Source organism: Papaver somniferum, chromosome 8, assembly GCF_003573695.1.
Source record: "Papaver somniferum cultivar HN1 chromosome 8, ASM357369v1, whole genome shotgun sequence".
Lineage (NCBI taxonomy): Eukaryota > Viridiplantae > Streptophyta > Magnoliopsida > Ranunculales > Papaveraceae > Papaver > Papaver somniferum.
In genome coordinates, this window is record NC_039365.1 from 11,939,899 (window position 1) to 12,011,987 (window position 72,089).

Consider the following 72,089-nt stretch of genomic DNA (forward strand, 5'->3'; position numbering starts at 1 on the left):
ATCTTACACGCTGTAGAATTGATTCAACACTCTTCAAACACATGAGTACACGTCTAAATTTGATGTGATCGTGTGATATTCATATCTTGAACGTGCTTCATGATTTCTTGATTGAGATGATTCCAGCCAATTATGATCGATCCTAACACCCAAAATGTCTTCCTCTATCCATATCACAAATACCCATTGAAAATCAGAGGTTTAATCGAACTCTAACCCCTCCAAAAATCGATCGACCCAACTGCCAGTGAGAAGAAATATTTTCCCGCCTTTTTCCAAAATTTGAATTATGAGAAGAAAAGTGTCCTCCCCTAATCCTGTACGGGTGTCCCTTTATCAATTGGGGTGGAAATAGTAATTTTGGGGTGGAAATAGTAATTTTCTGGGTCCTCCGGTACATTTCTGGGACGCTTCCGGTGCATTTCTGAGGTGCCTCCGGTACATTATCCTGGGGTGTAAAACACTACTTTTCGAGCTCATTTCGCCGCAAAGGCATATTCCTCTAAAAACATCTACAAAAACACAAAATAACACAATAAGTACTTAATCGAGTCTAACAATACAGAATATTGATAACAAAATTAGACACAAAAATGTGTCTATCAATACCTCTGGTAAGCCCTCCCGAGACTATAACTCGGCCACTAGGGCCACCTAGGGGTCTAAAAGCTTATTGCATACGCTAAATGCAATCGACGATGCCTGCGACAGTGAGTTAGGATTTTATTTTCTATTTGATTTGCTCGAGGACTAGCAAATAATAAGTTTGGGGGTATTTGATAGGCACATTTTTGTGTCTTATATATTCTCAATTGTATATATTATTAGTGCTCGATTTTATATTTATTACGATTTTATATTTATTATGGCTTTTTATGTCCCTGTAGGTATTTTTGGAAAAATAAGCTTTTGCGGCGAAATTGGCTAAAAAAGTGGTATTTGCGCTCGTGGGTGAAAATTACTATACGGACTCTCACTTTGGATAAGGGGTAACCTAATTACTAAGGGGTGACCCATTTCCAGGCATCTGCTAAAGGGAGACCAGCACAGGATAGGGGGAGGTCACTTTCTTCTCAAATTTCGAATGAAATTTTGGCGGGAAAAATATCCAGCAAAGAACCAAACTTTGGGTTGGATTTCGAAGGTGTTTTAGAGAGATTCAATCACTGAAATTTGTTGGGCTGGACGTGATTGAGCTAACATGCTTGGTATGTGCGCTGGAATCGATCAAATTGGGCTGGATAATCCAGAAAAAGGAAACAGAGTTTGAGTTTTGCACGGAAACTTTGTGGAATTATTTTAGGAATTCCAGGGAGACTAAAGGCGTGATATTGTTTCCTAAGGTGATATTCTATCTAAGGAAGAGTTTCGGATGATTTGGAAGTCTTAGAAACGCTTAAGGAAATCGGCAGATAAGATTATTGCTGTGGCTTGCACGAAAAGAAAAAGAGAAAATTAATCGCTATTTTTAGGTTTCTGAGCAGTATAAAAGGTGTGTTCGAGTCCCAGGGAAGAGGACGAAGTCATTGGAGCAGTCACAGAGAAGTTTGTAACACTACAGAGCTGAGAAGATCAAGTTGCAGGAAAACCCGTGTTTTTGATGCTGTTGTTGAAGAACAAGCGTTGCAAATAAGAACAGCGTCTCAAATTCGTAACGCTGCTACAGTGACTTCTTTGTAACAGTCAGTCCTTTGTTTTGCAACACCAATACATCGTTTGAAACAATCAGTGTTATAGTTTTTCATCTTTTAATCAACTTTTGAACCATAAACAAATATTTTGAGCAAGTGATTAATATGAGGAGCTAAACCCCATTGCTGAGGCGATAGAGGAAGCTATTTTTCCAACAAGAAGTGGTATATCCTATTTTATTTATTTATTTGCAATTATTTTATGATTATTTGCCTTGGTTGAAAATTGTTTGAATGATTTTTGTTAAGCAATTGTTATTTCTTTTGATAGAGCATACTTGGACCTAGGTTTTTGATGTTCTATGCTTCGGATTTACACTTGTTATTTTGAGAATCTACTTGTTGCAATATTTAGAATCAACTTGAACGAGAAAAGTGCATAAATATAATTATTGGGATTAAAGCACTTTGAACTTGGAAAATAGTGGAATCTTAGCCTCAGTGTTCTTTTGATATCGATATCATCTTTGGTTGAGTTTGTGACAATTTTTAGTTTGTTTTCTATTTTATTTTTAGAATTTAAGTCTATATTTTATCCTTCGCAAGTCTGAGAATCGAACCACTTTTACCACTATCTATAAACCACATTAGGGGTCTATGATCCATTCTAAGAGCAGTGTACTTCAGTCTTAATTCCTCCAGATTAAGATTCTCAAATCCTTTGGTAGGATAATTGTTTAAAGAAGAATTAAGGTGTTCTAAATAATTTCCTCATCGGGAAAATTAGATGCCTCATCAGAAAGGTTATAAATGTCTGCGAATATAAAAAAGTAAGAAGGGCGAATTATCACATAAAGCAAGGAGAATGAGAAAGTTAAAGATTACGTACCAATAAGTTCATCATTCCTTTCTCGGACTTTGCGAATCAATTCAGAGTTGGAAGAATTTTCAGCTTTAAGTTTGGTATTTTCTTCCCCCAGCTTGAGAAGTTTCCTTTGGTAATCTGACGAAACCGCATAGGATAAGCGAGATACCTGCGAAAATATAAGGAAAGCATTATGTAATGAAATGAAAAATTATAAATAATATTAAATAAAATGCGAAGATGTGAATATTACCAAAGAGCCAATTGCATATTGGAAACTTGGGTTTATTACAAAAGCATCTCCGCGAAGAGATGGATCATCCAAAATGGAGCATCGCAGACTTTTGAGACCATTCCAAAAGTGCGTTGTAGATCATCATTATTAATAACCGACATTGTATCAGAGAAAAGGGTGGATAAATCTTTCAGTGAAGAGGAGATTGATAGATCTTCATAAACAAGAATATCATCATCACTGGATTCAGGACTTGAAGAAGGGTAGAATTCTTTACGCTTCTTGGAAAGGTCCGAAGAAGACGTTTTAGATGAAGATTTAGACGCGGGTTTCTTGGGTTGGTTCTTAACTTTATACCCATAGTCTTAACACCAGAAGTTTCAACCTGCGCGAAAAATCAAGATAAGAAACAGAGGCAACAATATTGTTAAAATTAGAGAAAGAATGTTTCTTACTTCATTATTCTACGAAGATCACACATCGTGTGATGTCTTGGCTCTCTTAGATATATTCTTTGTCTTAACAACCTGGAAATGGAGGAGTAGGAAAATAAGAAACAAAGAAGATAAAGTTATGCGAGAGTACTTCTGTGAAGGTCTCATACCACTTTTTTATTCTCATTTGCGGACAGAAAAAACTTCCAAGGTTGGTAAGAAGAAAATTTCTCAGGAAGGGGAAGAACAGAATCGTCATCATCTTTGTCAGACACATAAGAGCCCTCTAAAATAACAGGACAATTAAGCCATCATGAATTATTAGACCTGCGAGCAGTAGATTTGTCTTTCCAATCAACATCTCGCATAATCTTCTTGTCTTCAGAAATACCATCTTTCCTTCTTAAGCGAATGGCCCATTTAGTCGATTCGTTTTTAATGATTGCAACATAGTAGTGTTTCAAGAAGTTATCAAGAGTATACTCAGCAGGGTGAGGCATTTATGACGGAACAATTCGTTTCGAACCTCATAGGAATAAGAAGTCCTTAATCCTACTGAGCGACGATCATATTCCAAAGTTATTCTAATAGAATCACCACTCAGTTGAAATATTCCCCGTGCGAATCGATCATCATCCAGAATTGCGTAGAATAAGGGGATTTCTGGATTATACAATGGGATAGGAAGATTGTTCAGAAGTTGTCCTAATGAAACGATGATTTTTTAATCATTCCATTATTCGGAATTAATCAACTCAAGGTTGATCTTGGATGAATAATCAGATTCAGGAGGAAGAGAAAGTGAATAGCCTCTTGCGCTGAGAACCTCTTAATCTGATGAATTATGTTTCCATCTTTTTACCAGCTGGAGGAGCCATTATAAGAATGGGAATGACAGGTATATAAGTAAAAAAAGAAGAAAAAAAATTGATCAAGATCAAATCAGTGAAATCAAGATTAAGCTACAAGGAAAAGAGGGAAAACAGAATGTTAAAGGAAATAGGGAAAAGGTAATGGGCTGTAAAAAAGATAGTGATGCGAAAAGAGAAAATTGCAGTAACAGATGAAAAGTAAGAAGAAGTAAAAAGGAGAAAGAAGAAGACGAAAGAAGATATATAGGAAAAATTTACTCTCGTTTTCCGAGATTTATCTCATTTAATGCGAAGAATGAACAGATAGAAAGAAGCGATTATAAGGATGTGTCAGATAACGAGTGGTCAAGAAGACACGCGTAAATTAGGAAAGCTCAAATTCCGGAAGTGTGTCGGCAAAACAGAATATGAGAAGATGAACATGTGCGATATTATAGGATGGAGATTTCTCATATCGCTCACTCTATAAAGAGAACGACATGAGAAGAGGCAAAATATAAGAGTGAAATATCGCACGTTCGTTATTTATGCGAAGTAAAGGTCATCTAATATAAGCGAGGACCATCGCTCATGGATAAATTGAGATGACATACTTAATGATGTCAGCACAGTCACGGGTAAAGTATGAAGATCTATGCATAGCATAAAGTATGCGAAGGTGAGGGAATATATATGAGCGATAGTAACACATAGTGATTCCGAAAATAGGGGATATGTTAGCTATCATCCACTATGTAAATACCTATATAAAGGAGAGAGTAACCATGTAATGAAAAAAAGATCTTTAGAGTGTGTTAGATAAGAAATTAGGAGAGATAAAGTTTATTTGGAGAGCAAGTTAAGTCTTTGTATTATCTTGTATCCAACTTGAGATCTTAACGAATAAACGAATGATTGTCATCATGATTTCTTAGAGTATTGTTTAGATTCTTGTATGGATATGGTTTCAGGATCTCCTGCAACTACAAATCGAAGAAGAAAAAGTTAATGGGATAATTATTATAGATCAATTCAAGCAATTCTATTTCGTCTCTTCTACATCTCAAAGTGAGAAAGGAATTACTTATCATCATGCTCCCTCTTCCTCTTCCGGTAAACAGCAAATAAACAACAGCAGTATTATTGACAAGCACAGTAGGATAATGCAGGAAGTGGAAGATACTCAAAACGGGATTACCTAATTCAGTTTATGTCATGGTCTACGACAACGATGTTATAAGAGATGCAATAATCGGTGGAGCTGGTACGCCTTACCGCGATAGTTTATTCTTCTTTGACATAATATTACCACTTAATTATCCAAGAGTCCCTCCTGCAGTTCGGGGTTGAAAATTTTAGAATAGATACCTGTTGGGCAACTTATGAGTGCCAGAAATTGCTAGTTTCTAAATGGAACCCAAATACATCAACTATACTGGATATCTTTGTTGCGCCAAAGCCTGCAGATGCGTTTAGGTTTGCACTACTACGAGGTAGCTCAATATCGCCAAGAACACAATCACACACACAAGAAGAACAAGTATTTAACGAGGTTGAATCCTCGGGAAGGAATAACAATTTTATATATCACCGTATAGATTGGAATATACAAATCTCAAGCAGAGAAGAAGAGAACTCTTTCTAGTTCTGGTGTGTTTTCTCTAGTTCTCTCTATGGATATTTATACACATCAATAGGAGTGGACACATTCCTTAACAAGGATTACTTTCCTACAAGTATATGGTTTCCTAACTTAGCTCTAAGAGACAAACCTCTTAAGCTTCTATACTTAGGACACAAGTATTTGGTTTCCTTAACCAACTAGATTTCCGAATCTAGTCCTTGACCGACCTACAACCAATTCTCCACCTCGGATCATGCATTCATGCATGAGACGATCAATAGATAAAGTCACCTCCATCTTCCAACATCGATTGAACCATCACTGGCTGACTACGTATCCTCAATAGGAATCAAACCCGACTGTAGTTCTTTCAAATGGCCTTGCTAGAATACCTCCACCAGGTTCCTAAGAACCTCTACCCAAAAAAGGCCTTTCACCAAACCGGAAGGATGTGGATCAATTTTGAACAATATCGAAATTTGATCCCAGATACTACTTTGGTCAATATATCAGCTGGATTGTCTTTGGTATCGATCTTCACAAGTGCAATGTCTTCTTCTTCAAGAATTTCTCTCACAAAGTGAAACTGTACGTATATATGTTTGGTTCTAGAATGATGCACTTGATTCTTAGCCAAATAAATCTCACTTAAACTATCACAATGCACAGGCAGTTAGTCTTGTACAACTCCTAAGTCATCTAGTAAACCTTGTAACCATATAGCCTCCTTAAATGCCTCAGTCACTGCCATATACTCCGGCTCCGTAGTTGAAAGAGCCACAGTAGACTTCAAGATTGATCTCCAACTTACTGGTGCCCCTGCTATAGTAAATACATACCCTGTAGTTGCACCTCTCTTGTCCAAATCACCAGCATAGTCAGAATCCACGTACCCAACACACAACTGATTGTTACTTCTATCCTTCACAAACTCCAAACCAACATCAAATGTACCATAAAGATACCTCAAAATCCATTTCACAGCATGCCAATGTCCCTTACCATGAAAATGCATATAACGGCTGACCATACTAACTGCATGTGAAATTTCCGGCCTTGTACATACCATCGTATACATCAAGCTACCAACAGCATCAGCATATGGGTCTTGGGCCATATACTTTCGCTCTTTTTCAGTAGTGGGAGACATACGAGCATTCAACTTAAAATGAGCAGCAAGGGGAGTACTTACATATTTGGTTCCTTCGTAGACACCAAACTTCTGTAACACTTTCTTCAAATATGCCTTCTGAGACAAACAAACCTTACCCTTCTCTCTGTCACGTTAAATCTCCATACCAAGAATCTTCTTAGCCTCTCCCAGATCTTTCATCTCAAACTCAGATGACAACTTGCATTTCAAATTATCGATCTCTTTCTTGTTATTCGATGCAATCAACATATCATCGACATACAAGAGCAAATATATGAAAGATCCATCACGTAGCTTCTTGAAGTATACACAATGGTCATAGTGACTTATTGTGTATGTATGGCCAATCATAAACTGATCAAATCGCTTGTACCACTGTCTTGGAGACTGCTTCAGCCCATACAACGATTTTTTCAGCTTGCATACACAATCTTCTTTTCCAGCAACTTTGAACCCACTCGGCTGAGTCATATAGATCTCCTCTTCTAGATCCCCATGTAAGAACGCCGTCTTAACATCTAGCTGAACTAGGTCTAAATCATATTGTTCTACCAAGGCCAACAAAATACGGATTGATGAGTGTTTTATTACTGGAGAGAACACCTCATTGTAGTCAATCCCTTCTCTTTGGGCATAACCTTTTGAAAATAACCTTTCCTTGTAGCGTACTTGATTCACCGAAGATCCTTCGTTCTTAGCATATACCCACTTGAAACCTATGGCCTTCTTACCGTTCGGAAGCTTCATAAGAATCCATGTGCCATTCTTGTAAAGAGACTCCATCTCATCCTGCATTTCACCTTCCCATTATTTACACTCTGCACTACGTACAACTTCTAAATAGGAAGTAGGAGTACCATCTTCAACAACTGGTAATGCATAAGTAATGTAATCATTCATCCAACCAGGCTTCCTGGTTGATCTTCTCGATTTGTTGGTTGCTATTGTCTCTGTGACCGTAGATTCTGTATCTTCTACCGACTCTTGTTCCTCTTCCTCAACAGTGTCACTATCATTTGGAACTTTGGTATCTACTTCTCTTGCAGACCCACTGTCTTCAGATGTATTCTGAACAGATACATACTTAACTGGAAGTGGTGGAGTTTCATCAATCTCCACCTGCTACAAAGGCTCATTAGTATTGGTGCTTCTGTTCTCCACCTGCCGAGAAATCCAATACTTTACCATAGACATATCATCAAATGTGACATCTCTACTCATGACTATATTCTTCTCAACTGGATTCCAAATCTTGAACCCTTTTACTCCACTCTTCATACCTACAAAGATTCCTTTCACAACACGACTATCAAGCTTTTTTTCACTAACATGATACCACGCAGGACAACCAAAGATATGAATTGAGTCATAATAATAAGTCGGTTTACCAAACCACTTCTCCATAGGAGTTTTACCTTCTAATGCAGCTGATGGCAACCTATTAATGAGGAAGCACGCATACGTAACTGCCTCAGCCCAAAACGTTTTACCTAATCCAGCATTAGATAACATATATCATACCTTCTCCAGCAAAGTACGATTCATGCATTCAGCTACCCCATTCTATTGCGGTGTCTTCTTAACTGTGAAGTGCCTCTTTATCCCCTCATCCTGACATACTTGCAAGAACGGATCACTCTTGTACTCTCTACCATTGTCCGAACGTAGTACTTTGATTTTTCTGCTAGTTTAAGTCTCAGTTGCCTTTTTCCACCTCACAAAGACTTCTAGGACTTCATCCTTATGCCTCATGGTGTACACCCATACGCGCCTAGGATAGTCATCAATGAACGACATAAACCAATGTTTCCCTCCCAATGATGCATTCTTGGAAGGACCCCAAACATCTGAGTGAACATAGTCAAGAACTCCACTAGTATTGTGGATAGATGTACCAAAGCTTGTTCTTGTTTTCTTGCCCTTAACACAATGTTCACAAAATGCCAACTTGCAGGCAATAACACCTTTCAACAAGTCTTGTTGAATAAACCTATGTAACGACTTCTCACCTGGATGTGCAAGTCTCATGTGCCATAGCTTCGTCTTCTCGGTAGCTGCTCTCTCGATGTGTTCAGAAATAGACACGTCCCCTGTTGTTGTACTCCCAATCAAGTAATACAAGTTATGATGACGTGTTCCCTTCATGATTACCATAGATCCATATATTACCTTTAGAACACCATTTTCAGCGACTATCTTATATCCCTTAGCTTCTTAAGTTCCGAGTGAAATCAGATTCTTCTTTATGGAAGGTACAAATCTCACCTCCTTCAGCTCTCTAACCATACCATCATGCATCTTGATACGAACACTAACAATCCCAATCACCCTGCAGGTTTGATTATTTCCCATACGTACTTCTCCATCAAGCTCTTCAAAACTTGAGAACCAGTCCCGATATGGACATATATGATATGTTGCTCCAGTATCTAATACCCATGTACCATCTGTCATAGCACAAGCTGATGGTGTCATAATTAGCGAGAAATCAGAAGCATCATTTGATTGACTAGTTTTAACCGTTACAAAATCAAATGTGGTGATTATTTCAAATATGAGAGGAAGATGGGCAGGGAATATCATGATTCTATGGTCAGTATGTATACAAAGCTTTTGAAGGCGTTTATAAAGAATGGTTCTTCATTGGATGGTTTCGTTGGAGACATTAACTTGGATGACGATGACTCTGGCCATGTTGTCACCTCCGAGTGTCATATATCGGCTGTGATCACGCTTTGGATTTTTGGACTCCTTTTTATATGCATGCTTTGTGTTGGGATTTGGGGTATAATCCAAACGCAATTCTTAAAATGGTGGGAGATGAGTATCTCTAGGGAAGTTTAGTGGAGCCAGAACAAGAATGGACAATCCTGCCGTGTTGGGGCAAAGAGGTTTGATCTCCCTGCAGATGCAAGCTTGGATGCAAATGCAATCTCAGCTGTGCTTCATAATGGGACGTTGATGGTTACCGTCAACAAGGTAAATGGATTAATGATGACAGAAAGGACTATCAAGGTTAGAAAGGTGGTGGTTTGACTGGATTACTGATTAGCCAGATGAATGGATATTAGTAGCAAGTAAGTTTAGCTTGAAATTTCTATTGTCGAGGGATTAGCAGCACAGTTTGTTGTTCGTATGTCTTTTTTTATTTAGTGTAGTTTTCTTTCGGTGTTATTGTTTTCTCAATATCGCAAAACAGTCTTATTCAATTAGTATCTTATTAGTGTGTAAATTGATCAACATTTTATATTAATTTAAATCTTCGTTGTGACCATAGAGAGAAAAATCAAACAGATCAATTAGCTAGATTAGACTATGTAGAGAAAAAACAAACATGAGGTCCCAATCTCTAATCAATCCTAACAAAATAACAAGTTTTATCGCCCTATGAGAGATTTTCAAATTTTTAGTCGAGAATGAAACAATCTTTTTCAGTTCTGCTTCTTTAGCTAATGTACAGAAATTTCCTACTTTCTAAACATAAATGAAAACACAAACAGAACGTTAAAACAACCTGTAAGGAAGGATATCTGAGGGGGAAAATTCAAGAAAAACACAAGATGGGCAGGGTTAAGGGAAACAAGACCCAAAACAAAACCGCCAACATAAAGCATATTTTATATACAGTACAGTGATCACTTCCTTTAAGCACTTTTTCAAACCAAAATTGATATATAAAAATTAGTGTTCAAATTCAAACCCAAGTCGGCGGTTTATACATCATGGCCATTAGAACTTAGTAGTCTTTCTTCCTCCTTTGGGGTGTCATTCAAGGGGAATTGTACACCCTGTTTGTGACTTATTTTGTTTGATTCATTCTCTACTCTGAAAAAGATCCATTGAAATCGTCTTAACATCTCCAAGGTTGTAAATGTTAGCACAGTAATATAATTATGCCGAAGATGGGCAGAAAGCTTGTAGGTCCACGTGCAACGAAGAATCAGGTTGCTTCCTACAGCCCAGTAATATACCTGCAACAAGTAGCAGCACTTTCATTATGAGGACATGAATGAATTTCAGCGAACAAGTGAAGATAGAAACGCATCCTGTTGAATGCTTACCCATTGTTGTCCATGCAACAAGTTAGACAGTATACTTGGGTTTCTGAACTTGAAAATCCGAGACGGGACACTACAAAAAACATGAGAAAGATTAGCAAGTATATGACCAAAAGCACGTGACAGAATTTCACATATGGTTCAAAAGTCACAGGCGTTCTATGTGATCAAGGTAGGCTGCTCATGCCCCTGACACTGACATCAGAACCAAAAAAAAAAAAGAGAAGTGACAAAATTTCAAGGTGGAAAGGTGTTTAACATACCTCAAATCCCAATCTCGAGTGATATCCCAGTAAAAAGAATATAAGGAGTTTATAACACTTGAGAGAAGCCAAAGGGGGTGATAAATCGCCGTCCACTGATCAGGTGAGACATGGTATTTCAGGGCTGAAAGAAAAATCACAGGGATCGCCGTCGAATATTTTAAAGCTGAAACCACGTATGCAAATAGTGTTATTAAAATATCATATGAAACACCAAACATTAAAAAAATACCAGCATAAAAAAATGAACGATGAATCTCCCTTGCCTTTCAATACTAGAGCTATGAGTGAATCTGGATGGTCACTCGTATAAGCCAAGATCATATAGTAAACTGATGGGGGGAGCATACTAGGATTACTGATACAAGTGAATTTGAATGATCTTAAGTGGTCAAGCCAGCTTAATACAAACATCTGTATGTATCAAAATTACATTAAGGGTAGTCTTCTGAACCACCATGCATGCATAATATGCCACAGCTTTCTTGCAAGTGTGAACAACCAGCACATTGTTACTAAGGCAAGTAAGTAATCAGACCTAACCGCCAGTTATTAAGAAAAAAGCAGAAACTATGTAAAGAATATCTCACCAGAAATATGAATTCTAACAGTAAAAAGGGTTCTAGCTAGGTAAATGAGAAAAGTAGCAAGAGAGTTTTACCATTTAAAAGGGATGTCTTTTCCCTGGTATCCTTGTACTGCCGCAGGCACTGAAAGAAACGGCAAAGATAAGGTAAAACCAACGCCAAAGGGATTGCGATGGAATGACTACCACAGACAGAATCAGCTTCAAACCATGCAATTGTAGCAACCTGTCGATGCACCATCCTGCAAACAGAACGCTCCAAATCCGAGAAAACCTGCCACGAGAAATAATAACATACACATTACAGTTCTTGGCATAATTGAACATCTCTATGACAAAAAGGGATCAAGCAGATTTCGTCAATCATGATTGGATTAACTATACAACGCACACCTTTGCCATGGAGGTCAATATATCGGCTAAAAAGAAGTCTGGAAATGTGATTGCCTGCAATTAACAAGGAACCACTAAATAGAATTAGCAAGTAGCACATTTCTCCAAAAGATCAAAAGGATAACGAGGTAAAGTGAATGGATATATTTGCTAGTCCAAAATAAAAAAAGAGAGGAAAGAAAAGAGCAAATTAATTCATAACCCAATTTTAACTCTTTCTGGAAAATTCCAAGGTTGTTTAATTTTTACACAGATAATTAGAAAATATCAAAAAAATTCCAAGGCTGTTTGATTTTTACACATACAATTAGAAAATATCAAAACTTGCCTGTAAGGGAAGCACTATACGCCAAAGTGTCCTTAATAAGTAGTAACGAGATGACAAATAAAATATATCAAAGGGAAACACGAGAACCATTGCAACCGCGGCATAAAGGAGCACCTACAAAAGTAAGTAAAACTTAGACATACAAAACCTGATACCTTACTTGAGATTTAAAGAACGCCAAAAGCAATTATAAGGTGTGTATTAGTGAACAGGGTTTATAATCATCATCATCTAAGAGTTGTTTACAAGTGGTTCTAGTTCTATATGTAAAAGAATTAGAATGGGAATTATAGGAAAGGAGTTCTGTGAAACCACCAGACGGTTCTACCATCCTAATCGTTATGTTTAGAATATACCCACGTGAACTGAATCATTTAAGCTGATAACTAAGAGAGAGTGTAGATATTACACTGGTTGGGATGCAGCCAATGATACTTCGCCATGAGAATAAAGATAAAGGTATGTTGTCATGCTGGTCGGCACAATGATTGTCATCCACGTTGCACACTGAAAATACCAATAATAATAATTACAATTGAAGATAAATAAATAAATAAACACAAGTGTCAACATTCAGACATTAATTTCATATCCAATAGCACCTACAGCCTACCTTCCATAATTCTCTATGAGTAAGATGGTTTTGGTCAAGATCAAATATTCTTGAGTAAATAACATTGGACTGAGCAAAGACCCACAAATTGACTCCCCAAAGCCAAACCATCAAAGTCTGCAACATCAAACCAGAAAATAGATGTGTGAAGCCGGATAAATAGAAAGAAAACTTGTGAAGGAACCCCGATCTTATGAACATTTGATCAAACTTAATATGCTTATAGAATGAAAGAGAACTCACGACTCACCACGAGGAGAAGAGGATTAAAATACAAGAAAGCCTCGTACAAAAACAAATCCCGCAAGTCTGCGCTCATTCTCATGACGGAGTCCCAACTAAACTGCCAAGTTAAACAATTTTTGTCGATTAGATAATAATCGAATAAGTGGATGCATTTCAATAGCAGTCAATAATTTCTCTATCATGCTAGATAGGGGTGTCAGACATGACAATGACTTATAAGAAGTACACTAACCTTGCAACAGATAATACCCCAAAGAAGAAACAGCAACACCTGTAAAATATTTTAAGTCAAATTTTGTCACTCTGAGAGAGAGATAACCATAAACTGAAAACACCATTTAACATTTTTACCCAACCCTTTCTACACTGCTTTAATAGTTTTACCACAGTGAATAGGTAATAAGTAATTTTCACCAAAGTTCTGCATTTCCATGTGCCTACAAGGATGTCTAAAATGAGCCATCTGATCAGAAGTTGACTTCAAATCAACTTCCGTTATGTTATAAAACCTAGACATAGTGGGAAACGTCGTAAGGAGAATAAGCACTGGAATAGACCCCTTCTGGGATCCACATAGCTGTGTGAGAAGGGTTTATGCATCATGATCCTATCTACATGGCAATTGGACAACATGAGATCCTAACACTCAAGACAGCACCCTCAACGAAAAATCTTATCACCCTAATAAAACATCAAAGCCATCAAATATATGGTTGAATTCAAAAATCAACAAATTTTGAGGGAGCATAACTTTAAAACAAAATGTGCTGTCATTCAGGAGCATAATTTTGAGGGAGCATAACTTCAAAATGTGCTGTCATTCAGGAGCATAACTTTAAAACAAAATGTGCTGTCATTCAGGAGCATAACTTTAAAACAAAATGTACTCCATAACTTTAATGGAGTAGACATCTCCTTTAAGACCCAATAATCATTGGTAATTTTATATCTCATGATCCCAAAATTAGACCTAGATAAAATAGTTAAACCAGACCTTGAATCTCCAAAGGAAAATGGGGGATGGCATAATTGCAGGAGCATGGATTTGCATATTTCCAGTCTTCATATCGTTTGATTCCACTTGAGCCAAAAGAGCCTCATCAACAGGGCCCTCACTCGAACCTAAAACAGAAATTCTTACTCAGATATCCAAATGCCACATAAGTAAAATTTAATCGATTTAGGATGTCCCTTACCAATTTCGGAGAAAACAGGTCTACTGCCCGAACGTCGTAGATGAGGACTATTAATGGAGATCGGCAAAGGACCTCCAAACATAGGTGAAGATATCAAGTAAATATAGCATATATATGGCTCCTATGCTCCCGAGCCAATAATATCAACCTGCGAGCAAAAGATAAGCTCAAGCCTTGAAAGAAAGGACCTAAAGAGACATTTGTTAATAACATAGATACAGAACGGTTACCATTTCATATATATACGATGATCTAATGCTTTATAAGGAAGGGTAGGATTCCAATTCTATATTATGCAGTTACAAGGTCATGATCTAAAGTTAGGCACCACACAATCAAATTAAGAATCTAGGTCCTTATAACCCTAAACCAAACGTTGAGCAGCAAAGCAAATATTAGTCTCCAGGGGTAAGTAACAAAGCATGCATGAACTCTACCACTTATACAATCTTCACTTTGCCATATTGTACCACTAATTCCAAACCAATTTATACCAAATAACAGATTCTAAGGGGGGATGATGGCAAGAAGCAACAATTACCCTGACGACCACGTGATTTGCAAATACAACTAGTGAAATTCAGTGGTTCTAATTGAAGCTATCCTTTACAAACAAAGAAGAATAAAAAGAATACATCATGTGTTTCTCGTCTAGTCATCTTTGCTCTCATATATTTCTCATCTTTGCTCTCACAAGCACAACCTCACATGTTTACACTCACCTACAGCTCCTAAGTTCTAGTGAGCTATCAGGATAACCTTCAATCTCAAATGCTGTACATAACACCCGATACTGTAATTTTAGCTTGTCCCCTTTTAAAGAAAACAAGGACAGGGATCTCTAACACATCTCACAACTTACACACTTAGAATTTCACATACACATCCATAAATTCCATATGAAGGTAATAGACTACTAATAAACAGGCATTAACAAATATGTCTCTCTCTTTCTAAATCAAAAATCATCACAGGATAACGATTCTTCACATAATTTTTCATTTGACACAGATATCCAGAGCAAAATACCATAAAAAATCTAAAATCTCGGCCACTACTTTCCAATTGATCCAGATATTTTCAACTACAATGTCTCATGACTAATCAAACAAAATGACAACAACAATTATCTCCATCATCCAAAATTTTCACAATCTTATGAATAGAAAGGTAACAATATTTCCTCCCATCTCAAATTAGGCCACTATAACCAATCAAACACTCATATCAGATCCAACGAAATGAAATTATCAACAACAAAAAGAAACTACTGAAAAACTTCCTCTATAGTCTGTACGAAACAAATCGAAATCAGAATCAGAATCAATGACATTAACACCAGTGCCTAAAACTCGGATCACTACCTTAGATTGTACTTAAAAGCTCCACTTACCAGAAACTTAACAACGATTTTGTGAAATTGTAAAGGAATTTACTTAAAACTAAGTGTTGTTTCAAAAATTCATGAGATTATGAATTGAATAGAATCAGAAATTAGGGTTCATACCAGCAACAGTCTGTTGTTCTCTAACTTCTTCTATACTCTCTTCTTCTGATGATGATGGAGAGAGGAGGGGGAAGAGAGAATTGGCGGATCTCAGGGGTTTCTGTTCCGTTCTTTTTAAGGAGTAATAAATTCTCATAATGACTATTTTATCCTCTGGATTGTAACGGAAACGTTGACTCACTCACCTGTTTAACTCGTCTCCTAGTTTAAGAACCAGTAAGATTTTTTCCTGTTTTTATGAATAACATTGTTACACTTCTCTTACATCATATTTTCTATACTTCTTAACTGTGAAGCACGGACACATCAGATTCGTTTCCGTGTCCGTGTCGGACGCACTATGGACACATGACGCGGCCACGACGCCCACACGACGCGTGTCGGACGCATCAAAATCCGTGTCCTCACTTGACGCACGTTGGACGCACATTGGACACACATCGGACACACTCGGACGCACGTCGGACGCATATGTTACCCTCTATCTTAAATTCCAAAAAAAAAAAAAAATTTATCAAAACTCATCTCTCTCTCTCGTCTATCTTCTACTCTCAGAACTCAGAAGAATACCCCTTCCCACAGTCTCCCTCACCTTTACTCTTCTCTTCTCAGATCTAAGTTGATCATCCGAAAATCAACTTATTTAGTTTTTTACAATCATTTTCTAGTTGTTATGGCTTTATCTCGTAGTTGTTTACATTGAATTTGAAGGTATGTTCTCTTTCTTTTACTCTCCCTTCTTCCTTCTGATTTGCATGATTTTGTTGAGTTATTGATTTTTTGTTCTATTTTCAATCTATTGTGAATTTGGGTTGTTGCTGTATTTGGTGAATTTGGGTTTTGTTTTGATTTTAGTGGTGGGGATCATGTGTATTGTCTACTGTGTAGGTTTTAGGGTTTTTTTTGGGGCCTTTGGGGGAATTTTTGGTCGTTCATTGAATTTGAGCTTTATATATAATACTTATAATTTATCTTTTAATTTTCTGCTTGTAATGATTTTATGCTTGTATTTTGATGGCTATCATCTCTTTAATTTTGATGCAGATAGCCAGATATGAACGAAGAGGTTTTAAGCACTACTCCGCTATGGAGATATGTGACTAAGAAGGATAAAGTTAAAGGTGGTGGTAATTGGAATTTTGTATGTAACCACTGTCAAGTTCCATATTCGGGTTCATATTCAAGAGTGAAAGCACATTTGTTAAAGATTCCAGGCTCTGGAATTAGAATATGTCCAAAGGTCAGAGAACATAAACTTCAGGAAATGAAACAATTGAGTGATGAAGCTGAGGCCAGAGCAAAAGCATCTAAGTTTAAAAGTGTGCCTCTGCCAACATGTGGATCAGGTAGTGGTTCTTCTTTTGCGTCAAATTCTTCATCACTTGTTGAAGATCCTAGGAAGAAGAAAAGAGGGGTTGAGAGCCCAATAGAGAAATTGTATAATGCTGCCAGACGTGAAGAAATGGATAGCATAATTGCACGGTTGTTTTATGCAGCTGGCTTGCCGTTCCATCTTGCTAGGTGTCCATATTATAAAGTTGCATTTAATTTGGCTACATCAGATAGTAAAAGCATTCAAGGTTATATTCCGCCGGGTTATAATAAACTAAGAACAACTCTTTTACGGAAGGAAAGAGAACATGTTGAGAAAGAGCTAGAACCAATTAAGAGCACTTGGAAAGAAAAAGGTGTGAGTATTGTGACTGATGGATGGACCGACGAACAACGAAGACCCCTCATGAACTTTATGGCTGTTTCAGAGGCTGGTGCAATGTTTATTAAAGCAGTCAACACTCAAGGGTCAGTGAAGGACAAAGAGTACATTTCTAAGTTGATCATTGAGACAATTACGGAAGTTGGGCATCAGAATGTTGTGCAAGTAATCACGGACAATGCACCAGTTTGTAAGAGTGCAGGGCTACTTGTAGAAGGTCAGTTTAAACACATTTTTTGGACTCCATGTGTAGTCCACACACTAAACCTTGCTTTAAAGAATATATGTCATCCGAGAGATATTCGAACTAATGTTTTAGTATATGAAGGGTGTGCTTGGATTAGTGAAATTATTGCTGAGGTGGTACTGATCAGAAACTTCATCACTAAACATTCCATGAGATTAGCCATGTTTAATGAACATGTGGAGTTAAAATTATTCACACTTGCAGAGACACGTTTTGCCTCTAGTATTATAATGCTTCAAAGATTTAAAGATGTGAAGCAAGGACTCCGTAACTTGGTAATTTGCAATCAATGGTCATCATATAAAGATGATGATCCTAATCAAGCATTGTTTATAAAAGAGAAGTTGTTGGATGATGATTGGTGGAACACTTTGCAGTATGTTATTGATTTTACAAAACCTATCATAGAAATGCTTAGATTATGCGACACAGACGAGCCTTGTCTTCACTTGGTTTATGAAAGGTGGGATCGAATGATAGATGAGGTAAAGAGCATTATACATCGCCACGAGGGCTTACAAGAATATGATATTTCACCATTTCATATGGTGGTGGACGGGATTTTAACAGATCGTTGGAGTAAAAGTAGCACACCGCTTCACTCTTTGGCACATTCATTGAACCCAAGGTATGTATGACAGTGTAAAATATGCAATCGCTTATTTATATTTTCTGGTCAGTTGAGTTAAATGTTAAAAAAATTTATACTAAAATCATAATTGAAACAACATAGGTATTATAGTCGTCAGTGGCTTGATGAACGTCCAGGGCGTGTTCCACCACATAGAGATCTTTTGATTGCAGGTCAAAGATTGAAGTGTTTCGAGAGGTATTACGATGCGGATGAGTTAAGAGAAGTTAACATTGAGTATGCTAAGTTTTCATCTTGCCGTGAAGAATTTGCAAATGCAAATACCATAAATGATAGATGGAGTATGAATCCTTATGTGTGGTGGGTTACTTATGGGGTGTATGCTCCTTTACTTCAGAAAAAAGCACTCATGTTGCTTGGCCAACCTTGTTCATCTTCTTGTAGTGAGAGAAACTGGAGTACGTATAGTTTCATAAATTCTGTGAAGAGAAATAAAATTACTCCACAAAGAGGTGAAGATTTGGTATTTGTTCATACTAATCTTCGTCTCTTATCAAGACGAAGCCCAGAATACTTGCTAGGGGATACAAGAATGTGGAACATTGGAGGTGATTCTTTTGATACTATGGAGGGTACTGTTGGTGTACTTGAAGTTGCTGATCTTTCTCTTAATGAGCCAGAGATGGAACGCATGATATTGGATGATAATGAAGCTAATGTGGAGGAGCTATACCCCCTGGTTTGACTGTTGACGTTATTTTTTGGTGACCAGGTAACTGTCCATCTCCTTGATCTGTTTTATTCTAAAATTTTAGTTACTATCATGCCAATTCTTTGTTTTATGATGTGAATTCCCCCTGAAATTTGTGTTTAAACTGACCTTCTACAAGTAGCCCTGCACTCTTACAAACTCTGGCAACTTTCATTTATGCCAATTCTTTGTTTTAAATTTCTACAGCTGGATCCTGGATGTAGCGGCATTCACATCATACTTGGAGGATCCTTGTTTTTTGGGTTAGTATTTGGTTCATGAAGTTGCGCTGTTGCGGGAAGGACTTCACTCCCCTTTGCGAAGCCTTCTAATTTTTTGTTGATATGTATATATATAGACTAGTAAATGTCGCGGAAAGGACTTTACTCCCTTTTGCAAAGCCTTCTAATTTTTTGTTGATATGTATATATAGACTAGTAAATGTCTATATAACCTTTTGTTGATAATGGATATCTATGTTCTCCTGGAAGGCTGGAACATTTAGACAGGTAAATGCTTAATCTTTTATGTTAGGAATGGGGACAAACATATATAATTTAATGAAAATATTTATATATATACGTGTCCGTGTCCTAGTATTTTGAGAAATTGCCGGTCCTCGTGTCCGTGTCGTGTCGTGTCCGTGTCCGTGTCGTGTGTCGGTGCTTCCCAGCTTCTTAAGTATTTCTCTGTGGAACTGGAAACTAGAGGAGACTGCTAGGGCTTTTAGGGTTCAGGATAACAGACGGACGACTGAGCCTGAGGTATGTGAAATTTTTGTCATTTGATTTGTGAATATATGTGAAGAAAATGAGCTTTGAATCTTTGTTTGTAAAATTAAATTCAGTTTCTGTTTAGGTTTTACCTTTTTTGTATGATTTTTGAATGAAATTGAAGCAGTGTGTGAGCTTTTTCCCCAGATTTGGATGTAGGATTACTGATTTAGTTGAATTCTTCACAGTGCTGTATCTGGTGTAGTATTGGGTAGTAACACTTGCGTTTTTACAAACTGAAACATTTTGGTTGCTCAAATATAGATTTCGGGTATCGTGTGTGATTCAGTTACGCTAGGTTAGTTTGAATCTATGTGACAAAATTTGTGTGGTTATGGCTTGATATGACCAGCTATAACAATTAGTATGGCAAACATGTTGGTAGATGTTCGGTGTAGTGTTATAAAGTATGCCAGAGTTGAGATTCTTAATATGAGTAATTCCTACGGAAAACTTAACAGCTTATTTGATTGGTTGGATTCCTTTTGTGACCAAGGATATCCGCATTGCATCTTCACTTAACAATCACATTTCCAACTCCTCGCGTTTCTACTATTTTTAGTATCTTTTCTTTTTCATTCAATTTTTCGAGCAAATTCGTATACTGTTTACTGCCTAGTAATTGAAGTTTGTGTTCTTTTAACTTCTGATCATATTTTTGGTAAGCATTGTGCTTTAATTATTATGTATACAAATAGTTCTGTTCTACAGTTAAAGCTGGTTTTTGCTCTATACTGGAATGTGTATATACTGTATTACAATTACGTAACTGCTGATAACCAGTTGCGCTGTGTTGTAAGCTATAACCCGCGTAATGTATTATCATAATTAATTCATATCCCATTGTAATAATTAAGTTTGATAAAGTTGTTTATCAGTATTAGGGAAATGCTGGTTTTTCTTTTATTTTCATTGTTAAACTGTTTGGTGTCTGTCAATTTTAGTTGTGTTTTGAAATGTGAACCTTGAAGTTAATCACAAAATTAAGATTTTACTATGGCCACACACTGATTAATTTTGGAACTGATTGGAACAGATTCAGTGAGATTATTGTTGTTGATCATATAACCAAAGCTGAACCACTGCTGACGAGGACGGAACAATGGCGGCAATGAGGGCAGGGGGTTTGGTATTGACGCGCCCTGTAACGTTTGTGACTGGAAATGCTAAAAAGCTGGAGGAAGTTCGTGCTATTCTGGGCACATCATTACCTTTCCAGTCGCTAAAACTTGACTTGCCAGAGTTACAAGGAGAGCCTGAGGAAATCTCGAAAGAAAAAGCTAGATTAGCTGCAATTCAAGTAAATGGACCGGTGCTTGTTGAAGACACATGCCTTTGTTTTAATGCCCTTCAAGGTTTACCAGGACCTTACATCAAATGGTTTCTTCAGAAGATTGGTCATGAAGGTTTGAATAATTTACTGTTGGCTTACGAGGATAAATCTGCTTATGCTATGTGTGTGTTTTCCCTTGCCCTTGGGCCTAATACTGAACCGATAACATTTCTTGGGAAAACGATGGGAAAGATAGTGCCAGCAAGAGGACCAAATGATTTTGGGTGGGATCCTATCTTTCAACCAGATGGCTATGACCTGACTTATGCAGAAATGCCAAAGGAAGAGAAGAACAAGATATCCCACCGCTCGAGGTCTCTTTCCATGGTAAAGTCCCACTTCTCTGAGGCTGGTTACACATTTCAGATAGATTCATCCACCTAATATAAGAGGAATAATCTATGTTAGGTTATAAGAATCAGTTATTAGTTAGACGTTTCTATGAATATCTCATAATTGAATCTCGGCATTTATAAAATATTAAATGTTTAGTTGAAACCAATTTTTGTTCAATCTTATTTGGTCATTTGATAGTGTGAATGCTGCTAAAGATTTATGTGATAAGTTGCATAACCGGCTCATTGTTATTCTAAAGCCTCTTCTATCTGTATGCAACAGTGATTCCTGCTTTGCTTGTGTTCTCTCAATCCAAACTGTTGTAAGAGGGTTGAAAAAAAAATATTGTAGGTGTTAATCAAATTAGCTTTTGTATCCTCAGCTGAATAAGTATCTTCTTCTGGAAGCAATTTATTTGTATTAGAGGTTTCTTCTTTTGTTACTTGCATATACTGAATTAAACGAAGTGAAATCATGTGTACCATTCTGATTGTTAGCTTTGTGATTGGTGAAAGTTAGCGACATCAGGGAAAACCCACAAGTGAGGTTTCTTTAGATATCTGAGATGAGGTGCTATTCAGGGGATCAAGTGTTTGTTAACATACTTAATGTGGCGATCAAAAGCACTTGGCTCAACCATGAAAGGGATGAAGCGATGATTAACGTAAATGGCTCCCTAAAATCTGTGTCTGGTGGTGACTATGGAGCAGTCCTTGGAGACAGATAAAAGTATGGGCACCATGATGCTTAGATGTGATTACAGATGAAGTAATTGACGTTCCTAATAACCTTAGGCCTCAATGAAACATTGCTTAATGTGGACAGGCCAAGAGAATGGGATGAAATATGAACTAGTTGTTCTAGTGGGTTGAACATTGGAGTTTCTGAGTCAACTCACCAGAATCTGAGTTTGCAATAGCTGTCGGGACATTTTAGTCAAAATATTAGCTCAGAAATGAAAGTAACAAGTAGTATTTGCATTGCATTTGCTATGTGTATGAATCACTTCACATGGAAAGGAAGTGCCAAAAACGTGAATATCAAGCGTCATGGTTAGTATTAGCACTACCAAGTCTCCTCCTATCTTTTCTAACTCGCTATCTTCAGACTTAATCAAGGAGACTTTTAACCAAGTTCAGCAATAACAAAAGATTCAAATATTTATTTTCTGTTTGACGATGATTTTTCGGTATGTGCACATTAACGACCTGAATGTAATCGGAGATAACAGTTAGTCGATACCATAGGTACATATTTCTCAAGACAAGCATTTGTTGTTTCAAGTCTTAAACTGTTGTGTAGGCTTAGATGTTGGACCATGGTTTCAGTTTTTCGTGTATTTTTCTTATATGGATTAGAATGTTCGATTAAGACTTTTTGATTGTGACTTTGGCACGAATGATCATACTTGTTTTGGCGATAGCAGTATAAGAGAAAATTTCAGCCTTGTATTTTCTATGAAGTAGATAATATCCATTCCCTTGACAATATACAGATGATTTGTATTTGTGTTCTGCATAACTGAATGCACCGATGCAGAATAAAAAACCCATTTTCCAAAATGTTCAAAAAAATATAATTATGTGCTTAATATTCAGCCTTTTGACAAATCGAAAATATAGGTGTATCGCAAAAGTCAATATTACAATCAGGCCGGCACGATACAATTCGACCCGTGACGAGAGAAATGAACAAATAAGCCTCTTTTCACATATGCATTTGATAATGCTGACTTCTTCATTGTGTTGATGTACGAGATCAAAAAACTAATGTCAACATGCCAGACAATATCTTGCTAGGATCAAGTTTTGACAATTGAAAGTCCAAGATGAATAAGACAGTACTTCACCTGGCACTCATCCATGGAGTTGACAAATGATGATAATGGATAGATACATACTCTGCACTTTTTTTTTCTACTGTGTTTTTATTATGAGAAATCGTCTATGGACTACAATAATCGCCAACTTGGTGGTGGCCGCTGGATAGCAGCAGCAGTATTTCAAACATCATTTTCGAATGACTCTGCATTCAACTAGACGGTTCCTTTTTTCTTTGTTCGAGATGTCCATGTAAGAGCATGGACCAAAAAGAGCAGATTGATATGCAGGCATATAGGAAATCCACGTCCATCGTTAATATAGTCTCTCTCTCTCCTTAAAAAAATGGCTGTTATTCCCATGGCAAAAAAAGTCCGACATAGAGAAATCAATACTACATATGGAAGGCACGACGATGTTAAGAATCGAGAAATTCGGTAGGATAAACATTTAACGCTAGTTTACAAAGACAATATGGTGAGACTATAGTCATACTACTTGCGTTTGAAACTTCAAATCAGTAGGAAAAATTTGACGCAAGATGAATTCCCCACTTATTTTGGTCAGGACTAAAGTACCTCTGAATTTAACGTTATATCACAAAAACAAACGAGTGACGAGTAAATTACTTGGGCCGTATTTAGGCCCACTAGGCTAAATGTTAAAGTAGATTCGACACCCATCCGCAGATGGATATCCGGACCGTATATTAATGAATTGTATGCGGATGCCATTTATGGGATCTAAATGTTATCTTAAAAATCCGTTGATTATATTGAGTATATGAAATTTTTGTAAAATATGGAGGTAAAATATTTGTTACATATGTCAATGTCACTTTAGTATGGTGATAATGTTTTTGGGTGATGATACCAGTGACCTGGTTTTGAAATTTGTATATATGCATGTATTAGTTACATATAATCCACTATGTATTCATCTTACTTCTTCGTCATTTACTTCCATCGAATTTTTAGGATTGAAATTAAGAGGCGGTGAGAAAACATGTAATAACTATAGTTCGCCCTTTGTAATGATGATTATTGTGTTATTACTGTGATTATCGAAACAAGTATTTGTAAAATCATCAATTGACTCATCTGCATTCAATCCATCCATTCACCATCCATTTCGGTTGGACACTACATATGATGCGAATTCTAAAGTTGAAATATGTCATGTAGTGGATCGAGTGCGGATCAATTAGGCTAAATCCGGTCCAATCCGTACCATGCTCACCCCTAAGTTTTGTCATGGTTGACATACAGAGTGCATTTGCACAAATACAAATTTTACTAAAGTTATATAGTTGACGAGTGTGGATATACTATTGCACAAAGTGGCATATCGGAAATGCTAGATCTTTACCAACCTTGTGTTGTATGTGCGGTAATTAGATTACTAGTTAGGTACTCTTTTAATCTTTGATAGACCAAGATATTATAGTTTTGAATCATTTCTTGAAAAACCCTATGCTAGGTAGAAATTCTGGAAATCTAAGCTTCTTTTCAAACATGGAAGAACAGTTTTAGCGAACTTCGTTACTTTACCTTAAGCATTCTATCAATCGAGTTGTTTAAAATTTCATACCAAAACTATGGAGAAGTTAGACAGAATGCAGAGAGATTTTTGATGGAGTAAGTCTCATTCTAAGAAACAGATTTATCCCAAAAGTTGTAACTCAATTTATACTTTTAAAGACCGGGTGGGCTTGGTATTAAGAATACAAAATGCTTTAAATATCCTCGTGTTAACTAAACCAACTTGAAGAATTCTTACTAAGTTAACTCGAGGCTCTCTAGATAAGAGTTCTTAAATCTAAATGTTTTGTTGGCTCTAACTCTATGATATTCTCTTATTTCAAAGATCTTTCAAATTTGGGATAACACTAGAAAAAGAATGAAAACTTTGAAACCAAATTGTTTTTGGGATTTGATTCCAAATTTTATTGTAGATATGGAATGAAAAGTGGGTACCTGGAGTTAATTTTCTTATTCATCTGTTGGTCATTGAGGAGGAAATTCCCACAAATATTGTTGACCTGATAACACAAAATAGTGAATGCACACTGAAGTGGTATCTCTTTACTTTGAGTATGATATTTGTAATATAATTCTTACCTTACTGGCATAAGATGCAGATGAATAGAAATGATTCGTACAAAATATAGTGTACCAATCGTTAAGTATGTTCGCACGGTCTTAACAGAAAATCTTGGGTTCTCCAACTTTATTTGGGAAAAGCGTAATGTTTAATAGACGAGGGTCTTACCAAACCCCTGCATTTCTAGTTGTTAGTTCTGATATTGATTGGGTTTTAAGACCTAGTTTATGTTTCTCTTAGTCTTGATGTAATTTGATATTTTCCTTTTTGTTGCCCACAGGGAAAAAAAAATAACAACTTTAGTTCAAAATACTCTTCATAATTTAGGTAAACAGTTGATGGTGTCTGATTTTCCCTACTTGTTTCATGGAGTGCAAATTTTTCCACCCCCACTAAACCGGGGTGCGCGTTACGGCTCATCCTATTGATTCAAAATTTCTCTGCGTGGTTTTCAAAAACCGGATGTACATTTTAGTTTTGTATTTGTTTAATCTAAAATACAGATTGAAACCAAAGACGGAGGAATCTCAAACCTTTATTAACACCATTTCCTTTTTTTATCTATCTTCCCCCAGCAACAGAGAAGAAGAAAGTTTGTGTGATTGTTTTACATTCTCAACACCATCAATGAGAACTATCGATTAATCTCCTCCTTCGAAAAACCCTAGCAATAACATGGGGTTTATGATTTCGATGGTGATGTTAATCAAGATTTTTAATTGATTGTTGTTTCTGATTTGAAATTTCAGTTCACAATGAGAAAATAACAATAACCCAAATTGTAGAATCCAAAATCACAGATTGGAGATATGAGGTCGTCATCAAATTTGGTCCCAGCTTATTAACAACATCTCAGTTTCATTTTATTTATTTTGATCGGCCAGATCTCAGTTTCTTGTCCACCATTAGAGCTTTAATGAGCTATTACTACAAAAAATTAAAACAGCAGAAACTCAGAGAAGTATTCATATATTTTGTCTTATTTTGTTTTCTTTGGACTCATAATTTTGTTTTCAGATGGTTAATATGGAACCGTATGATGTGGGGAAGAGAAGCCAAAGAGGAAAAAAAAAGATTGCTAATGGAGTTCTGGAAAGTAGAAACAATGTCTAGTTTCCTCAATTTTCAATGAATTTTAAAATAAATAAATAAGAAAATAAAAATGTATTCGGTTTTTGAAAACCACTTAGAGAGAATTTGAATCAATATGATGAACGGTAAGGTGCACCCTGGTTTAGTGGGGGTGCACAAATTTGGACTCCATGTGGTAACTAAAAAATCCGTTTTTGCTCCTGAAAGATTAAAATATGAGTTTTTAGATGTAGAGAAAGAGATTCAAAGCTTTGATAACCTTTTATTTATATACCTTTGGTAATTTCTAAGTACAAAGTAAATATCAATTAGTTCAGAATCTTGCTGCATTGTTTTAAGTTGTGTCGTTTTATCTTTTAAATACTTTGGGGATTAAGGTTAATATGAGATCAAGTAAGGATCAATTAGTTCAACTAGTAGTACATAAAGTTGAGTTATTACCGACTATTTGTGGGACTTCTTTTTAACCAACAATAAAATGGTCCAAGCCTATTAGTTAGTTCAAGAAAATCTGGCTAACTATTTGGTCATCTGGCCAAGTATCAGTTGGTACTAAAGTTTATATATCATTAAAATAATATTTCTTCATAATTTAGAGTATAATTTCCGTTTTTGGGAGAAAAAATTTAGATTGTTTTATGATTCTTGTTTTAGGTTTTTATAAGTAAAGTGAATTTTAAAAATACGAATATAAAGAAATTAAACTCATAAAATATGAGCAAAATATTATGCATTCACTTTGATTATCTCCTTGTATCTTCGTGTGTGTTTTTTTTGAAACAAAACCAAATTACTCGCACTTTGATCACATTCGTCCTTTATTAACCCCAATACACAAAATTATACATATTGTGGTGAGTATATCAATGTTATTTTTCTGGATTGTCTGCGCTAAAGTCGTCAAATTTTATTTTGTTTTTGTTACAGAATAGATGTTTATTTTCTTCCCAAACTATTGTTGTGAAGTTGTAATTGAACCCATTCTAAAGTCTACTAGTAATCCAAGTCGAAACACCACTAATCACGCAATGGTCAAGCGGAAAAAGAAAAGATAAAGAACCATGCTAAATTTTAAAATCCTTTTTTTTTTTTAAAAGAAAAGTTTATATTAAATTTTTTCTGAAACATATTCAAATCTTTAAATAGATCGATATTAAAATCTAGTACAGTCCATAATAGAATCGTCAGTTTAAACCTTATAAACACCCTTCTAAAATTTAACCAATATCGTTATTAGTCACTCAACAAGTTAATATTAAAGAATCCTAATTAGGAATAACTAACAAACAAACCCACATTTCACATTATTGGAGCCAAATAAAAGTCGTTTCTTGGAATATTAGTGATTCATTATAGTTAGAATTTAAAATGGGGGACCTCTCATCATTCTAACTATAATGAAAGAAGGTTGAGACTCGAGGGTCTTGAGACTTTGAGATGTTATTTCTCCCTTCTCTTTACTCTGATTAACAACTTTGAAATGTTGGAGTGCTGGACCTAGACTTCTTAACATCGTGGGCTTGAGTTAGAAAAAACATGGAAAGCTTATTTCTTTTTTGCATTTAAAGACCCATAAATTAATAACGATCAAACTAGACATGGAAACGTAACTTTGTTGGTTACTCTTTTTATAGATACGGTCGTTAATGGAGCAATAGCTCCCAACAAGTTTGTTTCGCTAGAAGGTAAAGTACAGTTAGACTGAAATTTAGAGATGTTAACTGAAGCTAACGGAATATCATCATTCTGGTCTATTGAAATCCTATCAGGAAATAAGAACTTTGAAACATAAAGAGGCAGTGAAGATGTAATTGTCCAGTTTTTTGTTCTGTTGAGTTTTCCTTAGTGTTTTTGCCAAGCTATCTGCTACCTTTTTTCCATATCTGTTAATAAAGGTGAAACCCAAAAAAGAAGAACATGAAGACGTTATTAATGCTAGAATGTTTTTTTATTCTCTGATTATCTATTAATTCTTCAAGTTGATGTATTTGAGACTTTCTTGGGCATAAATTATGAGTCTTTTGGAGTCATTCTCTATCCAAAACACCTGTAAACTTAAGTCTTTTACCCACTCAGTTGTTTTTCTCAGTGCTGGTGCTTCTTACTTGGAAGAATAACTGGATCACAGGGAAACAAGAACCACCAGTTTCAATTGCATGCTTTGACTTGGCAGTTAATTATAGCATTGTAAGTGATCTCATTGATAAAGATACTAGAGCATGAAAAGTCATAGTTATTAAGCAGATTTTCTCCCCTGCAGATTCCAGCAAAGATACCTGCAAGCTCCAAAGAAAAATTAATCTGGACTCTCATTCGAAATGGGCAGTTCACAGTCAAGTCTGCTTACAAAAAAAACTAGTAGAAATCAAGTCCAATATATCTAATACATATGATGCTAATATAGAAGCTTTATGGAAGCAACTATGGGGTCTAAATAGTTTACCAAGAATCAAGATATTCTTATGGACGACATAATTCCTTCAATCAAACGTATGGGCAGAGTAATGCATTATGGTGGAGAAAATTGCAGTATGTGTCATCGGGTGGTGGAGACTACTAAGCACATCTTATGGGATTGTCTATTTGCTCGAGCTGTATGGACTTCAATTCTTGGTAATAGAAGAAACATGGAAACTGCTGATACTACTGTGGTTAGATGGATAATGAGTTGGTTCACAAATGAGTTTACTAAACTGGATGAGGACTTGATAGTTAAGATGGAAAATACAAGCTGGGAAATCTGGAAACAACGTTGCAAATATGTTTTTGAAGGAAAGAAACCCAACCCAGTGGAAGTAATTCGTAACATACAGTATCTAAATGACATGACATGAATGAGTACGAAGAAGACACACAGTAATAATAGCAGTAGTAGTTCGCCTAATATTACACAGAATACATAGACACCTTATGATGCTTTAACTTATTCTATATACTGTGATGATTCTTTCAAAACAATCTTATTGAAAAATCATACAGGAATGGGATTGATATTTAGTAATTCTGCAGGTGAGTTTGAACAAGGACGTTGCATCTATGAGCGTGGAAATTTAGATGTGAAGCTTGCAGAAATAGAAGGGCTGATGCAGGCTATACTATGGGCAGGACAAACTTGAAGAGTGTGTGTTTTGAGCTTGATGCATAGAATGTGGCAGTAGCAGCAGCAACTAATGGAGACTACCAAAGAGTCAGATGGGAATCACAGCCTCTTATTTTAGACGTTATACAACTTTCTAGCAAGCACCCACTATGGACTTACAAGTTCATTAATTGGAAGTTTAATAAACCAGCAGATAAGTTGGCAAAACATTTTCGCACTTTTCAGATTAGCAAAAGTTGGATTCAGTATCCACCAAATTTTATAGTCGAAGCATTACATGCTGACACAAAGTCTGCACTTAGTTTCAACTTCTAATAAAACTTTTTCTTAGCATTAAAAAAAATACTAATAATTTTCTATGATACTTTTGTTTTCCGAAACTTTTTCCATAAAGCAGCAGTTGAAGTATTAATTTCGTTATTGTTTTGAAATTTATCATGAAGGGATTTAACCGAAGCTTTACCATTAGGTGTTAACATCCATCTCTTGTCGGGGGTTAATTTACCATTGTTTTGAAATTTAACCGAAAATTCACCATTAGGTGTTAACATCCATCTCATCTTGTCAGGGTCTAAATATCCTTCTGTTGATTTCCTAAGACCTATGTTTAAGATTTTATGATCTATGGAACTAGAAAGCCATGTATTTAAGATTTTATAATCCATAGAACTAGAAAAATTGCTTCGTATTGTTTGTTCATTCCACTAAAGTTCTCAGAAGCCAGTAATTCTGAAATAAGGGAATACAATGGCCAGCAGCTGCTATGCAGACTTCTAATACAATTTTGTATTTTCTGAATATGATAGTTTTTGATTTGAGTTCTTGAAGGATTAAAATGCACCTGAATCATCCCAAGAAAGAACCAAAGAAGACTAGAAATTGAACAAGTGAAACAGAAGTTAAACTTAAAACTATTTCCATCATTAAGACTTCTAAAGTGAGATCTATTTTCAACTTCTGCGGCTTTTTACATGGTAGAACTTAGTGGCAGAAACAAAACGATGATTTTTTTCTTAAATCCTACATGATTATAAAATAAAGATACTACATGCTTTAAAACCTAAATGATACTAGTGCTCCCTAGCCGCCAACTCCACCATCTGCAACCAAAAAGAGTGAATTGCCATAAATCCTCTCTTTTTTTAATTAAAGAAAGTTTTATTTCAAAAGACTAGGAACTGTACAACAAAATATTCTGCTTATTTACAATGCCAAGCATTACTTTGTTTTTGAAAACTATACTACTGGAGTCATTTTAATCAAAAGACTTCAGCTTCTTTCGACTCCATTTTGCTAGCTTGTCCGCTTCCCCGTTACCCCGCCTATTTACATACATGATATTTACATTAGGAACATTGCACAAAAAAGTTGATACATCCTTTAGAATAGCTTTCGTTCTCCAATCACAAGAAGATGGCCTATTCTTCAAAAAATTTACTGCATCCTTGCAATCTGCTCTTATTTGAATGTTATTTAGATGCAGCTTTTGCGCCCAACAGACCGCTCCTTGAATAGCTAATCCTTCTGGTGTTGCTGACCATGTGGTATGTCCTGAAAAGAAAAAGATATCAGCTATTTGATTATTCTTCCAGTAAATCATTTTAGTCCCATGTAGTTGCAGGAAATCCTATAACTACAGCCATGTAAGAATCTAGACGATACTCTAAGAAATCATGGTGGAAATCACGTAATCATTCATTAAGATCTCAAAATTGGATACAAGATGATAAGAAAACTCTAATTTGTTCTCCAAATAAACTTTCTCTCTCCTAAATTTCTTATCTAAGCTCACCCCAAAGATCTCTCTCCTTACATGGTCGTTCTACCCTTTATATAGGGTATTACATAGTGGATGACAGCTAATACATAATGGGGTACAGCTAATAAAGCCCCTATTTTCGGATCTACTGTGTGTTATTATCGTACATATACATTGATTCTTCTCGCACACTCTTTTAACTTCGCATAGCTCTTCATACTTTACTCGTGACTGTGCTGACATCATTTGATACGTCATTTTAATTTAACCATGAGCGATGCCCTTCGCTCATACTAGATCATCATTATATCGCATAGATAGTAAGTGTGCGATATTTCACTTCTACATTTTGCCTCTTCTCATGTCGTTCTTTTTTCAGAATGAATGATGTGAGAATCTTCTTTCGATCCATAATCTCGCACACATTCATCTTTTCAAACTCCACTCAACCGACATACTTCCATAATTTCAGCTTTTATTTACATGTGTCGGTTTTTTACCGGTATACCCTATTTTTAGCCGGTTATCCCTTCTGCCTATTTATTAACTGAATTTCGAGGAGAGATAATCTTTTCTTCTTTTTCCTTGTTTTCTCTCCTGAAAATTTTCCTCTCTCTATTTCTTCAAGATTTCTTCATCTTTTTCTGCTACTGTTTCTTCAGAAAATCTCAATTTTGATTTTGTTGCTGCCAACTTTCTCGCAATTAGCAAATAACTCCATTTGGAATGCACAACTGTCATTATAACTTTCTATAGCTTATTCATCTATAAGCAATTAGCAAGACTGGCATAAACTTCATCTATAAGCAATAACGAGTGCAAGAAGAACCCTATTCTGAAGAGATAAAAATGACCTCTCCCAATCAACACAAGAAGAGCCGAAAGAGACTAGATAAGTGATGCAGAAAGTAAACTTGAAACTACTATCATTAAGACTTTCAAAGGGAGATCTATTTTCAACTTCTATAGCTTTTACATAGTAGTATTTAGTGGCAGAAATAAAGCGATGGTTGTTTTTATTTTACATACTACATGCTTCAAAACCTAAATGGTAACTAGTGTTCCTTAGCCTCCTCCCACCACCAGCACGTGCAACTCCGAAAGAATTATCTTTGAAAGTTCAAGTGGGCTTCTGGACCAAAATTCTTCCATTTTCATTGTGCAGCAATCTCCCATCTTCATCAGGCTGCGACTGCACAAGTGGCATTAACAGCCTTCCTTTTGCTTTGAAAGGATTGCAACTTGTGGCTGCCCATAGTAATTGCAGCAGCCTTTAGCATGTTCCGTGGATCAACAGATTTCTCTTGGATAAGCTACAAAAAAACAAAATTAAATAAAAGAAAAAGAATACCAACTATTATGAGCAGAGCTGTGAAATTGTAGCACTTACATGTTTATCACTCCCGTACCAACATGCCCTCCTTGGGGCGGAGTGCCATGTTGTTACTTGATTTTTGGTGATTAGCTTTTTAGAATTAATCCCATCCAAACAACCAAGGACATATCTATGACTGTACTATATGCACTTAGATGTATGGATAAGATTGAATTCAAGTAGCAAAGCACCAAAAAATGAAGTAGCAAAATTGTACTCCTCCACGGAGTGGGAGGTTATCAATTGTGCTCTTGCACCAGGTAACTGTTGTTGTTATCATTCTTAAACCGTTTCATTATCGATTCAGCACAATGAATAGAAATTCGTTTTGCTGCTTCGAAAACACACTTTCGGTACGAGAAATCTTCAATGCTACCGTCAGTTCTTACTACATTGAAACAGCGAGAATTATACTTCGGATGGTAACCAACCTGTCAAAATTGCAAACAAAAATATATCACGAACTGAACTTATTTCTAACCAACCACAAATAAAGTTCAATTCTTATGTTCTACAAATAATGAGACTACCAGACGACAAAATCTATACTAGGATTTGAAGATGAAAGTTTAGCAGACGTAGCAAGTAGCAGTAACAACAGATTGCCTGATCTACCTGCCTTCTGAAAAATATCAACCCTAAAATGCTTTGCAGCCTAAATTGGTTTGAAACCATGCAAATGAGTTGGAATACAGAGACATTGCGGATGGGCATCTAGGGAACCTAGAAATCAAGTGAAAACTATTACTTTGCTGTCGACAACCACATGAAGCTCTATGTTAAGAAGCTAACTCTATGTAGACTTATGCATAACCTAGCATGATTGTCAAACACTCCTTGACTAAAGAACACAGAAACCTAACATTTTCTGAATTCGATAATTACCTTAATTTCACGAAGTCCAGATCCCACCTTCTCATTTCCTCGAGGGTGATAACTCAAAGCACAAATCATTGTGGATATCTCGTCTTCACTCAAAGAATGCCCAACCGGATACCTGCAAAAATGAAAAAGGAAAAAGAAATACTGTAAGGAACTTCACATCTACCTTTAATAGCAAGGAAGAATAAAAAACATGTGGAATTATGGACGAATAGCTTACTTGTACAAGATGTTCTGCAATTGAAAGACCATGTCTAATATGTCATTTTCTGAAGGAGAAGCGTTACCAACTGCCTTTGGGATGCTTTCTGACTTAACGGGCGTAGCTGGGATTGCAAATCCATCTGCAAATGAATAGTTATCCCATTTGTCACCTTTTTTAGGGGACGCCTTTTGCGCGTCTTTATAAATCGGTTGGGTAGATAACGTATTAAAGATATCCAGTTTGTCAACTTGGTCATCCTGCCAACATTTAAAAAACAGAACAGTTAAAGATTATAGGAACAACTGAAGGGATCAAGAACCAAGAATAGAAATGAACGTGAAAATCAATTAAAGATATAAGTACATAGACAATAGTAAATTTGTTAAATTCATAAATTGTAAAATATGATCAATATTATTTGCTGGTTGACAGATGAAAAAGTAATCAAGTTATTAATCCAAGTATGAAATACCTACATAATTCCAGTAACCTACTTTTCTTTTTTCATATATGCAGCTATTGCTCAAGAAAATACAAACAGTAAAATAAAAAACTAAATTGATGGCATGGAAGCAATGCAACCAAAAAGTAATGCTCCTAAATACTGGCTATCATCAAAGAATCGATCTGGGGTTGTCCGAATTCTACAGTAGGTTTACTTCAATTCCAATTATCAATCCTCACCTTGAGCAAGTCATCTTCTTTCAACACATAGATACAATTGACAATTTCAATGACAATATATAGCAGTACCTTTTGCGAATAAATAATCTCAAAGTTGCCACCAGTGCCAACGGGAACTTTCTTGCCCCATGCAACTGCGTCTAGGGTCCCTGAAAGATCATCTTTAGCTTCATCCTTTGCAGCTTGGACGAAATTGAAGAGAGGTCTCTGCAAAGTTCGATGTGAAAACAAACAACAAAATGTTTAAATGCTGTAAACATTACCAGGTTACATGATTATAAGTATGCATGGGAATTGACATATGTGAGGACTAACACTGAAGCATGCTTGATTAAATGGAGATGGGGTGGATGTCTGAGTTATTAATCCTTTGGCAGTTAAACCGAGAAACTCCCCTGTAAAAGACAAACGATCTGCAATGAGGAGCAGATGTTCTTCAAGAATACTCTTTCCTATATCAGATGTTACAGACTTCAAACTCTGCACATCAGACAAAATAAAATATAAATCCATGGGTAAAACTGTAAGATTCTCGTTTTAAATGCTTATGAGAAAAAGTATGGCCAGATTTCCTCACTCTGAAAAAGTGTGCCCATGCAGCCTCTATCCCATAGGCATGAGATACATCATTGATGCTGTTCGGATAACTGCGTTCCCAATCGATTAGATCCATAATGGGGAGACAGGCATTCTTAATAATACTCCAGAACTTGAAGTTCTTGAATTTTCTGGCCATGGAAACTCTTAGACACATTTCACCAGAAGAACTTGTACGAGATCCCCTGGGCAAATCATTCCACACGATATCTACTTTCTCAACCTCCACGAACCCTAAGCACCAAACAAATAAATTGTCAGTAATTCATTCATTTACCCAATCCCAAACTCATGGAACTTTACAAGACAATAAACTTGCCAAGTTACACCACCAAGGTAAAAACTGAGCACACCCATACAGATGTTTGGTGATTCTGGACCTTACTTTCTTCTATATAGCAGTATAAAGTTCTTGACACTTGAAAAACATAAATCTAATAAGACGTTAAAGACAAAAAAGCACACATTAACAGATGGAAGAACCGCTTTGTACATGCCATCTCAACGTTTCTGTTACCAGTAACAAAAATGATAGTCACAGAATAAAAATAAAAATATCAAAAGATGGCATTAACAGATGGCAGAACTCTTAACAGTGAATAGACAAATAAAAATATTAAAAGATTCACTATCGCATTCTAGACAACACTTTTAAAGAACAATACAAAGGAAAACATATGGCCATGCACTGACAAGATATTGGAATAAAATAGCCTAAACAATATACTCTAAGAAGTACTAATCTTATGCGTTTATGTTGTTGTCAATTTCCGATGTGATAAAGATGAAACTGCCATTCTACGAAACGTTTTCGATATATCAAATGTTTGAATAACAATTATAATTAAAACCTATCTATTCTACTTCAATAGGTTGACCACAGAGATCACTAAAAATAAAAAGGTGCTATGTGTCTCCCTCTACCCCAACAGTTGTCAACACGGCATTGATTGCCAAACAAATCCTATTCATCCATTAAGTCACTGAATTTAAATTCAGGCTAAAACTAATTACTTTTGAGAGATATGATGCTAAAACTTGCAGGCAACATACAACCAGGTAAATGCAGCTTGGGAAAATTGTGCAAAAAAAAAAAATTGTGTTGAAATGGAAACCTTTGATGACCGTCCCAAGCAAAAATGGCATCATCACGTCACGAACACCAGCCAATTGGTTGGAACAAGCCTCTTCGATGTCAACAGACCCCACAATACAACTGGTTTCTGAACCAGCCATCGAGCAATGACTGCAATTAAGTTAGCTAAGTTAAAGTAGGAAAATATGGGGTTTAACTGAGTAAATGTGAGTTAGATGCTTTCTATAAAAAGTCTACATAATAATTTCAAAAATACTTAACAAATGAAGATGTTGGAAAGTATTCTAGTGTTGTACAAAGATGTGTTACATGATAAGCAAATAAACTAGCCATGATAGTGTCAATGTCCAGCACACTAACTAAACAAAAAAGAATTACGGATGTAAGTAGGAAAATATGGGGTTTAACTGAGTAAATGTGTGTTAGATGCTTTCTATAAAAAGTCTACATAATAATTTCAAAAATACTTAACAAATGAAGATGTTGGAAAGTGTTCTAGTGTTGTACAAAGATGTGTTACATGATAAGCAAATAAACTAGCCATGATGGTGTCAATGTCCAGCACACTAACTAAACAAAAAAGAATTATGGATGTAAGTAGGAAAATATGGGGTTTAACTGAGTAAATGTGTGTTAGATGCTTTCTATAAAAAGTCTACATAATAATTTCAAAAATACTTAACAAATGAAGATGTTGGAAAGTGTTCTAGTGTTGTACAAAGATGTGTTACATGATAAGCAAATAAACTAGCCATGATGGTGTCAATGTCCAGCACACTAACTAAACAAAAAAGAATTACGGATGTAAGTAGGAAAATATGGGGTTTAACTGAGTAAATGTGTGTTAGATGCTTTCTATAAAAAGTCTACATAATAATTTCAAAAATACTTAACAAATGAAGATGTTGGAAAGTGTTCTAGTGTTGTACAAAGATGTGTTACATGATAAGCAAATAAACTAGCCATGATGGTGTCAATGTCCAGCACACTAACTAAACAAAAAAGAATTACGGATGTAAGTAGTCTGCATTCCTTGACTCTACTTCAATATCTTACACGGCAGGGAAATATTCTATTTATGTTATGCTCTTGATTGCATTCACAAAAATCCTTTAAATTCTTATTTGTGGTTTGCGTTATTTTTCCAATGCATGTAAAATCCTTTGTCTGCATTTCCTTAACTTAAATATACACAGTGTAGGGTCTGTGTAGCATAGAAGAGTAAGCAAAATCAGGATAAAAAACATGTAGCTTTGTAAAGCATCAGCTCTGCTATTTAATAAGAGCAACCTTCTGCTATCAAGATGCATGACTGGCAGTTCAAACTTCTGTTTGCTCAAGTTAGAGCAACAATTCTTTTCGAGAGCACTCGATATAGATGCAACATTCAGCCCTTTCTTCTGCATCTCTTCCTGAAAATTTGGGTGAAGTAAGGGCTAAGAAAACTGGAATACAAAAGACAACAGTTCACGTTGAGAATATTCAGAGTTGTAATACCTTGCTAATGTGAAAGTGGCAGATCCATGGACTAAGATGGGTCTGACAATTTTCTTCAGAAAAACTAATATCCGCAAGACATAGCAAAAGAAACTCAATTAGCCTGGTAATTGACTTAAATACTAACAGATTAGTAAGCATCATCATGAAAATTAAGAAACTCACACAATTGCAGTGTCAGAAATAACTTCTGAAAAAAGAACTTTCTCCAGATGACTCTTAACTGCTATGGCTCCATACTCAGATCCATAATTCAATCTTTTTAGTTTCTTAGACAGAAACAGTGTTACATTCTGGACCTCCGCTGTCTTCGTCTTTGAAGACATCAATAATTTCTGTAAAATCAAGTTATTCAGACTCTATAATCACTGCCAAACTCATATTTTACATGAAACTAACTCTACAAGTAGCGAATTCATGAAAACAGATCTAAAATAATTAAATAGAAAATAGCACAAGCAAACCTTTAGCTTCAGCAATAAAGAATCTTCCACACTAGAAAGTGGCTTATCTAAGGCGCTATATGCTGCTTCAGAAATGGAGCATGCAGCCAACGAGCCCACAGGTTCGCCGCCACATCTTCTGTCACTGCCAGTACTAATCTGGCAAGATATCTCATCCTCAGTGGATGTAACCTTATCAGATACACCATAAGAGAATTGGACAAGCTGGTTTCCATATGCATTCCTAACCGTCCCATCATACGCAAGGTATAAATCACGCATGTAGAACATAATCTTTCGAAACAAAGTTCCAGGAATCTCAGCATTTTCTCCAAAAGAACTATCCCGATTTGACACCGAATGCACATAACATTCTAAAGGGTCCAAGCCACTGAGGAAAGAATTTTCAATCACGGCGTAAAGAATGTGGGATCCAGGAGTATCAAAATCTCTATGATTCCTTGCAGAACATGAAAGCATGCTGGGCACTCTAAAAGATAATGGAGCACTCGAATGTTGTAAACCAAGACACAGGCTTTGGTGAACTAATTTCAGTAAACTACCCTTGCTTCCCGATCTAACCATAGCAAGCATCGAGTTTTCCTTCGATGCATAATGGTACACCAGCCTTTGGACATCACGAAAGACATCCTGATATGCACCAATGTTTATTTCGGTCAAGTCATATAACCTTTTGTCGATATCATCCACTTCAAAAGTTTCACAATTATGGGTGTCTTCACTATCTCTCAGAAGATTCTCCATACACGTACGATTTATCAGAAAGTCCTTGGTTCGAAATGCTTGGGTAGCTTCTTGTAAACCCATGCTCACTTCCTCAACCATATTTCCTCTGGAGCATGAATTAGAAGATAGGTATATATCTGACAAAGAAACACTAAAACCCCTCATTGATATCCATTCCAACAATATCTCCTGAGCAGAAAACAGGATGTCAAGAGTTTTATCCCCATAATTCCTGACCAGAGTAGAGTAAATGCTATCATCCGTATCTTGCAGCCAAGCAGACTCCAGTGAAGAAGATAGTATCTCTCCCTCAGATATGCAGATACCATTCACTGGAAAATCAAAATTAAAGTCTTGCGGCATTAACATGCTCAGTAGCTGCTTACCAGTCCACATAGATCTCTGAAAATTGGGTGCTTTAACAATAGCAGGAGAGCGAAAATGATGAGAAGCCAACATTTCTAACTGCTCGATGGGTCGCTGATGCAAGCATGCTTCATCCTCCTTCATTTCGGGTGTGGGTGCTTTCACAATGGCAGGAAAGGGGGGAAGATGAAGAGACAACATTTCTAACTGCTGAATTTGTGCTTTATTCAAGTAAACATCATCTTTCCTTAGCAAATAAGCAGCAGCTAAGCTATCATGACTCACCGAAAGTAGGCTCTGTCCATTTTGTCCATTTACTAGTTGCTGGTTTAAAGTAACAAGCTCCCTCAACTCCACCCTGGAGTCAATGGATTGTGGAACATAACATTGAAGACAATCACCATCAAAATCCCCACGGAGAGGATCACATATAAGTGGGTTTAAGGAAGCAACCGAGCCTGTCGGCAGGATCTTAACAGATAAAGCAATTATAGAGTGTTGATGCAAAGATGGAGGTCGATTAATCATCACAAGATCGCCTTCTTCTAAAGGCCTATAGACAGCGTCACCAATTTTCAGATCGTCCGTCTTGAACACGCAAGCCTTTTTACCCTTTCTCCTTACAATAAGGACTCCTTTTTCCAGAAGACGGGAATTGGCACACATATTTAACTTTTGCCAATTCCACGAGTTTAGGCACTCAGTAACCTCCAACCTTTCTGCAATATCATTTGGTATACCAATTTCACCCAATTTAATCCTCGGGTCACCAACAATAACCATACGGAAAGAATTATCCGTCATCTTGCCAAGCATAACATCTTTAACCCATTGATGACCAGTTTTAGAAGAATCTGGTTTCTTGTTTGGAAAATCAAATTTATTGTTGAAAGAATCTAATTTATTGTTGGACGACTTTCCAGTGTTTAGCTGCAGTAAGAGTACATGAACAAAATAAATAAGGGGATAACCAAAGTGTTAACAATAATAGTTGATTGTGGAGCTTAGGGACCTATTATAATTCAGTTGATTTATCATTCCAGTTAGTGTTCGGAATTCTAAATACTTGTTACTGTTTTACTTGCCTTGGAAACACTTAAGCAGTCGGCCACGCGGGAGCCAAGTTCATTAGCACTTCTTTTAAAATCAACAAGCCGTTTGTAAGCTTTGGTACGATCATCCTGGAAAAGTAACCGAGTTACGGAAGAATTATAAGACAAAAAACAAACATGAAGTCATCAAAAGATGGCAACCAACCAGGCACCTTTCCCTGAGACAAGAAACAATACTTACAAAAATCATACTCTGCCCAGTAGTGAGTAGATTGGCCATCTCCACCACGCGGCCACAATTGGGTGTAACTAATATTGCAGAAAGAAAAAGCAATATACGCTTTGGAACAATGCTTTTGATGAAGTTCGGATCAACATCCTTTAATATATTACAAACCTGAAAATGGGGACAAAGAAGATCATGGAACGATACATAAATCAAGCTACAACAGAGAAGGAACCACGATGAGAGCATGAGAACACCATATATGAGGAAATTTGTTTTCTACTCATTCTGACTGCCGGTTATGTTGGTCATACAATTGGTCAGAAGTCTATCACACTATAATACTTAACTGCACAGAAACTGCTCCAGGGGTCTAATGCATTAGTTACCGTCATCAATTGTTTTGCTAAGGTCATCTTGGAGCACTACCCTTTAACTAGGAAAGGGTGCTATCAGTCTTGAATAAATTTCATCTTCCATGTATTCTAATCTTATAGAAATGTGTGGGCATGAAGCTGTGCATCAGAGTATATTCCATTAAAAGAATATGAATGAGAATGAAGTACCACGTAGGCATGAAGCTGTGCATCAGAGTATATTCCATCAAAAGAATATGAATGAGAATGAGGTACCATACATGATGTTACCTGTAATGGTGTCAGAGATCTTCTGTGGGATTTATAATCAGTTTCTACTTGTTGCGGGTCTTTCATAATAAAATCCCAGTAATCCATTGGCAGTTCAAGACCCTTACTGAAGTACTTCCTAGGAATCTTGTCTGTCACTTCTACAATAATTTCTGAAATATTCTTTCCAAAATAATCTCTCGCACCCGCAGCTTTAAACTTCATTTTAGGATACCAATCAGTTGAGCTTTTCTGTTTCATGAACAAATCATTCTTTTAAATGAAGTAGCAAAAAGGATAGTGGTGTGCTTAGAAACTTTCATTGGGAGGGTAAAATAAAAGGAAAATACTAAAATAGGGATACTGCAACACACTTACAACACAATATTTGCACGTAAATTGTTGAGCATAATATGGGGAAGCTGAAGTTTCTGTCATTGAGCTCGGGCCCTAGTACACATGCACAAGTAGATTAAGACTTCAGCTCTACCATGTATTTGCATATATATCATAACGATTAAATCAAATAAAACTTAAACCAAGAACGCCAAAAATATAGTTATTCTTTATCAACTTTCTAGAAGATATCAAAAAACATTGGCAAAATGGACAACCCATCCTTCATTTAGCTTATAATCAATGAGACTCGTAATAACATCTTGTTAAACATCTGAGAGAGTTGATACTACTGGCGCTTGTAGATGACCAAATGCTGGGACAGCATATAAGAACCCTGCATAATAATATTTAAGGGTACGAGTACCAAGGACTTCAGCTGAAGTGTTCAAGTACATACTTGCACCAGACGCTGCTCAGCGCAAATCTTTTTCCAAAACGCCAAAGGAATCTCTAAAATTCACTTAATGTTTACATCTTTTACTTAAGTGTGAGGCTTGACATAAATTCCATATTCTACCTACAGGATTTTAAAATTATGTCGATCTGTCCTATTGCCTAGATTAACATTAATGCCCTTGGGGCTTAATCCAACATTCTTTCGCTTAATGAATGTTTTGCTTACTTCCCGATTGATGTATTCTCATTTTTAGATCCTAAAGTTTTATCGCGGAATAGCAAACAAGGAACCTCTTTCTCTTAACTGTTGTTTATCTAACAATAAATTTGACAAGAAAGTGTTAAGTTCGTGATCTTCTTAAAACCCGAGCTAGAAACAAACAAAACAAATCTATCAACCTAGAATTCTGCAAATATTTTCAATTACAATTTACTAAATATCTTCCAACCGTAGGGGTATATCAAATATAAAAACTCAGCACAATGAGTAAGGTACCTGACCTTCGTCCTGACGGACTTGCAACCCGGACAGACTTGATTCAGAATTTGCGCAATTTCTGAAGTGAAGAAGGGATGGAAAAGATCTATTGGCAATTTAACAATCCCATTATGTCCTGCAAATACACGAGAGCATAACTCAGCACATTCAGAAACATGGAAAAGGAAATATAAGCACACAACTCACTAAGCGGCATTCTTGTACGTCTCTGTCCACACCTTCACAGGTTTTTATGTCTTTGGCCCCGCATGTTGTACACTCGGATGACATATTTGGTACCCCCATCTTAGGATCTGTAACATCATTCACAGATTCTACTGAGACGGCGGAGTGCTTTTCCTGAAAATAATATACACAAACATAACACATGAATGTTAAAAGAAATACTCAAACAACAATCCAAATACATGCCGATAGTTATTGTCCCTGCAACACCTAAAACTAATCAACTACCTTTAGTAGCTATATAATCAGAAACATTTTATCGAACAACAAGTAGGCATTATAAGTGTAAAGAGAGTGCTCATGTACCAAGTCTTCTTCAGTCAAAAGACTAAACTTTATGCCAGTCAAGACACCAGTAGGCTGCTCTAGAATCACGTCCTTATCCATACTGGCTGGCTTCACCTTTTCTTGTGTTTATACTTGCATCACCCTATACAGTAGATCTCAAAGAATGTTAATTAGAACCAATATAATAGAGTGTAGATCATCTTGAAAAGAGGAATTGGTAATTGCATGATGGGACTTGATGTTGAAACTCTTCAAATATCATATTTTAACAGCCTTGGGAAAAAATAGAGATCCATTCACTACGGCAGATAATTCCCAATCAATCAACTATATACCAAGTTTTACAATACACCCAAGAGGAAAACAATGAACACAGCGGCTTTGAAGCAAGAGGTGAAAGTTGCAGGCCCTTACCAAAAAGAAGTATTAGAGCAGAAGCCATTGAACAGCTGAATACGAGAATTCCTACAGGAGAAAAACTGCAACTGATTAGAACGACTTGTACTCAACACAAATAAGTGAAATAGACCGGTAATCAAGAGGGAAAAAGAATTCAGTCTAAGCCCATTCTTCATTATAAATCAACACATAAATCAATGTTCAGGTACCAACATATACTTAATGTTAAGAACCGCTCAATTCCTTAACAAAGATAGGCAATTAAATCTACTCATTTGTAGAATGACCAAACCGTTGATTCAACAACATGCAAATAAAGAAAGAAAAGACCGAAAATCAACAAATTATAAAAACTAAATACAATTACACAATAGCGGTAATGTCATTGCTGACCAACTCAAGAAATCAAGACCTTCACTAACTCATTGTACTAGTACTATACTCGGGTCATCATATTAAAAAAAAAAACAAGTTTCTACTCCATCAAAATAGGAATTTACTCATACATCACATTGTACATAATCAGGTTCCAACATTAAATCAATGTTTAGTAACTTAGTTATTACTTCCTTAACAAAAAAAAAAAAGGCAAAATAATAAACTCTTTTCGGTTTTTTCAAATCTTTGCTAAAACGATTCAACCTTCAATTCCACAACAATCAATCGAACAAAAATCAAAAAATTATCAAAAATAAACACAACGCTAGTACTATCTCTAAAATCATTCCATAAAAATTAAAACAATTCTACTCCATTAAAAACAACAAAAACACGAATTTCCACATACTTAAAACCACCAAATTCTCACAATGTACTTAATCAAGTACCAATCTTAAGTAACTTCCTCACAACAAAGAACAAAAATCAAAATCACTCGTGATCATTTCCGTCCTAAAACACTCAAATACAGCATCAAAAATCACAAAATCAAAAAACTATCGAAAAAAAACACAACACTAGTACTGTCTCTAAAATCATTCCATAAAAATTAAAACAATTATACTCCATTCGAAACAGCAAAACACGAATTTCCACATACTTAAAACCACCAAATTCTCACAATGTACTTAATCAAGTACCAATCTTAAGTAACTCCCTCACAAAAAGAGGAACAAAAATCAAAATCACTCGTCACTCGTCACTTTTTCCGCCGTAACACTCAAATAGAGCGTCAAAAAGCACAAAATCAACAAAAACAAACCGAAATAAACACAAAATACAAATCAAATCAACATGCATTATCATCCAAACCAAGATTATCACCAACAAAAAACTTACAACAAATACTACAACAACCTCAGCAATAAGAACAACAAAAAAACAATTTCAGAATCTATTCTTTTGATAGACAGTCTATTATTACAGAAATCACTTTCTTCAAAAACAATCATAATCACCGAATCAAAAAAAAACTTTTACCAAAAGAGAAGAATGATGAGAACTTTTTTCCCCCTAGGTTTTGAGTACTCTTACCTTTTGGAATGCAGAATCAGCTCTGTTACACGGTTCTTCTCTACTTTTTCAATTACAGAGAAGAGAACGAGGACTTCAAGAAGAACTTCGATTCTCTCTAGAATCTACTCCTCTCAGAAAGATTTTAGAGAGAGAGGTGGTGGGATGGAGAAGTGTGTAAAAAAAAACTAGGAGAGCGCAGTCGAAGTTCACGGAGAAGGGTGAAGACAAAAAGTTAAGTTTAATTAGAGAGTAGATTTCGAGCGTTGAGATTGGTTTTTGAGGAGGATTTAATGCCCCCCGTACTATTAGCCTTCAATTCTGACCTTAATTACAAATCTGTGCTCCTCCTGCTGCTGCTTCTGAGGTTTTATACTGACACCCCATTTCCACCTTTTTCTTTCTTTAAAGTTTAATAAAGTCATTATTGTCATTCTCTTGGGACTCTTTAAAGTTTGAATTTACGGAAAAAGGCTTCGTCTTTTGATTTTCAGAAAGGGTGATGATTGAGAGAGGGAAGTTTAGATCTTAGTTAGCATTCAGTTCGGACGAAGGTTTTAGGGTTTTTACAAGTCCCAAATTACTTAAGGTTTTCTTATATTTTCCAAAAAATTTCTGATTTGGTTTTATTTTGGAATCATATACGAATTTAAAATATAATTTAAACTCAATTTTATATATGAAATTCTTAAACAATCCACTAGTTTCCAATTTCACACTAGATTTTAGAAATTAAGATAAGTATTCTATAAAATATTAATGAGGGTAGATTTAGAAAATTTATAGTCTTTTTTTTTTCTTAATCTGCGTGAAGATACGCAACCTATGTTAGGTTAAGAGTTAGATTAGTTGGGACGTATTATTGGCGAACAATTATTCATGTCGATCCACGAATTATACGGTAGAAATTCGTTGAATCGTTAACTAAGGTTTAGATAACAAAAGCATAAATCATTCCACAAAAAAACCAGAGAAAATTGCTTCACAAAAAGCTAATAAAATTTGTTTTGGAATTATATTGCTAAACTAATTTTAGACTTTTCGACCTAAAATTAGTTTGTCGACACAGTTTTAAATTCTCAAAGGCATATCCAAAGATTTTCTTTTGAAATAGGAAAATTAAATAAGTTGGATTACATTGGAAATTAGATGTTATTCATATCTTTTTGGATGGCGTTTTGAAGCCAAACCAGAAGTTCAGTTTCCCATTCTTGGCAAATAGGCGAACTTCTTGCAAACGTGTTGATCTCATCATCTACATAATTCGTGTCTCTATGAGAGTGGACACGCGACGAAGAACTAAACCATTCGAGAATAACTAAATGATCCGTAGTAAAATTCAAATTGGTCCATTTAATTGTGGAGAAGTTTCCACTCACCGTGTTCATGACATTCTGACAATCTCCTTCAGAGATTACTTTTGATAGCATTTTCTCTCTTATTATTATTATATAAATCACTTTCCTCGAACATAATCATAAAAGTATCTGTTAAAGCATATGACTTAATTAAAGAAAAACATTAATTTCGAATGCTTATTTATAGTCTTGGGAATACCCAAAGTTATGGGGAGGAGTAAAATTTTATAGATTTAATATCTGAACACTGTAACGAAAAGAGCTAGATGCATGAATCCAAATTTATACACACGCAAAAGTAAGGTGCACAGATACTCACTTGATATTGTGTAATTGATTTTTATATTTACATTTAAAATGAGAGAAAATAAACCAACATGGTAACTGGGTAGTTGATTTTTTTCGAAACTTATCGAAAAAAAATATTATTTGGCATTGTTATTTGTCTTTTGCCAATCAACAAGACCAGTAAAATAAAAAAAACACTACAAGAATAGTTATTATTCAACGGTGGTTTAGTGATACATAACAATCAATAAACAAGAGAATAATATATATATGAAAGCAACGTTGTTAACAGGCCTACTAGTTCAGTTGGGGGTCTATTGATGAGTGTCAAATATTGTATATATTTATCCCTTTTTGTTGGCATTTAACTCATCTTTTGTGCATTAATTCTACATTTTACCCTATATTCTGTATTTTCATTGTTTTCATGAATAAATATTTTTATTAATTAATTTTGCATTTTTAGGTAATAAATAAAGTTTGGATGAATCATGGAGCGAAAAAGAGCAGAAAAGTAGTGAAAAGCCGGGAGGAATTACGCAAGGAAGCCACGAAGAATGGTGCGCACAAGACCAAAAACCTAGGAATGGGCTCAAGAAGGAAGAAATTGTTCTTCAAGAAGATATGGGCTTGGCATACCCAAGGCCCAAAACCCTTACCCAAACCCTTTTTTTTTTATATCCAAACCCGCCTCCATCCTCAGCCGTCAGATTGGATTACATCTAAATCCTACGGTCGCTTCTTTACCAGATCATCAAACTCGATATTTCCGCTTAACACTACAACACCTAACTCCATCTGGCGTCGTTGATTTTGTTGTATTATATAATCCAGCGGTCGCTACAAGCTTCACTCCATCTCGCCGTCAGATTGTTCTATCAACTCCATATCCCACGGCTCAGCGTCACAGATCATCAAACTCGATACGCCCGCTTAACACCATAGTACCAGAAACATATAACCCAAACAAACTACCCCTTCTTCTTTCTTCCATCGAGCTCTCCTTCACCACCATACCCTGTTTGCAGAACCACCACCACCTACTCTGCCGTACCAGTTCCATCGTCACCTCCTTCTCCATCAACAACTCCCCACAACAACCACAATCCATCATATCCCTCAATACCCCCATCACCTATTAATCTATTTCAACAACTCCACCATCCTCATCACTGTTAGGGTTGGATTTGGTGAATTAGGTTGATAGATGAAGCAATTGGCGCGTGGGAATGGAGCAGGAAGAGATTACAAGGTATGGGTCGACATCAATTGGAAGAAATTGCATCAATTTAGGTGAGGTTAAACAACCCTAATTTCAACGGAATTTTGGGGATTTGGGGAAAATTGGGTGTATGAACCCTAAACTGAAATTGGGTATAAATAGATGGTGTTAGTGTGTGTTAGAGGGGGGATGCTGGATTAGCCAGCTTCACTCTTGTAGAGAACTGGACTAGCCAGTTTCTCATTTGTTTCATGCTTACACTGTTAGTTCATATGTTTATCATGTTTTTGTATTTGCTCATCATATGTGTGTTGTTTGAATTACCTTGTATGATATTTATTACTGTTAACATGTTTACAAGATTAGCATGAGCTAAGTTGCATTGATGAGGCTCAGATGATGCCTTAGTGCACATTTAGGTAGTGGAATGCTAGGTTGTATGCTTAGGATGCATTGTTTTTATTGAGCAATGGGAGAAATTAGTGCTCATAGCAAGCTAATTCTCTTTCCATTCCACTTGTATGCTTAAGATCCTAATTTCAACCTAGAATTGCATTGTTTGGCTTGGTCACAAGGGTGGATTCAATTGCCTTAGTAACTTCTCACATTGCTTCCTGATCAGTTATTTCCTTCACTGTTTTTGCACTTCACATCTTGTTGTGCACTGAAATCAGTGCACTGCCTTCCCTGCCCTTGGCTCATAGCCTTGGTTCCTTGTTGTTTTACCATCTCTGTTTCACTGTCACTGCAACCTTGTGACCTTGCATTTAGTTTTGCATCAATTAGCAGCATAGTGAAACTTCAACTACACCCCAAGTCCCTGTGGAGATGACCTGTTCTTGCACATACACACTACAATGACAACTGTGCACTTGAAGTTTAACATGTAGGCCTTCTTATCCTTTGTCTTATTTTCTTACATCTTTAAATGCCTACCAAGTTTTTGGCGCCGCTGCCGGGGATTGGTGCTGTGTTTTTCTTGTTGTTTTATTAGCTATTTTTGCATTTCACTGCATAGCATTTGCATCTGCATCTGCTTCACTTCATTTGCTGTTGGACCTGCTGTTTTGAACCTGTTTTTCCTCTGCTGGGACGCCACCAAGGAAAAGAACCAAAACCCAACTGGGTTTTTGCAACAATATCAGAGCAGCTGGGCTGTGCTTAAAAGGTAACACATTTAAGAGAACCCGAATTGTGGGCTTCCAATTTTTTTTAATTGTGGGCTTGTAATATTAAAGCCAATTTTTGGGCTTCTCTTATTTTCTGTTGGGTTTGTAATAATTTATTTGTGGGCTTGTTTGTTTAATTTGTGGGCTTGTGTTTAATTTTTGTGAGCTTGTTTAAATTATTTCATTGGACTTGTATTTTGGACTCTGGGTTTAAACCCAGCTGAGCTTGTAACCGATTGTGGGCTTGTTTCCACTCAAGAGTGGACCTCGAAACCAAAGTTTTAAAACAAACGTCGGGCCTTAACCAACTGGGCCAAATTAAACTTTCAAAATTAAAACTTAGTGTTTCGTGGGCCGCAGCCTTCCATTCCATTAGAGGACAAACAGTGGGCTTGCTCCCATTCAAAAACCAAATTTTATTTTCTTTTTTAAAAAAAAAAAAAAAAAAAAAACCAAAATTTTCTTTTGCTCCCAATTTTAAAACCAAATTTTCTCTTGCTCCCATTTTAAACCAAATTTTTTATTTTTCTCCCATTTCAAAACCAAATTTTCAAATGTCTCCCACCAAAACCAAATTTTTCCCAAAAATCCAAACCCTTTAAAAAACCAAATTCTGAGCTTTGTAACATAGTTACTTAGCTTTTGAGCCAATCATGTCTGGATTTTGGTCTGCTCCTGGGGATGGAAATAAAACTCTTAGAGAACTTGCTTATGGGCATGTGCCACGTTATGAACCTTCCACGGACCATGATGTCAATAGTCATAGGAATTATTATGGACATTTTCAAAGTCCCGAGCCGCAATACATGAACCCTAATGACTATTCATACATGCATCATTCATCGCAACGTGAAAATGAACATTTTGCTAGTGCCTCACTCACACAATCATCACTTATGGATCAAATAGAAGCTCGAATCACAGCTTTAGAAATGCAATCACATGAGGAATCTGTCACATCTAATTTTCTTAGGCAACCTGAAATCTATGCATGTCCCGCATGTGGTAGTTTAGACCACCCTGTTGAGCATTGTCATATTTTGCATAATTTTAGGCAATCTAGAGAAAATCCAATGTATGAAATGCCCATAAATTGTGAGAATGGTAGTCATTGGGACCATAATCAATCCTTTGAGGGTTGCGATCAATATTTTGTAAACCCTAATGACCATGCACACATGTACCATTCACCACAATTTGAACATGAAGAATTTTGTACTCCCATGAATTTAGACTCCACCACAGAAGCTTTAAGACTCTGTAAGCAAGACTATGATAGATCTACATCACGAATTCATGCACATTTAGATCAGATTTTGCTTCACCGACAAAAGGAGGAAATTCATGAGGAAATGTATGTTGTCCCTAATGAAGTGTCTAGTCCCATTCATGTAATAATGTTGAATATGAACCTAATTTAGAGGAACATGAATCGACTAATGACACCACCACTGTTAATGAGGACCAATATGCATGCTACCATGATGATGATTATGATGATATGTTAGAAGAACATGAAAATATTGTGGAACCTGTTGGTTCAAAACATATGGCTTCTCGCCCTCGACCTTCATGCATGTTGTTCTTTCTAATACTCATTGTAATTCATATGATTTTGATATTGACATGGGATTCGTACAATTATTCTGTGAAGATGAGCATGACATAGGAATAGTTGAATCTTCTGTAGACACTAATATGCATGAAAATATATTTGATGTGTCTGATTCTCTACCTAGGTCACATTGTGATATTTCTCCTGATTTGCCGATGCATGAGAAAAATTGTTGATGATGTTGATGACTCTGATTGTGATCTTGCCAATTTGTTTGATGATTGTGAGCATGTTGTGACACGTGTAAGACTTAGGAGATTTTGATTTGATTAATAATGATGTGCCTATCTTCCTACCTAAGTCACAATCTGATGGCCTTCCACCCAACCTAGATTTGGTTTGTACCCATATTGTCAAACCGATTTTTCTGAAAATTCCTAATCTAGGATTGGAACTGTGTGCTTCCCAAGTCCTCTTGGACTATTTTGCATCTAAGTATAATATCTTTGAGGACCACAGTTGGAAATTGCATGTTTGCCCGTCCCTAGCACAGTTCATTTCGAGCTAGACCTTTGCATGATGAACCCCCGAAACTGCGCGATTTTGTTTCAAAATTATATCTTCTGTAAAATCCAGGTTTGGGGGTAGCTCATTTTGTTTCACAGTTTCACTTGCGTTTCTTTCCTGTTATATATGTGTGAAGCTGTTGAAATGTCTACACTTTGTCTTTTGGGTTGATCCTCAACTCTTTAGATTGTTAGTGTATGGTGAATTTTTGTATATAATCAGTAGATAAATTTTAAAAACTTTTGTTCCTTTTGTATATATTTTGCTAATCCAATATGATCTCGGCTGAAATATGTTGGATTTTTGCCTTGAATAACGGAGTTTTAATTCTGCTTTCGCCGAAATCGGGTATTCCTCTCCTTTTACTCTACTCAGCATGTCCCTTTCCATATGTTGCATTTTAATTCTTTCCATATTTTGAAACATTGAGGACAATGTTTAGTTTAGGTTTGGGGGTATAGAGTAGATACCACGATAATGCCATAATTGAAAACGAACTCCTTCTTTTTGAAAAAATTGAAAAATTCCAAAAAAAAATTGAAAAATCAAAATTGAAAAAATTAAAAAATTAAAAAATCATAAAAAATGGAGCTCATTTACCTTGAAATGTTGACTCTTGTGCAAATATGTATTTTATTAGGAGTCTTAGTCTAGATATTTAGGCACCCTGATTCTAGCACAATTCACATAGTGATAAGAAATTTGCACGCGCACGATCTACCAATACATGTATGGCCTCGATCTTCAAGGTGTTTGATAGGAAGTTACGATTGCCAATCACTTTAGAATACTGAACGAAACTTGACTAGCTTGTTCTTTGGTTGGTTGGGATAGAAGGTGGAGGTTACATTAAGAAAGACAACCATCGAATTTAACTGGGTGCATCAAAAAGGGCTACCTCTTGCAAAGTGTCATGTAATCTTTTGTTTCTTTTGTTATGTATCAAAAGTGTTTCCTTGTTCAAAAAAAAAAAAAAAAAAAAAAAAAAAAACAAAAAATCAAGTATTTATCAATTCCATCATCTCTTGTTCCAAAAATAAAAAGAGAATAGTCAATGTAAATAAGAGTCATTTTGTTGTTTCATTGTAATAAGCAAGGAGGGTGTATGCCATTGATGTACAACGCGAGTAATTGTGAAATACCTCCAACTCATTCACAATTCTCGTAAAGTCCGGACAGCTAGCTAGATTTCGACCTCAGTTCTTAGCCTGAGAAACTATCTCTTGGTGATTAGTAGTCATAACTTCAATCTTTCTTTACACATGTGTAGATACACTTTACACTCTTATCACATGTCTTTTTTGTTATCAGTGCTAGGATTGTGCCTTGATAGCTAGATTGACATCTCCATTTTGCTGTGAGCTTAACTGTTTTGCACATGTCACATTTGATGGAATCTGAGCTTAATTTTGACCTAGAACTTTGTAGGTACGTTCTAAGCAAACCTTCACGAGACTTCAACTCGTCCACTAGGGACACTTAGTGGTTTAAAAGGCTTAGTGCATACGCTAAATGCATTCGAGAGACCAGCGACAGTGGTATAGTTAGGATTTCCTTAGTTTTGTTTTACTTGAGGACAAGTAAAATTCAGGTTTGGGGGTATTTGATGAGTGCCAAATATTGTATATATTTATCCCTTTTTGTTGGCATTTAACTCATCTTTTGTGCATTAATTCTACATTTTACCCCATATTCTGTATTTTTATTGTTTTCATGAATAAATATTTTTATTAATTAATTTTGCATTTTTAGGTAATAAATAAAGTTTGGATGAATCATGGAGCGAAAAAGAGCAGAAAAGTAGTGAAAAGCTGGGAGGAATTACGCAAGGAAGCCACGAAGAATGGTGCGCACAAGACCAAAAACCTAGGAATGGGCTCAAGAAGGAAGAAATTGTTCTTAAAGAAGATATGGGCTTGGCATACCCAAGGCCCAAAACCCTTACCCAAACCCATTTTTTTTATATCCAAACCCGCCTCCATCCTCAGCCGTCAGATTGGATTACATCTAAATCCTACGGTCGCTTCTTTACCAGATCATCAAACTCGATATTTCCGCTTAACACTACAACACCTAACTCCATCTGGCGTCGTTGATTTTGTTGTATTATATAATCCAGCGGTCGCTACAAGCTTCACTCCATCTCGCCGTCAGATTGTTCTATCAACTCCACATCCCACGGCTCAGCGTCACAGATCATCAAACTCGATACGCCCGCTTAACACCATAGTACCAGAAACATATAACCCAAACAAACTACCCCTTCTTCTTTCTTCCATCGAGCTCTCCTTCACCACCATACCCTGTTTGCATAACCACCACCACCTACTCTGCCGTACCAGTTCCATCGCCACCTCCTTCTCCATCAAAAACTCCCCACAACAACCACAATCCATCATATCCCTCAATACCCCCATCACCTATTAATCTATTTCAACAACTTCACCATCCTCATCACTGTTAGGGTTGGATTTGGTGAATTAGGTTGATAGATGAAGCAATTGGCGCGTGGGAATGGAGCAGGAAGAGATTACAAGGTATGAGTCGACATCAATTGGAAGAAATTGCATCAATTTAGGTGAGGTTCAACAACCCTAATTTCAACGGAATTTTGGGGATTTGGGGAAAATTGGGTGTATGAACCCTAAACTGAAATTGGGTATAAATAGATGGTGTTAGTGTGTGTTAGAGGGGGGATGCTGGATTAGCCAGCTTCACTCTTGTAGAGAACTGGACTAGCCAGTTTCTCATTTGTTTCATGCTTACACTGTTGGTTCATATGTTTATCATGTTTTTGTATTTGCTCATCATATGTGTGTTGTTTGAATTACCTTGTATGATATTTATTACTGTTAACATGTTTACAAGATTAGCATGAGCTAAGTTGCATTGATGAGGCTCAGATGATGCCTTAGTGCACATTTAGGTAGTGGAATGCTAGGTTGTATGCTTAGGATGCATTGTTTTTATTGAGCAATGGGAGAAATTAGTGCTCATAGCAAGCTAATTCTCTTTCCATTCCACTTGTATGCTTAAGATCCTAATTTCAACCTAGAATTGCATTGTTTGGCTTGGTCACAAGGGTGGATTCAATTGCCTTAGTAACTTCTCACATTGCTTCCTGATCAGTTATTTCCTTCACTGTTTTTGCACTTCACATCTTGCTGTGCACTGAAATCAGTGCACTGCCTTCCCTGCCCTTGGCTCATAGCCTTGGTTCCTTGTTGTTTTACCATCTCTGTTTCACTGTCACTGCAACCTTGTGACCTTGCATTTAGTTTTGCATCAATTAGCAGCATAGTGAAACTTCAACTACACCCCAAGTCCCTGTGGAGATGACCTGTTCTTGCACATACACACTACAATGACAACTGTGCACTTGCAGTTTAACATGTAGGCCTTCTTATCCTTTGTCTTATTTTCTTACATCTTTAAATGCCTACCAAGTTTTTGGCGCCGCTGCCGGGGATTGGTGCTGTGTTTTTCTTGTTGTTTTATTAGCTATTTTTGCATTTCACTGCATAGCATTTGCATCTGCATCTGCTTCACTTCATTTGCTGTTGGACCTGCTGTTTTGAACCTGTTTTTCCTCTGCTGGGACGCCACCAAGGAAAAGAACCAAAACCCAACTGGGTTTTTGCAACAATATCAGAGCAGCTGGGCTGTGCTTAAAAGGTAACACATTTAAGAGAACCCGAATTGTGGGCTTCCAATTTTTTTTAATTGTGGGCTTGTAATATTAAAGCCAATTTTTGGGCTTCTCTTATTTTCTGTTGGGTTTGTAATAATTTATTTGTGGGCTTGTTTGTTTAATTTGTGGGCTTGTGTTTAATTTTTGTGAGCTTGTTTAAATTATTTCATTGGACTTGTATTTTGGACTCTGGGTTTAAACCCAGCTGAGCTTGTAACCGATTGTGGGCTTGTTTCCACTCAAGAGTGGACCTCGAAACCAAAGTTTTAAAACAAACGTCGGGCCTTAACCAACTGGGCCAAATTAAACTTTCAAAATTAAAACTTAGTGTTTCGTGGGCCGCAGCCTTCCATTCCATTAGAGGACAAACAGTGGGCTTGCTCCCATTCAAAAACCAAATTTTATTTTCTTTTTTAAAAAAAAAAAAAAAAAAAAAACCAAAATTTTCTTTTGCTCCCAATTTTAAAACCAAATTTTCTCTTGCTCCCATTTTAAACCAAATTTTTTATTTTTCTCCCATTTCAAAACCAAATTTTCAAATGTCTCCCACCAAAACCAAATTTTTCCCAAAAATCCAAACCCTTTAAAAAACCAAATTCTGAGCTTTGTAACATAGTTACTTAGCTTTTGAGCCAATCATGTCTGGATTTTGGTCTGCTCCTGGGGATGGAAATAAAACTCTTAGAGAACTTGCTTATGGGCATGTGCCACGTTATGAACCTTCCACGGACCATGATGTCAATAGTCATAGGAATTATTATGGACATTTTCAAAGTCCCGAGCCGCAATACATGAACCATAATGACTATTCATACATGCATCATTCATCGCAACGTGAAAATGAACATTTTGCTAGTGCCTCACTCACACAATCATCACTTATGGATCAAATAGAAGCTCGAATCACAGCTTTAGAAATGCAATCACATGAGGAATCTGTCACATCTAATTTTCTTAGGCAACCTGAAATCTATGCATGTCCCGCATGTGGTAGTTTAGACCACCCTGTTGAGCATTGTCATATTTTGCATAATTTTAGGCAATCTAGAGAAAATCCAATGTATGAAATGCCCATAAATTGTGAGAATGGTAGTCATTGGGACCATAATCAATCCTTTGAGGGTTGCGATCAATATTTTGTAAACCCTAATGACCATACACACATGTACCATTCACCACAATTTGAACATGAAGAATTTTGTACTCCCATGAATTTAGACTCCACCACAGAAGCTTTAAGACTCTGTAAGCAAGACTATGATAGATCTACATCACGAATTCATGCACATTTAGATCAGATTTTGCTTCACCGACAAAAGGAGGAAATTCATGAGGAAATGTATGTTGTCCCTAATGAAGTGTCTAGTCCCATTCATGTAAATAATGTTGAATATGAACCTAATTTAGAGGAACATGAATCGACTAATGACACCACCACTGTTAATGAGGACCAATATGCATGCTACCATGATGATGATTATGATGATTATGATGATATGTTAGAAGAACATGAAAATATTGTGGAACCTGTTGGTTCAAAAACATATGGCTTCTCGCCCTCAACCTTCATGCATGTTGTTCTTTCTAATACTCATTGTAATTCATATGATTTTGATATTGACATGGGATTCGTACAATTATTCTGTGAAGATGAGCATGCCATAGGAATAGTTGAATCTTCTGTAGACACTAATATGCATGAAAATATATTTGATGTGTCTGATTCTCTACCTAGGTCACATTGTGATATTTCTCCTGATTTGCCGATGCATGAGAATGAATCTGTTGATGATGTTGATGACTCTGATTGTGATCTTGCCAATTTGTTTGATGATTGTGAGCATGTTGTGACACGTGTAGAAGACTTAGGAGGTTTTGATTTGATTAATAATGATGTGCCTATCGTCCTACCTAAGTCACAATCTGATGGCCTTCCACCCAACCTAGATTTGGTTTGTACCCATATTGTCAAACCGATTTTTCTGAAAATTCCTAATCTAGGATTGGAACTGTGTGCTTCCCAAGTCCTCTTGGACTATTTTGCATCTAAGTATAATATCTTTGAGGGACCATAGTTGGAAATTGCATGTTTGCCCGTCCCTAGCACAGTTCATTTCGAGCTAGACCTTTTGCATGATGAACCCCCGAAACTGCGCGATTTTGCTTTCAAAATTATATCTTCTGTAAAATCCAGGTTTGGGGGTAGCTCATTTTGTTTCACAGTTTCACTTGCGTTTCTTTCCTGTTATATATGTGTGAAGCTGTTGAAATGTCTACACTTTGTCTTTTGGGTTGATCCTCAACTCTTTAGATTGTTAGTGTATGGTGAATTTTTGTATATAATCAAGTAGATAAATTTTAAAAACTTTTGTTCCTTTTGTATATATTTTGCTAATCCAATATGATCTCGGCTGAAATATGTTGGATTTTTTCCTTGAATAACGGAGTTTTAATTCTGCTTTCGCCGAAATCGGGTATTCTCTCTCCTTTTACTCTACTCAGCATGTCCCTTTCCATATGTTGCATTTTAATTCTTTCCATATTTTGAAACATTGAGGACAATGTTTAGTTTAGGTTTGGGGGTATAGAGTAGATACCACGATAATTTGCCATAATTGAAAACGAACTCCTTCTTCTTTTTGAAAAAATTGAAAAATTCCAAAAAAAAAATTGAAAAATCAAAATTGAAAAAAATTAAAAAATTAAAAAATCATAAAAAATGGAGCTCATTTACCTTGAAATGTTGACTCTTGTGCAAATATGTATTTTTATTAGGAGTCTTAGTCTAGATATTTAGGCACCCTGATTCTAGCACAATTCACATAGTGATAAGAAATTTGCACGCGCACGATCTACCAATACATGTATGGCCTCGATCTTCAAGGTGTTTGATAGGAAGTTACGATTGCCAATCACTTTAGAATACTGAACGAAACTTGACTAGCTTGTTCTTTGGTTGGTTGGGATAGAAGGTGGAGGTTACATTAAGAAAGACAACCATCGAATTTAACTGGGTGCATCAAAAAGGGCTACCTCTTGCAAAGTGTCATGTAATCTTTTGTTTCTTTTTGTTATGTATCAAAAGTGTTTCCTTGTTCAAAAAAAAAAAAAACAAAAAAAAAACAAAAAAATCAAGTATTTATCAATTCCATCATCTCTTGTTCCAAAAATAAAAAGAGAATAGTCAATGTAAATAAGAGTCATTTTGTTGTTTCATTGTAATAAGCAAGGAGGGTGTATGCCATTGATGTACAACGCGAGTAATTGTGAAATACCTCCAACTCATTCACAATTCTCGTAAAGTCCGGACAGCTAGCTAGATTTCGACCTCAGTTCTTAGCCTGAGAAACTATCTCTTGGTGATTAGTAGTCATAACTTCAAATCTTTCTTTACACATGTGTAGATACACTTTACACTCTTATCACATGTCTTTTTTTTGTTATCAGTGCTAGGATTGTGCCTTTGATAGCTAGATTGACATCTCCATTTTGCTGTGAGCTTAACTGTTTTGCACATGTCACATTTGATGGAATCTGAGCTTATATTTTGACCTAGAACTTTGTAGGTACGTTCTAAGCAAACCTTCACGAGACTTCAACTCGTCCACTAGGGACACTTAGTGGTTTAAAAGGCTTAGTGCATACGCTAAATGCATTCGAGAGACAAGCGACAGTGGTATAGTTAGGATTTCCTTAGTTTTGTTTTACTTGAGGACAAGTAAAATTCAGGTTTGGGGGTATTTGATGAGTGCCAAATATTGTATATATTTATCCCTTTTTGTTGGCATTTAACTCATCTTTTGTGCATTAATTCTACATTTTACCCCATATTCTGTATTTTCATTGTTTTCATGAATAAATATTTTTATTAATTAATTTTGCATTTTTAGGTAATAAATAAAGTTTGGATGAATCATGGAGCGAAAAAGAGCAGAAAAGTAGTGAAAAGCCGGGAGGAATTACGCAAGGAAGCCACGAAGAATGGTGCGCACAAGACCAAAAACCTAGGAATGGGATCAAGAAGGAAGAAATTGTTCTTAAAGAAGATATGGGCTTGGCATACCCAAGGCCCAAAACCCTTACCCAAACCCTTTTTTTTTATATCCAAACCCGCCTCCATCCTCAGCCGTCAGATTGGATTACATCTAAATCCTACGGTCACTTCTTTACCAGATCATCAAACTCGATATTTCCGCTTAACACTACAACACCTAACTCCATCTGGCGTCGTTGATTTTGTTGTATTATATAATCCAGCGGTCGCTACAAGCTTCACTCCATCTCGCCGTCAGATTGTTCTATCAACTCCACATCCCACGGCTCAGCGTCACAGATCATCAAACTCGATACGCCCGCTTAACACCATAGTACCAGAAACATATAACCCAAACAAACTACCCCTTCTTCTTTCTTCCATCGAGCTCTCCTTCACCACCATACCCTGTTTGCAGAACCACCACCACCTACTCTGCCGTACCAGTTCCATCGCCACCTCCTTCTCCATCAACAACTCCCCACAACAACCACAATCCATCATATCCCTCAATACCCCCATCACCTATTAATCTATTTCAACAACTCCACCATCCTCATCACTGTTAGGGTTGGATTTGGTGAATTAGGTTGATAGATGAAGCAATTGGCGCGTGGGAATGGAGCAGGAAGAGATTACAAGGTATGGGTCGACATCAATTGGAAGAAATTGCATCAATTTAGGTGAGGTTCAACAACCCTAATTTCAACGGAATTTTGGGGATTTGGGGAAAATTGGGTGTATGAACCCTAAACTGAAATTGGGTATAAATAGATGGTGTTAGTGTGTGTTAGAGGGGGGATGCTGGATTAGCCAGCTTCACTCTTGTAGAGAACTGGACTAGCCAGTTTCTCATTTGTTTCATGCTTACACTGTTGGTTCATATGTTTATCATGTTTTTGTATTTGCTCATCATATGTGTGTTGTTTGAATTACCTTGTATGATATTTATTACTGTTAACATGTTTACAAGATTAGCATGAGCTAAGTTGCATTGCTGAGGCTCAGATGATGCCTTAGTGCACAGTTAGGTAGTGGAATGCTAGGTTGTATGCTTAGGATGCATTGTTTTTATTGAGCAATGGGAGAAATTAGTGCTCATAGCAAGCTAATTCTCTTTCCATTCCATTTGTATGCTTAAGATCCTAATTTCAACCTAGAATTGCATTGTTTGGCTAGGTCACAAGGGTGGATTCAATTGCCTTAGTAACTTCTCACATTGCTTCCTGATCAGTTATTTCCTTCACTGTTTTTGCACTTCACATCTTGTTGTGCACTGAAATCAGTGCACTGCCTTCCCTGCCCTTGGCTCATAGCCTTGGTTCCTTGTTGTTTTACCATCTCTGTTTCACTGTCACTGCAACCTTGTGACCTTGCATTTAGTTTTGCATCAATTAGCAGCATAGTGAAACTTCAACTACACCCCAAGTCCCTGTGGAGATGACCTGTTCTTGCACATACACACTACAATGACAACTGTGCACTTGCAGTTTAACATGTAGGCCTTCTTATCCTTTGTCTTATTTTCTTACATCTTTAAATGCCTACCATCTATCAAAATCTATATATGAAAAAACATTTTACCAATCCAATGGGTACATACCCAAAGAAATTGGTAGTATTAACATCATTATGTAAGAATAAAATCTTATTTTAATCTTTCAACCACTTTTACAGTAGTTTTCTTCAAGTACATTTTTGTGTTTTTTAATACATCCCTTCATTTGAAAGAGTAGTTGTAAATTGTGATGGATGATTCATTTTATATTGAAGATATATCTATTAAAGGATATGACTTGATTTGATAGATTCCAATTAAAAAAAATATCAATTTTGAATGCTTATCAATAACCTTGGGAATATCCAAAATTATGGGGAATCGCAAAATTTTAAGGATTTAATATCTTTACGTAATGATGAACCAAGGTGCATACATATTTGAACCCAAATTTGTGTACCCAACAAATTAGGGTAAATAATTTGATTTTTAAATTTTACATTAGAAATGAAGAAAAAAAAACTCGATAATTTTAAAAATCAACTACATAATAAAAGGAGAAATATTTGTTTACCTGATTTTTAGGAAGTGCCCACATTTTATTTTTTTTGTGAATTAGGTGCATTCCAAAAGAACTAACTTGGGGAGTTAGTAACCCTTTCAAATCCGAGAGTAGAGCCATCTAATATTGAGGTATTATGAATCACTCTAACATTTGATTTATCTACTTCTAAGGCTAATTTAATACACTGAGGAGGGAGATTCTCCCAATTAGTGACCGTAGTGAAGGATTTTGCTTCCTTAGCCAAGGTATCTTCCACATTGTTTGCAGTTCTTGGTACAAATTGAAAATCCAAAAAAAATTGAACAAGAGAAAAAAAAATTTTAGCTTCATCCAAGATAGACTGATTCTTCCATTCTAGATGAGATTCTCCTCCATTCAAGTAATCAAAAAGAGTCTTGCAGTCACCTTCGACAGAGAAGTTTGAAAGCCCTACCTCTGCTGCCCAATGCTCTCCATGCAGTACTCCTAATGCTTCCGCTTCTTCAGGGGTAGAAGCTGAGAATGGTCCTTCTCTGCCAAACTTGAATTCCCCTGCATCATTCTTAAATATTAAAGAGAAACATGTAGGCAATATTGAAGAGGTCCATGCTGCATCTATATTGAGAGTTAGTTGACCCTTTCTTGGAGGCAACCATCCAAGATTCTTAGACTGAGTAACAAAAGAGGGATTTAGGTGGATGTTATCTTTAAACCAGTATTGAATATATCTTTGAATTTCTAGCCCTAGTTGGGTACTAGATTGTTGGTTTTGCTCAAAGACTCTGTTACATCTTTCTTTCCAAATAAACCAAGCTTTAATCAAAAAGATTTCTACAGGTACTTTAGGATCATTATGTCGTAACAAAGCCTTAGAAACATCTAAAAGGGATGAAGATCTATGTATGTTATGATTCATAGGAGAAGGTTTTGCCGCCCATACAGATCTAGCATAAGGACAAGAAAAAAAGCAAATGTTCCACAGATTCTACCACATTGCAACCAAAAGAGCAATTAGGATGAATGTCTTCCATGAAGGAAGAGAGATTAAGATTAGTTGAGAGAGCACCCTGTAAACATTTCCAAACAAAATTTTTAATTCTTTGAGAAACTTTAAGATCCCATAAGCTATTCCAGAATGAGTCAGGTTGGCCTAAGTTGTAATGATTGACTGTTTTTTCTGTAAGCTTTTGATACATGGATTTCACAATGTAGACTCCAGATTTAGTGAGGATCCATCTAAGAATATCAGACTTATCTTTAGCTATTCTAATACTACTAGTTTTCCTAGCAATAGGTTCAGGAAACATTTCAAAGATTAAGGTTGAGTTTCACTTCTTAGTGATAGGATCAATCAGATCCTTAGAAAGTGTTAAATGAGAGTTGCTAGCATTTTTGTAGTTACTAAGGTTAGAATCCAAATTCAATATCCACCTATCAGTCCAGATATTGGTACTAATTCCATCTCCAATTTCCAAAATGTTGTTTTGTTCAATAAGATGAATACATTTGCTAATACATTTCCAGATCCAAGAACTAGTAGTAGGGATTTTGGCTTTGAAAACTGAGGTATTTCTGAAATATCTAGGCTTTAATTGGGTTACCCATAAAGCATTTGGTTATGTCAGCATTCTCCAAGTTAACTTAGTTATCATAGCTAAGTTAAAAATATGGGCATTTCTAAAACCTAGACCACCTTTATTTTTAGGTTTACAAAGACATGAATAAGATTTAGGATAATATCCTTTGTAATCAGTTTCTTTGCCCCACCAAAAATCTCTTTGGAGGGAATCAATTTTGTTAGTAATTTTTTTGGATAAGATGAAGCAACTCATTCGACAACTGGCCATAGTTGCCAAAGATGAATTATTCAGAATAAGTTTACTAGTTTGAGGTAAGATCTTGCCCATCCAACCTTGGATTTTGAGCTCCATTTTTTCAACCAAACTTTCAAATAGTTTGAGTTTAGCTTTACTTACAAAGAGAGGTGTTCCTAAATAAGAATCCTGAGGATTAATTTTCTTAATATTAAGGATTTTTCTAATCATTCTCTGGTGTTTAGGTTGAAATTTTTTACTAAAGAAGATCCCAGATTTTTCAAAATTGATTTATTTCCCAGAGGCTTTACCAAAGGAATCAATCAAAAGATAAGGTGTTATGAAATTCCTTAAAATTGTCTCTAATAAAAAGGAGGCAATCGTCAGCAAAAAATAGGTGGGATATAGGGCTATTCTTGGGGGTAATTCTAATGCCATTTATGAGTTTGGCTTCCTCGCTGACCAACAACAATCTCGAAAAAAATTACATGCATATGATAAAAAGATAAGGAGACAAAGGGTCTCCTTGTCTAAGACCCCTGAAAGGATTAAAAAACTCTCCAGGACAACCATTGAGCAAAACAGCAATGGAAGAAGTGGACACACACTGAAAAATAAGATTACAAAAGTTATTATTGAAGCCAAAGGCTTTCATAGATAGAATTAAGAAATACCAATCCACCATGTCAAGGCCTTTGACATATCAATCTTAATTCCTAACCCAGCATGTTTCACTTTCTTTTTCTTGAAAGAGTGAATAATCTCTTGAGCTATAATGATGTTGTCAGATATTTGTCTTTTAGAAAGGAAAGCTGCTTGGAATGGATAAATGATGGATTTAAGAAGAGGTTTAATCCTATTAGTTAAGATTTTAGCTATAATTTTGTATATGTGTTGCAAAGGCCAACAGGTCTAAAGTCACTAGGTTCAATAGGATGCCTACTTTTAGGAATAAGAAAGAGAAAAGTCTTATTGAATTCAGGATGCATAACACCTGATTCAAAGAAATATTGGATAGAAGACACTACTTGTTCACCCACTGTTTCCCAATTTAATTAAAAAAAATAGCAGGGAATCCATCAGGACCAGGGGATTTGTTAGGCTTTAATTTCTTAATGAATAACCAAATTTCATCAGCAGTAAGGATATAATTTAATAACAAATTATCTTTTAAGGATACACAAGGAGAAATGTCAGGGTCAGGGGCATAAAACAGGATTAGTATTAAATAAGCTAGGATTAGTATTAGGAGAAGGGTCAGGGGCATAAAACAGGTTATGTAAATAATCTAAAAGAGATTTTTGTATTTCATCATTTTTAAAGGTAACTTCTTTATCAATCCTTCTAAGACATTCAATATTATTCCATTTCCTTCTCTTCATTATCTTAGGATGAAAGTATTTAGTGTTTTTCTCTCCTAGATTAACCAAATTATACCAAGATTGTTGTTTGGCTATGGCTTCTTGAGTAGCATAAAGATTCTCAAGCACGACAAGTTTCTCTCTAAGTTTTTTTTTCTTTTTTATGAATAAAGGATGAGTTATTCAAATTACTAATTTGAGACAGAGTTTGTTTAATTTGTTTAGAGGGAAGTCCAAAAATATTATTTTTCCAGAAATTCAAATATATTTGTAGGGTCTGAAGGTTTTGAATTAAAGACTAAGTATGGTTCTCTCTAATGATATGATCACAGGATCCCTTAATTGTTTGGGCACATGAAGTTTCATTCTGCCATGTGTCATAGAACTTAAAGGTATAAGAGGATTTAAATCTAGTTGTATTTAGGTTTAAAGAGATTGGGCAATGATCAGAACCAGATGCTACAAGATGAGTTAGCTCAGCATTACTAAAGTTGGAACTCCATTCTACATTAGCTACAGCCAGATCTAGCCTTTCCTTAGAGATGTCTTCCCTATGGTTGTTCCAAGTATAGGCATAACCTTTAAAACCTAAATCTAGTAGACCAGCATTGGACAAAACATTTTTATAAAAAATACAACCATAATTCTTAAAGGGAAAGCCTCCTAATTTGTCTTCCTGACTAAAAATAACATTCAGATCTCCTAAAAGTAACCAAGGCATTGATTTAATATCAATTTGATTGGAAATATCAATTAAGAAATTTCAAGCCTCTTTCTTATTATGAGGATAACGACTACCATAGAAACAAGTAAGGAGCCATTTTTTTGATTCAGGGCTGGTCTGAACAAGAATATTAATCATGTTTAGATTCCATTGAACAATTTCAAAGGAAAAGCCATCAACCCAAGCTAGAGCTAAACCTCCAGCTGAGCCAAATGGATAAACAATATGAATATTAGGATAATCTTTAAGGAGGGATTTGACTAGATATTTCTTGGACTTAGTTTCAGAAAGAAATAATATTTCAGCTTTATCTTCATTTATCAGTTGTTTAAGATGGTTTTGTGTAAAGGGATTTCCACAACCCTGGGTATTCCAAGCAATAATTTTCATGATGAAGAAGAGCAATCACTAAACTTGTAATAAGAAGCTTCAAAACTAAATATATGGGAGAAAATTAAGGCAAGAAAAATAGTAATTAGAAATTAGACAAATTTAGGGGATTAGGGTTACTTGAATTTCTCCTTGATGCATAGATGGAGAATTAAGGAGGAAGGGAATTGGGAAGAACCCATCTGTTGCTTGATTCTGCTCTTTTAGCTTAGAGCCGTATTGATTACTATTAAGCTGATAATCAGAATCAGATACCAAAATTTGAAGCCCTTCAGAAGAAGAAGATGATGAAAATTCTGGTACTGAGAGTTTGAAAGCCGATTTATGCAATGCTTCATGAAATGCAGGACACATGGGTGGAGTATGCTGAATTAAAATAACATTCTTAACATGAGAAGCCGAAGATGAAGATGCAAAGGATTCAGAAGAAATAGGAGAAGCAAGGTGCTCATGTGCATCCTCAAAGGAAGTAGAAGAGAATGAAAGTCTCCTATTAACTAACACTTGTTCTGGTTCAGTTACTGTTCTAGGATTAGCTAACTCAAGTTCTGGGTCTAATTATATTCTTGGGTCAGCATGGAAAGGGTGAGGTGGAACTAGATCTAACCCAACAATAGGTTCCTCGATCACCTGAGCCATTGTAGTAAGAACTCGACGAGCCTCCGAGTTACCCGAGTTGGTCTAATCGGGCGATCCCGATTCATCTCCATGAATAGGAATGAAGTTTTCAGGTAAATTAAAAGGGTAAGTTCTCTTCCCAAGGACGGAGTTGGATGCTTTCGGCATGTCTTTATCATTAAAAACCGGTCCCAGAAACTCGTAGCCACGATTCTCTTGACCTGATAAAGTACTAGATGGATCACCTAATGGATGTACCTCTCCAAAAAGATTAGCAAGAGCTTCTCTGTTACCATGGATGTTCAGATAGTTTTCTACTGGCTCCATGTGACCATGAGCATCTGTATTATCCTGAGGATTCCAAATCTGAATAGCAGTGTTGTCTAACCAATAGATGTCATCAGCAGGATCAGGGGAGTGCATAGAAATGTCATAAATATCTTCCAAAGGCCGGTGTTGAAGAATGGCGCATTGAGAGATTTTATGGACAAAACGAAAGCAATTTTAACAGAATTTCGAGGGGAGGTTATGGTAGGTAAAGGACAACTCTCTAACAGGAAAAAGATCTACTTTAACTAGAAATTTTATCACAAGAGGTTTCTCTATATTCACCCAAACAAGCACCCTTGGTTCACAGTCAAAGCTTCCTTTTTCTATCCTACTCACAATACCAATCTTACTAGCTATCAAACCGATACGTTCTCCTAATCTATGCTCATGCTTAGAATTTGAGATACTTGCCCAAAGGGTTATTTCTTTAACAACATCAGAAGAAATCTGCATACCAGGGTAAGCTGATCTTGCAGAAAGAACATTGCCGTAAGGATACCAGTGACCATTCATCGCAATCCATTCAAGATCTTTAACCTCACGAAAAGTGATAATGAAAATATTAGGATCCACGTCTGGAATTTGGAAACCGATGTTAAGACCCCAGAAATGCCGCAAAAACTTCGAATATCTTCAGTTTTATACGTTTGGGTTGAGAAAATTCTGGCAAGGATATTGTTGTCTTTAATGCGAAACTCCCTCATTAAGGCAGGAGGGGTAGGTAGAATTCCGACATTCATGTAATTAGCAAATCTTTGAGCAACAAAAATACCAATTAAGTGTTTGTAGAGATCATAACTACTCATATTGAAGAGGCTCAGAAAGAGAAGAATAACAAACACAAGGCAAGTAAGAACTGAAAACAACATTGAAGTAAAAAGAAGTACTGAAATCCTAAGAATAAATAAGATGTTTACTAAATTCCAACATCAAACTAACCTCGATATACTGACCTTAAACAAGTAAAAAAATCAAATTCAAAAATAACCTCGACCAATCAAAATTCGACAACAAAAAACAAGATTGAATCTTTCAGCAGCTGCAAGATATGCAATAAATACCTAGAAAAGGAAAAAAGCAATTCAGACAAGAAACTGCTCGACCAGTCACATAATTAAAAGGAAATAAACGCTGAGAAGAAAGAAGGGTGCAACAAAATCGATAGCAAGGAAAGACTACCTAAAGTAACAAGTAGACTTGGTTAGACGAAGTCTAAGGATAGACTAATTTTAAAATTACTCATAGCATGAATAGGGAATATAAAACAAGAAGACCAAAGAGAAGAGGTGCACTATACGACTGGCATGAATCGGGGAGTTGAGAAGACAGGAGAGGCAAGAGCTAGTCATAAAAATAAATTCAAAATGCCACTAATACGAAGAAAACTGACTAGGGGAGAAGCACAAAAAGTAGAGACGTCTAAAATTCAAAAGACTAAGCGTACAAGGATTAAGAATGGATTAAATGCTATGAGTCAGATCAAAGATTCGTACTATCTATAAAGCCTCAAACCGAAAATATGAATAACTCCATAAGAACAGGGAAAAAGAAAACAAAGAAAGAAACTAAAATATTTTTAAGATCAATTGCTCGTAATCACTTTCGAATTGCATTAGGTGTACTAATTTCCTCCACTAAGGTGATATGATGTTTTGAGGGCCAACTTCACAGAGTGCAATATTTTAGGTGTAACGTTTGTAATCAAGAGGCTTTTTTGTACCTGCTCAAACACATCGACTAGCCCTATGCAACTTAAGCAAGGAAGAGAAAGAGAGGTTGGGAAAGCAAGCAATCAAAGATCTGCAGATCCGCTTATCTATCGGAGTTCCAGTGATCTCCAATTATTTTTTGACGGAGTATCCACCTGAAACGGACTATGCCTATGTTCATGAAAAATCAGCAATATATCAACAAAAAAAGGACGGAGTTACACTATACATATCTATGGTTCCGGTAAACAGATGCCTCTAAATAGTATTTAAGAATATCATGACACTATTTTGATCTCAACGTCTTCCTAATGCAATCCTTGCCAAAAGAAGAACAACAATTTGGCATTATTTAATCGTAAGTTGGAGAATTGCAAAATCTGTTATTTTTACAGTATGTAGCAGTGAGTCGGACTCTGTTACCGACTTTCACCAAAAAAACAGCGAGTCAGTAATTTTCAGCCATACACGAAATGAATCAGTCTCAGGCCCGCCTCAGCCTGCCGTCACTTGTCACCATTTTTCTCACCATGTAAACAGACAAGCTCGTGATTTGACAAAACAAACATGTGTATTTACGAAAAACGCAAGAACAATACGCCAGTGGCACTTTCGTAGTTTTAACAAACTCAAAGGTTACTCTCACACTCTTCTTTTGCCTGTCAGAGCCTGAGCTCAGCAGACTCGCAAAAATCCAAAACCAGACGTTTAAAAAATACGTCAATAAACCTACCTTGAAAACATAAGAAAACGGGGGGAAATCCGAGTTGGGAATAAAACTAGGTAAAAGCGACGAGTCCGCAGCCTATTCAATATTTTTGTGCAGATTTCTTTGCAGAAGTTGGGGGGTGTTGCATACAATAAATTTATCAAGGGAGTGACTATTATTCAGTACGGCCAGTAGTACAATACTATCCTGTGGTGCAGGTGGACCTAAAAAATGACGCATCATCTTTACAGCTTAAACTCAGTCTACACAGTACAGGTGCTGCTGATGCTGATGTTAGATACTTGATTCTGTGGGACCAAGGGATCTTACTTCCTAGTTCAAAATTTAAAAATGGGCAGAATATTTATTGAGTCAACGCCAAAGTCAAAGACAAAAATCTGTATTAAATCTTGCTCCTGTATGGTATTACTGCAATGTTATGCAACAATTTCAAAGACGAAAGGAGAACAAATACCAAAATTTATAGACAAAACGGATGTAAAAACTAGACAATGTTCAGATAAATCTTCATCATCGCTCAGAGTCTTCAGGACTTCGATTCATGGCCCTTGATAAAACTCGCCATCACACACCATCTGTACTGTACATACCCCAACAGCCGAGTTCCAGAAGTTATATAGTCATGAGAGATCATAGTTCCTCGTTTAAGAAATCAAGACCCAACTGGTAACTGTGTAAAGGATACCACACAAACCACCTTTCCAGACAACAGGGTCATCAGTGTCCAAGCGTTTTTTCTGTTCCTTGACCACACCAGCATACAGAGGTAGAAATGTAATACCATAGTGATTTCCCACCTCAATTAAGCTTTTGTTTGACCCAATCACAATGCCAATATCAGCTGTAAGCAGGCATAACAAGTCACTAACTGAGTCACCAATGTAAACACTACGGGGAATACGGACATGTTCCTGTGCATTCTTCGCCACCATGTCCTCAAAATATTCAACTTTAGCCATAGGAGACTGATGTGCCTGACAAGTTACTTCACCCGTAAATATTCCATCTGCATAACTGAACTCATTCCCGTCTACTTCCAACATGTCTAAACCACCTGAAAAAAAACAGTAATATTTTCGCTTAAAGAGTATCCATGCAAAAACACTTCAAGAATACGGTTTTAGACCTAAGGAGCATATACTGGGACCTACTTTCATGACCAAGACCTTGCAAAGTGCCAAGTTGGATGATAGCGCAATCTGTGCATAAATATATAAAAATTCCCACAGTAAGAATTTGTTTAGTACCTGAAAGAGCTGACCTAGTTAGATTCCCACTCCAACATGACATTACAATAACAGATACATCCAGGTTGTTAACCTTCTCAAAAAAGTTCAAGCAACCATTATGAAGTTTCATACAGTTGCCAGCTTGCTTTATGTCCTCCAAGCTTATGCCCTTCAGTACACCAGAATCAAATATTCTTGAAACTGCCTTCCCCTTAGGAGATGAGAGCTTCTCAAATGCACTGTAGAGTCCTCCATAAGAATCAAAACTATCAGCTGCAAAGAAAAGAAAAACAAAACACAAGGTTGAGATTTGAGGGTCAGACATCTAAGAAAGTAAGCAAACACTTGCTCTCTTTCTGTTTACAACAACTTGAGGAGTTCAAAACGTTCTACATAATTTTAACATGCCAATTCATGATTCTGTTGTCTGATCATACCTTTTTTACCGAGCATAATTTCCTTTTTGAAATTTTCATTCTCCAAAGTGTACTGCTGGGAAAGAAGCTCCCAAGTCTTCCTCAAATCTATTGATGCAATCTGAGAATGTCCATCTCTATCCTCACCCTGCCGTTGCTGATCAGGTTTTTGAGCACTCAATATTTCAATGTTCGCTAATATTTCCAAAGAAGCCACACTGGTACAGGTAAAATCAAAATCCGCAAATAGCATCAGACGTTCCTTCTTAGCATCAAGCTTTGGATATATTGGGAGGATCAGGGTTTGCTCAGACTGCGGAGAATAAAAGAAGTCCATTTCAAGTCTCATAGCATGACGATAAAGCCTTTTTATGACTTGAATCTCTTCCTGGGACAAAGAGTAGCATAGCTTATCAAGCAATTCCTCAGCATCCCGATATGATGCCTGAAGAGAAATGTAAAAAAGGCTCATAAGCTCCTTATGCAAATAATATCAATGATTCTTAAAGTCTTGAGGAGTGTTTGAAAGGCGAATCAAGGAAAAAAATCAGAGACTAATGATCAACACACCTTGAATCTTTTATAAGAATATTCCTTGAACCACTTGCTGTATGGGTGAGAATTAACATCAGCACTGACAAGTGTTTGCATCTCCTTACTAAGAAAGGCATAGAGTCTCAGGCTTGGCGTCATAGCACCAAGAGTATAAGCAGGAATTTTTGACTGCTGTACTGGAGCTTCACTATCTTGTACATTACCGGAAGCAGTTGTTAACAAGAAGTCTCTGTATTTCACTGTTGCAGGGTGAAGAGCGGTCTCTATTGTAGGGTTTAAACCCAGTTGATTGGAAGTTAAAGAGATGGAACTGCAGGAAGTGAGAAATGTAAGTCATTTAGCATATAACAAATCCAAACAACTCCAGAAGCACTATGAGCTAAAGTTCTGTATTCAGCCTCTGTAGAACTCCTTGCAACTGTTGTTTGTTTCTTTGATGACCTAGAGATATGATTGTTTCCAAAAAAGATGCAGTAACCTCATGTAGAATTTCTATCATCAATATTTCCTTCCCAATCAACATCAGAAAATTCAAGAAAAAAAGAAGAACCTTTACTAAATTCAATTCCGTAACTGATTGTCCCTTTTATGTAACTTAGATGATTCTCTTGACAGCAGCAAGATGAGTAGTAGTGGGATGTTGCATATGCTGACAAACTAAATTAACTGCAGAAGATATCTCAGGTCCTGTCCAAGTGAGATAATGCAAATCACCAATAATAGACATGTACTCAGTTGGATTTTCAAGTAACTCCCCATCTAATTTTGAAAGTTTAAAGTTTGCTGCAATAGATGTGCTGTAAGGCTTTGCCCCTTCCATATTTGTTCTTTTAAGAATATCAATAGCATATTTAGTCTGACTAAGAAATAACACTGAATCACTTCTCTTCATTTCAAGGCCCAAAAAATAATGAACATATCCCATGTCTTTAACTGGAAATTTCGGTTGAAGACTAGTAATGACATTTTGAAGAAATATTGCATTTGAGCTTGTAAGAAGAATATCATCAACATAGACTAATGCTACTGAAATCTAATCAACCTGTCTGTGCACAAATAAAGAAGTATCGGCTACTGAAGAATGAAACTACAATTTAGTCAGAACATTTTTAAGATTCTCATACCAGGCCATAGGTGCCTTTTTCAAACCATAAATTGACTTATGTAATAAACACACATGATGTGGTTTATCTAGATCTACAAAACCTGGTGGCCGACTCATGAAAACTTG

The 72,089-nt window shown here is 36.2% G+C and overlaps 4 protein-coding genes across 6 annotated transcripts; 2 read left to right on the forward strand and 2 right to left on the reverse strand.

Annotated features, from left to right (window-relative positions):
- Positions 1 to 10,297: 10,297 nt before the first annotated feature.
- Positions 10,298 to 16,089, reverse strand: LOC113306133 (SPX and EXS domain-containing protein 5-like). Of its 2 annotated transcripts, XM_026555108.1 has the most exons (14): positions 15,984 to 16,089; positions 14,477 to 14,624; positions 14,275 to 14,402; positions 13,513 to 13,551; positions 13,285 to 13,377; positions 13,035 to 13,151; positions 12,833 to 12,928; positions 12,422 to 12,535; positions 12,094 to 12,147; positions 11,927 to 11,974; positions 11,776 to 11,824; positions 11,115 to 11,280; positions 10,855 to 10,924; positions 10,298 to 10,764 (listed from the first exon to the last, which is right to left on the reverse strand). In XM_026555108.1, exons 2-14 carry the CDS (start codon positions 14,556 to 14,558, stop codon positions 10,507 to 10,509), a joined length of 1,314 nt encoding a protein of 437 aa, XP_026410893.1. In that variant the 5' UTR covers positions 14,559 to 14,624; positions 15,984 to 16,089; the 3' UTR covers positions 10,298 to 10,506. The 2 variants fall into 2 exon arrangements, with proteins under 2 accessions (XP_026410893.1, XP_026410892.1); XM_026555107.1 differs by having other exon boundaries at positions 11,776 to 11,974.
- A 948-nt stretch (positions 16,090 to 17,037) lies between these two features.
- LOC113305091 lies at positions 17,038 to 20,888 on the forward strand. The gene is made up of 5 exons (XM_026554199.1): positions 17,038 to 18,572; positions 18,678 to 19,275; positions 19,495 to 19,550; positions 19,961 to 20,051; positions 20,772 to 20,888. The coding sequence occupies exons 1-5, from the start codon at positions 17,038 to 17,040 to the stop codon at positions 20,886 to 20,888; spliced, it is 2,397 nt and encodes a 798-aa protein (XP_026409984.1).
- Positions 19,649 to 22,152, forward strand: LOC113302834 (inosine triphosphate pyrophosphatase). The gene is made up of 2 exons (XM_026551786.1): positions 19,649 to 20,051; positions 21,097 to 22,152. Exon 2 carries the CDS (start codon positions 21,163 to 21,165, stop codon positions 21,775 to 21,777), a length of 615 nt encoding a protein of 204 aa, XP_026407571.1. The 5' UTR covers positions 19,649 to 20,051; positions 21,097 to 21,162; the 3' UTR covers positions 21,778 to 22,152.
- A 10,351-nt stretch (positions 22,153 to 32,503) lies between these two features.
- Positions 32,504 to 45,259, reverse strand: LOC113304337 (DNA-directed RNA polymerase IV subunit 1-like). 2 transcript variants are annotated; one of them, XM_026553420.1, is made up of 21 exons: positions 45,079 to 45,259; positions 43,621 to 43,671; positions 43,225 to 43,348; positions 42,912 to 43,032; positions 42,696 to 42,808; positions 41,778 to 41,849; positions 41,421 to 41,651; positions 40,789 to 40,944; positions 40,581 to 40,676; positions 38,404 to 40,425; positions 38,105 to 38,274; positions 37,940 to 38,003; positions 37,733 to 37,854; positions 36,462 to 36,592; positions 35,327 to 35,580; positions 35,065 to 35,229; positions 34,819 to 34,956; positions 34,081 to 34,322; positions 33,864 to 33,975; positions 32,994 to 33,409; positions 32,504 to 32,916 (listed from the first exon to the last, which is right to left on the reverse strand). In XM_026553420.1, exons 3-20 carry the CDS (start codon positions 43,303 to 43,305, stop codon positions 33,218 to 33,220), a joined length of 4,482 nt encoding a protein of 1,493 aa, XP_026409205.1. In that variant the 5' UTR covers positions 43,306 to 43,348; positions 43,621 to 43,671; positions 45,079 to 45,259; the 3' UTR covers positions 32,504 to 32,916; positions 32,994 to 33,217. The 2 variants fall into 2 exon arrangements, with proteins under 2 accessions (XP_026409205.1, XP_026409206.1); XM_026553421.1 differs by lacking the exons at positions 43,225 to 43,348; positions 43,621 to 43,671; positions 45,079 to 45,259 and having other exon boundaries at positions 42,691 to 42,808; positions 42,912 to 42,927.
- Between the last annotated feature and the right edge of the window lie 26,830 nt (positions 45,260 to 72,089).

Coding starts and splice junctions, on each gene's coding strand:
- LOC113306133 (XM_026555107.1), bottom strand. CDS start 14,558: ATGTTTGGAGGTCCTTTGCCGATCTCCATTAATAGTCCTCATCTACGA. Junction 12,148..12,421: donor GTATAGTGCTTCCCTTACAG/GCAAGTTTTGAT, acceptor TGTTAATTGCAG/GCAATCACATTTCCAGACTT. Junction 10,765..10,854: donor TGTTGCATGGACAACAATGG/GTAAGCATTCAA, acceptor TACTTGTTGCAG/GTATATTACTGGGCTGTAGG.
- LOC113305091 (XM_026554199.1), top strand. CDS start 17,038: ATGAACGAAGAGGTTTTAAGCACTACTCCGCTATGGAGATATGTGACT. Junction 19,276..19,494: donor TGGAGGAGCTATACCCCCTG/GTTTGACTGTTG, acceptor AAATTTCTACAG/CTGGATCCTGGATGTAGCGG. Junction 19,551..19,960: donor GGAGGATCCTTGTTTTTTGG/GTTAGTATTTGG, acceptor GGTGCTTCCCAG/CTTCTTAAGTATTTCTCTGT.
- LOC113302834 (XM_026551786.1), top strand. CDS start 21,163: ATGGCGGCAATGAGGGCAGGGGGTTTGGTATTGACGCGCCCTGTAACG.
- LOC113304337 (XM_026553420.1), bottom strand. CDS start 43,305: ATGGATAAGGACGTGATTCTAGAGCAGCCTACTGGTGTCTTGACTGGC. Junction 40,945..41,420: donor GATCTCTGACACCATTACAG/GTAACATCATGT, acceptor CCCCATTTTCAG/GTTTGTAATATATTAAAGGA. Junction 40,677..40,788: donor CTGGGCAGAGTATGATTTTT/GTAAGTATTGTT, acceptor TTACTTTTCCAG/GATGATCGTACCAAAGCTTA.